The sequence below is a fragment of the Schistosoma mansoni genome (genome assembly GCF_000237925.1).
Source record: "Schistosoma mansoni, WGS project CABG00000000 data, chromosome 1 unplaced supercontig 0210, strain Puerto Rico, whole genome shotgun sequence".
NCBI lineage: Eukaryota > Metazoa > Platyhelminthes > Trematoda > Strigeidida > Schistosomatidae > Schistosoma > Schistosoma mansoni.
In genome coordinates this window covers 323,435-385,110 of record NW_017385995.1, presented here as the reverse complement: position 1 = coordinate 385,110, position 61,676 = coordinate 323,435, and the positions used below count along the sequence as shown (strand labels likewise).

The window sequence follows — 61,676 nt, the reverse complement described above, 5'->3', positions numbered from 1 at the left end:
TCACCAGTTAGCCAATTAGAAAGTATTACAATACATTCTGTTCAATGAAATTCATGTTGCACTACGTAGTTCAATCATACTTTGTGGAGTTTCCAAACCAGCACCAACACTGGATACACCACTAGGTGTTATTAATCTGTAACCAAAAAAAACATAAAATTGCATAGAAGTAAGAACAAAATTAAGTTTTTAATAAAAGAAATTACGCGAAAGAACATACACGAAAACCCATGAATTGTCGGAAACGTCCCTAAGAAATCGATAAATCTCAAAGCAATCAAGTTCAATTAAGGAAAAAACCTATAAAAAGTAGTTAAATAATGAGAAAATCTTTGAAAGTCAGCAATTCCCATTCAAAATAAAAAATCATCATAAGTTATAGTAAGGAGACATGAAATTACATCAATGTTTATTTGTCAAATTAAGAAATCTTTACATTTCTAATGCCTCCAAGTACATTATGAACTCCATGTGAACCATTTTTATGCATAATTTTGTCGATCAAACGATTCATAATAAATGCTCAAAGGATAATATAAAAAATTTCACAAGAAAATGTAAAAATAAACACGAAGACTAATAAAAACCAGGATTTTTTTTCCATCAACATAGCATTTTGTTAAGAATGAGTTTGACTAACATTCCCTGAATTCTAGGACAATCGTGATCACATCAAACAAAAATTACTTATTTTGCTGACATAATATAATTAATCAAGTAAATAGCTCAATACAAAATGAGCTTTATTTAAAATAAATGAATAGATGGATCCTTGACATTTTGAATAAGATACTATGAAATTATATTAATCAGCTTTGCCAGAAAACAAACAACTAATACAACTCTGTGACTAGATACAGGTTTATGTACTCTATATTTTAAACACACTATATTTTACTTGAGAGCTATCGACAATATTACCCGGTTCCCCGAGCCCACATAGATGGAGCTCGGTTCGGAAGTTGGAAACCGACTGTTCTAACTAATAGGTCACTGTTGAGTCAATTGGTTGACAGTCAAAAATATCTAACTTCCAGGCCGAGATCCATAAACAGGTAAGTCGAAATAAGAAATAAAGAAAAATGGTTAGAATCAATTGCAGTTTGTGACTAAACTGAGCAAATATACGAAATTATGGAATATAGATAGGAAAAAGGGATATATCCCATAGATAACAGAACATGCTTTCTTCGCCATTAATAAAGGCGACAATAGTTGGTCCACTCCAACCGATGATCAAATACAAAGCTTGCAAAGCTGCTTAACTTTTATAATAAATGATTATCTTTTAAACCGTTTGTTTTAATCAGTGAAAGTGATTCTCGTTACAATTATTATTTCGGACTTAATTTTAAGCGGGTGCTCGATTTTTTACAATATTCTTTATACGATTAAACGAAAAGTTATCGATATATTTTAATTTTAGTTTAAGAGCACTTATATCATCTCTAAGATCTGTTATCCTATTTCCTAGAATTATCTGTTACGTTAAAAGAAGAGATTATTTCCACGAAAAGAGAGTACAGTATAGTCGTCAAACGAATGGTGGATATTCTAACTGATAATGTGCTCATTCCTGACTACAATCGTACGAAATGAACTTGGTGGAATGAAGATTATTGCTTACTTATAACTTAATTGAAGAATGATGAAGATGAGTAGTACTGGGGGGTTTTCATGGAGTTTAAAGCTTAAGAATAGTTGAAATACTTCCGATAAACATGACTTATTCATCAAGTTAAATAATTTTGATAACTTCCTATGGTCAGACATAATAAAAACTAGTTCAATAAGAGTGATTCTGATATCTAGTCGAAAAATCCCGTTTTTAATTTCATATTTGTCTTGAAATCTAATAATGCATATATGTTGACACCAGAAATACTGAACACTAGCGACTATACTCTCTGGCTAAAGACAATATTGAATGATCTTATGCCGCTAAACTTATGGCAGGATACAAATAACAGTAATGGTAATAAACGAGAGCTTACCCTCCAGCAGGTGTGACTAGGCCACCGACATCTAATGGTCGAGGAATAGATCCTGCACTTGGCAAAGTAACAAGCATCTTTTTGGCTTCACTTTCAGCCATTGCAGATGTTGCTGCTTGATCTTCATCACTCTCATCGTCTGTATCCATATCCTGATCACCTTCTTCACCTTCAGACTCTTCATCAGATTCCAACTCGCCCCAATAACTGATATTTCCATGAGCTGATTTCATAATAAAGAATACGTGACAATACACGGTTGGTATATATTATACTAAAAAATCAAAGTCCCAAATATTTTCGAAATTGTCGGAAAGAACTTCGAATCCAGACTTCGAGATTGTTAAATAGCTTTGCTTTAAGTGTCTGTATTTACACCAATCTTAGCAATTTTTTCGTTCTGGTTGTTTGCCTTTAATATTATGAATCGAATGTCAACCTTTCTTTCGTATTCAAAAGGGAGGGGTATATAGATTGGTTATTTCTAGTCCACTTTTCTAAAATAAACGCTAGGTATAACGCTAAGAAAATTACTACCTAAACTCATCTTTAATTCCCATTAACAATGACATAATTGAAAATTGTTATTCTAAACAGTATCAACTCAGAAAGTATAACTCTTGTAACAAAAAATTAATGATCACTGGTTATCAGATTCAGTATACAGAAACAAATGAGCACAAAATAAGCGTCAAGATTATAATAATATCAACCATTTATTTGAAAATAAGAGAAATGTTCATAAACATTGCCTTGATTAGATAACAAGAGAAGTAAACTGGCAAACTAAATATACCAGCTAGAATACTTACTATCTTCCAGCAAAGCTACAACAATCAATATCTACATTCACGTAAGACATTTAAATGGATCCTTGATCTGATATGGGACCTGATATTAAATAGCTTTATTCCTAATCTAAAGCATTCTATGTAACAAGTTCAAATAAACCTAACATTAAGTTGTCGTCAAGACACACTGCTTTTAACTGTAGAATCACCTAAGAAATAGTGAAGTGTGTTTTTTAAAAATGTAAAAAACCTACCGATTTGCTCATCAGCATCCTCAAAAGTGGTTGGTGGGGGTGGGGGTGGTGGTACACCGGCAATATTACCTCCATTTCCAAACACATCTCCATAAACGGGACGTCCTAGCTCATCCACAGGAGGTTTACCCCATCCGCCAGGGTGGTAACCAAATGCACAACCATCCGGAATAGGAGCGTTTAGACCGGGAATCTTCAAATTGGGATACGAAGGAGGTGGACCATACCGTTGCATAGCAATCAACCATGGAGGAGGATATCGCTCAGCACCCTGAAGTGAAATTTGCAGAAAGTTTATTTTACTTTCGATACTAGGAGAATGGGAAAATAATCTACTTTTAATGGCCCTGGATTATCTCAATCTAATTTAGTCATGTGGCTATCCTTACTGATATATACATGTCGCCGATCCGAGCATATAATCATCGACTCAAAAAAAGGAATTAAATAAGTCAAATACGAAAATGAATTTTTGAATACGTATATTTCGTATAATCGTTGATCAGAAAGCGAAGCAAAACAAAATGAAGCGCAGTGGAGAAGGGGAGTGAGCCAACTAGGTTTAATCAAATGTTAATCGATATTCATAGGCAAAAATAAGATATGTGATGAGTAAGATGAGCAATGCACACACATACACTCATGTAAAAACAGTCAAGGTTGATAAGCGAATAATTAACAAGATCAAAATGTGATTCAAGAATGAATAATTTGGACAGTCTGGAAGCTAGAATAGGCTACGTGAGCTTGACATAGCAACCGACACTACATGCTTAACTAAGACATCTCAGAAGCGGCCCAAATTTAGTCCCTTCGTGCATCAGTTTGCACTTCACACAACGAATAATGAGTTCAGAATTTAATATACTTACTTAGATTTAAATAGTCGATTATTTTATCTTCTGAACATTAAATATCTCATAGTCTACTGCGAAACAACTATTTGCTCATTATTACATTTAATATCACATTTTTTCGAATCGTGTACATTTATGAATCGTCAAAACTATTTAAATGATTTTTTCAGCGAGGTTGTTTTCTACGGGATGGGGTTGCTAACCCCATGCCGAATCCTCCTCCTTTATCAGGACTATCAAAACTAATACCCTGAAAATAGGAAAAATTAATGAGTTGAAACCGGAAATTCGATGTATGGTGTGAACCACAATTGATGTATTCAGGGTTATCAGGTTGAAATCATGATAAAAAAAAACTAATGAAGTGTATAAACCGCAAAAAAATCTAGAAAATATAATCACCTTAGATTAATTTGATTCACACTTGTGACCCACTACATTAAAATAATAGCACGCAACCTTAAATTATCTATGTCATCCTATAAAATGCGAGCAAGTTTGTTGATACCTACACACATCAAAACTATACTATTTTATCAAAATCCTATCAAACTTTGATCACCACCAAAATAAAAAACCATCAAGTTGTTTGTTTTAAAGATAGAATCAACATACGATTCTGAGTAATTATATTCAAATCAGTATCTAATCTTAAAAGAAACGTGATATTATCAGCCGTTTTCAAACAAATCAAGGCAAAGTCCTACCTAATTTATGTACGAATAAGACAATGAAACAGAGCTAAACGATATCACGTAAAAATTAGTAAATAACGGTACTTGAGAATAGCACAGTATGTGACAAATAAGAACAAATGGCATCATACAAGCATCTCAGATCGTAAAAAGGAACCAGGAATCCAATGGAATTTTATTTTGTTTGAAAAGAATGCTGATAAAGCTGTTTAATAAAAATAAACTTAGCTCTGAAAAGTTCTGCTCCAATAGGTTATAGATCCGTAAGCGATATGATAAAATAATACATAAATAATCTATGAACACATGGTAAAAACTTAAAACTTACGGAGCCGGATGGTAAACCTAGAGCATTCCGAAGCTCATCTGACATATTACCAGGCTTTTTCTCCTTCAATTTTACTTCGAATTCTTTGCCTTCATAATAAAGATCGCCATGAATTGACAGTTTGGGTTTGGTTTGATACTTGAAGAAAGCATCGTGCAATTTGTGATAATCGATATCCACCTTTCCAACTTTAGGACGAATTTTTTCACGCATTTTTGTTTTTAATGTTTTGTCAGAATCCTGAAAATTAGTTTCAGATGAAACTATTATTATTGTAGTCTTTACAATTTAAGGACTAAAATACCTTACTAGTATGACTGTGATAATACCAATGACTTAACTTTGATTTTGGAATACCACAGCTCCATTCTCTCTTAGACCCAGCTACTCCAAAAGACAAACCTATCAGGAAGATTTATTTAATATAGATCAAAGAAGATTAATTCACAGTGGAAAACTGCCACACAGAATTAATACAATTGAATACCATACTGAACACAAGTAAAAGTCATGCGAAATCATACGGGGTTAATTAATACAATAAAAGTGTACTGGAAGTCAAAACAAATGAAAATCACATTAAATTAATACATAATCATACGCTTGATGTCTTCCGAATAATTAAAATTTGAAGATTTGACATTCCCAATTAACAGCAAGCTACTCTAGGGTTTACCTGAAAAAGTACTGTCTTCAGCCGATGTCAGTCAAACTATCTCCTCGCTCATAAATCCAACTCAGGGATTTGACCTGCCTGGCTCTTTGTGGGTTGGCAGAACGAGGGTAACCAGAAAGCACGAGAATATTACTGTGGCTATATGTGTCCAGAAAATAATTGTCTTACGTAACCGATTAAAATGTTTGGTCTATCTGTCTTTTCCTACGGCTACTTCATACGACGTCCTTCCACGGCTTCCTATTACATACCTTTCTATTCGTCAGTTATAGAGACCGGGAGTTGTGGACGAACAGTGGCATACTAGATAGGAATCTTAGGGGGACTGGCTGATATTTGAGGTATTGCTGACGCAGGATGGTGTGGTTTTTCAGCTTTCGACTCATCAAGGTCTTCACTGGTGATAAATTATTGGAGCTGCATCATTAGGAGTGGGGTTATATGTTAGGATATTCACAGGAATATCCCAAAAATTATCTCGAACGTAAAGTCGTATGTTTTCAGACTTTTCACATATTTCACATGTTACTTCCTATTGGTCATTATTTACAGTTGTCCTAACTACGACTTTTACGTGTCGTTTTCCTATTGGTCAATTTTGAGTTGTCCTAATTATAACCTTTACATGTCCTTTCTTTCCATTGGTTACTGTTCATAGTCACCTTAACTGTATAAATATGCCTTGTCTGTAAGTCATTTTTGTTCTGCTTCGGACCCCATAAACAATTCTCATTTAACGGCTGTGTTCTGATTTACTGGAGTTTGGGGAACAGTATTGGGGTCGTACTAGGATATCTGAATTTGGTCAATCGGTAGAAATTCGTGTAGTCCTATCGCAATACGCAATATTTCGCGACGTAACATTATACATAAATGAAAAACTAGAATTTTGGAAATACATGTCATTTGATTCTAGAAGCACCCTCTTGAATGTATTGACGAAACGTTGAGCTTGTTCATTTGACTGCGTGTCATATGACAGCGAACGCATTTGGTTTCTTTTCGGCTGCCAGTTTATGATAAATTATTTGACTTTCTGAGTTGTAGTCGCTGAGTAGTGCTTGTTGAATGTGCTCCACAGCCGCCAGAAGTGCTCAAATGGCACTGGACAAGTGAATTACTGCATAGGTTTCCGTAGAAAACGTAGCCATCACCGGTTTTTCGGTTTCCATTAGCCACTCATTTATTCAAGTGTCAAAATAAATCCTAAGTATTCCAGTGAATTCAAAAAATTACACTTTTTAAGACGCAGCGGGGACCCGTTTTTATTGTGGAATTGTCCTAACCCGACTGCAAAGGTCTGTAGGTCATTTAGCAACAACCAAGATACCGTCCAAGTATGAAGTTACTCCTCGAATATTAGATAATGATGCATATCATACGAGTGGCCTTGGACAGCCAAATGAAAACTGGTCTCTGGGACTCGTAGGCAGAAATCCATGAGTTCTGCGTCCGTCGGTAACAAGCTTTTCCAAAAGAAGCCAGTGCCTTAATGGTTGTACTATAATCCAACTATAAAGACATCTCTGTCGTTTAAATCATCATTCAAAAACAACCCGACTGTTTCTGTTACCTTGACGTGGCGACTGGGTTTGCCTGTCGTGATGGGCCGGTCGAGCTATACTAGGTGGAACGATCGTTCCTAAAGGTCCTACCATTTCAGGCAGGTCGGTTGAAGAGCGGTAAGACTAAAAGCAGCAAACCCAAGGTCTGAATGTGAAGTCGTGCCGCTGATTGTACACAGGTGTGACGGCAGCAAGATGTTTCCCTCAGACAACTAGCATGACACATACTGTCTTCCCACAAAGGGTGGGGTTAGAAAAGATAGACCTAAAAATGCACACTACACCTTACCCCACGGATTTCCGTCCCCGGCGGTAGGGTCTCAACAAGTATGGAGCTAACACGAAAACTACCCAGGAAAATGTCGCGTGACTGGTTTCAAGAATTTGTTCCTTGGGCACTGCGGTCATGCTCTCAGGTCACTAAGACCACCTCTAACCGCGTGACTATCGTAACCAATGGTTGGAGACTCTGGGTGACATGGCTCAGAATCGATCACAATGGCGTAGGTATATACACTCTTTGTCTTCCCTTAAACCGTGAGGTTAAAATTACTTTATACCTTTCTTTCTAATTCTTTCTTGCTGTGCTGTATTCTTATCCACAATCTTTCTTTTATATATTACTACCTTTGAAGTAACTACTTCTACTAATTGTATGGGCTCATTGACTTTCACCAGGTGTACATAAGGAATGGATTTTTTAAGTTGCGACAAAAGAGACGTTAAGGTCTAGTAGTAACGCTGCTTGAACACTTTAGTAATAACCTAGACCTGATTCCCAAACATCGTCGGACGGTTTCAGCAGTTTCATTAAATCATCCGTATACATAGTGGATTGTCAGCCAAATGAAGACTGTCAAACCAGTCGAGACCAATAAGGTTCAGGTCAGAGTTAGTGAAACAGAATGACATTATAGTTGAACGCGGGATTTTAAAACGACATATTGAAATAATCCTGACAATGGCAGGTTACCTACACAAGTATTTATTTTCCTGTTTAGTTATAGGTTGTTCCACCGATGGCCAAATCTCATATGCCATGATGGTTACGTCAGACTTCATTTACCTGTAAGTGTGCAGAGTAGTCATTGATTAGCGGGCTAATAAACCTTCTCTATATCGGTCTTTTCGTTTGACTGGTCACAAGTAAATTTTAGGACGTCATTGCTATGTTACTTGTGGGTCGGCTTCTTGGTTTGTTAAATCTTCCAGGTTGGCAATGGCCGTCTTTACGACCAATGGTGTCGATGGTGTTTGAAAGGGCAGAACTTGGTAAATTGCCACATTTTACAGCCCCAGCATGGAGAATGTGGAGTCGTTCGGAAAGGAAATTCGCTTTTCAAACTTGAACTTCCTGAGGGAACATACGCGACCGAGTTTGTTTTCCGATAAAGTGCATTATCTTTAGTGCAGCTCTAACCACCAAACTGAACAAGTGTGATATTACGTTCCAAGTTCACAAATCGCTGATACTCATTTGTGACATTAATCGATGTTAATTTTGTTTCCCTGTCCAGACGACTGCCCCCAAATGCCCTGGTACGGCCGAGAGTGGGGAGAGTCTACTCTCCCTCTCGAAATGCTCTCACATGGCCAGCGAATATATAGCCTCTGCCAGGGAAGTCCTACTCACTGCCTTCTCGTGGCGGGGGTGTTGTTTACGAAATTGAGAGGACGAAAAGTGAATGTCCGGCTCTTTGACCGGGTTGGTGGACACGGAGGGTCCATCTAGGGGAGTTGGAAAACCCTGATTCCAAACCAATGGTGCACATGGGCTCCAGTATCCTGAAGGAACGAATGGCGAATGAACCTGTTGTTGGTCAACGGCTACCATGGGACTGAATCTCCTCACGATGCTCCACTGCCTTGTGGATTAGATCTTTCGGTCAAAGGTTCCGGGTGTGGGCCCCTAAGAAAACCACCTGCTTCAGTTTGGGCACCTGGGCAGTATCACAGCCCTCAAGCAAATCGGATGAGATTTGTATGGCGCATATGTGTCTGGTGCTTCCTCGTACCAATATTTATGTGTTTAAATAAATAAAATAAATTAACCGGTTTGGTGGACAAGGCGAGTCCACCTAGGGGAGTTGGAAAACCCTGATTCCAAACCAATGGTGCACATGAGCTCCAGTATCCTGAGGGAACAAATGGCGTACGAATCAATCGTTGATCACCGGCTACCATGGGACTGCATCTCCTCACGATGCTCCACTGCCTTGTGGATCAGATCTTTCGGTCAAAGGTTCCGGGTGTGGACCCCTAAGAAAACCACCTGCTTCAGTTCGGGCACCTGGGCAGTATCACAGCCCTCAAGCAAATCGGATGAGATTTGTATGGCGCATATGTATCTGGTGCTTCCTCGTACCAATATTTCTGTGTTTAAATAAATAAATAAATAAGTCCAGACGACTAAGTAGATACATTCTAATATTATCAAATTTGAATGAATGTAAACTCCAAATGAGTATTAATAACTTGCTCTCTTGTTGCCGATTTAAGCTTAATTTTTTCGAACTTCGTATTCACAACGAAAATATGCATGAAGAAATCATCTGTTTCATATATCATCAACTTCAAGCAGTCTCAGAGTACTAAACAGGGAAAAGTTATCAACATAATGTGACTTAAAGACTTACATGTTTCGTCAAATGTTTTATGGCGTGAATTTCAAGGTATGATGGAGCAGTATGTAGTTCTGTTAAACCAAGTCTACTGAACAATATACCGATTTACCAATAGTCTTGAACAGTGGTCTTGAGTGCTGTTGGAGGTATGAGGCAAAATAAACTTCAAACAGGTATTCACACAACCGAAACTATGTATCAACGGTAGCATTTGTTTTAGGAGCATAAATACATTTAGCTATGTTGTAAGCTATTCCATTTTTTGAACGTGCAATACTTAAAAAAGAAACAGAGGATACTCTAGATAGCAGCTTGAAGTCCGTAGAATTTCATTGACTTAAGTTGTTGCCACAACAGTAACTACACTTTAACAGAACCAAACTAAACAAAACTTGGGAATTATGTAGATGACGGTTACCAGGATAAAAGAGAAAATATACAAATTTAAAGGAAAGGACTTAAGGAACTCACTTTGTCTTGTACCGTTTGTCGCATCTCCATTATTCCTGTGCGAGCAATGAAGTCGGGTAAGCGAAAAGGAGGTTTCTCGAAACCACGTTTACCCTGTAGATATTTTCTTTTTGCACACCAGTGTTTGGGAACTGGTACAGTATTTCGATATGCCTTCAAGAAAGCTAGTAAAAGTGGATCTTTGGCACAGACATCCCACATTTCGATGACATCGGGACGTGCTACCATCTGTTTGAGTGCAGCAACGCTAGGACGGTTGAGACGTTTTAACTTTTTCTTGCTTAGTGCCTCAATCCCATTAGACCCTGAATCTAATCCCCCTGCAGAACCACCTTTGGACTGTGGACCTTTATTCGATTCAGGATCTTGACTTGGGAAACGCCGCCTGGCTTCGTTTGCTGAAGCCTCTTCTGCAAGAAGTGCAGCAGTACGAGCCTTCAAATTGATGTCAGTATGTGATACTGGTTTAGAGGGAACAGAATCTGCCTCATCATCAGCCAACTAGAAATAAAGTAAGAATAAACACTTCAGTAGGGGGACTTTTGCAAACTTTTAGTACGATGGAATTAGGAAAGCAACTAAGTAAATAATTTATAATAAAGTGTACAAAAAATGAAGGAACGATTAGGAAGAATATATATTCATGTGATGAAGCCCTAAACAATGATTACAAGTTATAATATGATGTTGTAAATACTTAAATTTCTAAGTTCTGGTAGCTAAGAGATTGGAAGCAATCTGCAGATTAAGGGGAATGTTCTGAAATAAGATAACAGAAAATTCCTTAAAGCTGCTAATGGTATAAAGGTGAACCTGCTAAACTTTTTTCTCTTGAATATATTTCGATCAGTTTGCCAAATACAGTGAGACTTGTAGCGATTGTGCTTAACCCATGTTAGAAAAGAGAGATGAAATTAATATAGGAATCAGAAAATGGGAAGCTAACGTCGAAAGTATGATTCAGAAGACAACTAAAATTAAGGCGTCCAACCCTATCACCGTCCAATGTTATCACCGAGTCTTTCTGAACATGAGCCAGGAGAAATGACACCAAACACTCAGATTATAACGAATAAGCATCTGAATACAAAATCGTTAATCTTGAAAACATCACGTAACGGCAGCATTTTAGAAACACAGGAATTTGATTCGATGCACTTCGAAGTAAAAACACTCCAAAACCGAACACAAAAAAGCAGTCATCTCTACGTTCCGAGACACTTTTCAGTCTCGTGTCAATAACTTCTCTCAGTTTAAGATCGTTGTCTCGAACCCATGCATTTCGTGGTGGCGTCAAGCAATCGTAAAACCCGAATCACAAAGTATTATTTTGGAGGTTCGTAATAATCAATGTATGAAAGGCAAGGAATAGCGGTAACGCAACTGATTTGTGTTGGACTAAAAAGACCCGTTATCTCGAACGTCTACCACCGTGAAATTTGAAGCACATGAGTAGAGGATAAGGTTTAAATAGTTTGGAATGAAGAGCACTGACAGGCGCATAGAGTGGAAGGAAAATAAAGACTTACAGCTGATGAATAGTGTGGGATGTTATTTAAGTCTAGAGATGGCGGGAATAAACAAAATCTGAGTCTTTATTCACATGAAGACAAATATTCAGAATTAATGATCGATTGCAAAATAGGTAATTAATATCACGTGTTTACGCTCAATTCAAGCCGTATGGATTCTAAAACGTGACAGTCAATCCTTAATGTCCGGAAGCAGACTTTCAATGAACATAATGACATATCACTAAACATGACAATAGCCTACCAATCGTAACTCACCTTGAAGCGTTCGAACGGCCCTTTATATTGAAACTCTATAATTTCATCTTCTGGTTCAGGGTCACTTCCTTCGTCTTCATGCACTCCATTAGGATAGTCTAAAACCCCATTTGACAAATTTGGCTGGTTTTTCAGCTCTCTACGCCGCTTCAGTGAAGCTTTTTTCCTTAATTTCTTTTTCCTGTTACGTTCTTGTTGTCTACTGAGTCCATAAGAGAAATTAATAGAGTCAAACGACGGTTCAACTGAGTTCGTAAGAGTCAACGCCATTAACGCACCAAGCACAAATATGGCGCTTTACAACTAACTTTCAATATCCAATAATGTTGTGACGAAGTAGTATTTCAGTCTTCAGTCTTCAGTAATGAGGGTTATTTATTTTTAGTCACTTCTCGAGGAAATGGTATGATTTCAGGTCATTGTTGTAGTTCAGTGTGTGAAGCCTGGCCTCTCAGTTGAACAAATCTCAGAAGAATTGATTAATATTACTAGACTATGGGAGACTACATTAAGGACAAAGATTACATTTAAGTAATCCCATCAGTTGAATTTTAGGTGGATACAAAAACAAACTATTCGTCTCAGATTGAAAAGAACAGGAGATTACATGGCCTGTGGTAATCCTGGTTATGGTGTTCTCTCAGTCGATCCAACTTTCTCTTGAAAGTGTCCACAGATGGAGATTCGATCACGTGTTGTTAAAATGAATTCCATCCGTTGATGGTTCCATGGGAAATTGATAGTCAGCTGGCAATTAGTTTGTTCTAGTTCTGTGAACTTTTCCAGAGTGACCTCGTTAATTCTCCATTTTGAAGACGAGACACGTAGGGACATATCAGATTCAAGTTCATCACTAAGTAATTTAAAGCTGTGATCAAATCGCCTCTGGTTCTTCTATATGACAACAGAAAAAGGTTTGGTTTAGTTAGTTGAGCATCACATGAGAGATTTTCTATCCCGGGAATCAGCTTAGTTGTGGTGCTTTGAACCTTTATCAACAGCTCACTGCCACATTTTTAAGCAGGGGCTAGCCACTTGTATGCAGTATTCGAGTTTAGGCTGAACGAATGCTGTATACGTACTCAAAAATATTTTAGTGTCAATATGGATAAGGGTTTTATGTATTGACCATATGGTTCTAAAACCTTTGGTAGCAGTCGCATGTCAGTCTGTCGTAGTTTCTAAGTCTTAGACAGCTACGACTCCTAAGTTATTGTGTACCTGGACAACAGGTAGCTCAATGTTATTCACCGTGTATGTATTTGTACTTCGGTGATCATCATAATGCTCTTGAAAACATTTATCGGCGACTGGACCATTCAGATGATTTTCCAGGTTGTTTTGAAGATCTAAACTATCATACTTACTTTTTACCGTTCTCTATATTTTGACATCGTCAGCATGTGACAAAAGCGTTGATGGTAAGATACTATGAAGGTGATTAACGTATTGGAGGAACAACCAAGGCCTCAGACTGTATCCTGATATACTTTGCTAAGCACAGATTTCCATCTAGAAAACTTAGGGTCCATACATACTCTTAACTGATGCGCAGCTAGGAAGTTCTCCATCTACATTGCTAAATTTCCATCAATTCCTATATTACTTAGCTTATACGATAGCTGATTGTGAGGATCTTTATCAAAAGCTTTGCTGAAGTGAATGTAAGCTTAATCTATAAGTAACTTCTAATCTTTAAGAACATACCAACTTTCACGGACTACAAGTAAGTTAATGAGACAAATAACATGTTCTAAAGCCATGGTGCTTTTCAGAAAGAATCCCGTTTTCACCGAGGTACTTAAACAATGTCCCAATAATCTGTAAAATTTTAAAAACCACGCTGGTTAGATTTACAGGTCGATAATTCTCGGGTTCGTGTCTCGTTCTTGATTTGAAAACAAGTCTTACTATAGCACTCTCCCCATCTTTTAGTAATCAGCCCTGGGTTGTAATCAGATTTAAACATATGCTTAGAAGATTTGCGACAAAATTAGCTAATTCCTTCAGTAACCTAGAATGTATCTCATCTAGTCTCGTGGATCTGACTATACCGCGCCCATTTAACAGATCAAAGACATTGAGTTCTTTAATGGTCATAGTATCCAGTGTGTGTGGAGGGGTTGTACAAACTGAAGGAGAGGACATACATACATTGCCAAAAGAATTTGAGAGTACCTGATCTACATCATGATCGTCCTCCACTAATGATGCAGTACTACTGTCTCCTCATAGTGCTAGGATATTTCCTCTGGGGTGGAAACAAGTTCACAATCTGGGTTCTTCCATTTGCATTTCCTGAACCTTTCATAGTAGCCTAGGAACATAATCATAAAATGAGCGAAGTGACAAGATAATATCCAATAAAAAGTGTGACCAAATAATAATATATTCTGAAAATAATATTTACAGAATTCACACCAGTTTACAGGCATGATCAGATTGATATAGAAATCAACATTTAATGTAGAGAGCAAACATGAAATATAAGAAAGTTTTATGTTTGCTGGTTTAGTAATTGATAAGTAGTTTATATATGGCATATATCACGGCAAGCCAATGCAACACCAGGGAACTTGTCATTTTTTCTTAAGTGGATAGCCTGATGATTAATCAACGTTGTTCTGTAAGGTTATTTCCAGTGCCAGAGCGAGTTATTGATAATTATCTACAACTAGAGAAAGTAAAATAAAAGCAAGGAGCACGGAACAACAAAACAATGATAGCAAGTAAGAGGTTAAACACTTAAAGTTCCGATAATCTCACTTGTGGAGTAAGATACACTTGCAGGCGCTAGAGCATTTAATGCGTTTTCAGGGGAGCAATAGGCATTAATTGAGCGAACAAACAATGGGAGAGAGTTTAACCTACGCATAGTTTGAGGTAGATTATTCCAGAGCCTAGAAAACTTACAGGTAAAGTAATTCATATAGAGAGAAGATCTAGAATATGTTTGTTTCGCTAAAGACAAGGAGTTACGAATGTCGTAATGTGAAGCTTTAGCATATTGAATCGCCTGGCTGGATGTGAAGGAGAGTTTGTTAAGTATTTTGAAAAAGAAGATAAGGTTAAGTTTGAGTCTCCTCTTCCATAAAGGGTCAAGCCCTAGTTTACTACACCTCGAATTATATGTCAAGACACTATCAGTTCCAAGAGTACGAAGTGTAAATCGTCTCTGTACTGATTCCAGTCTTAATTTATCCTTTATGCGCGTGCTACTAAGGAGAAACGCGCAGTATTCGAGGAGTGGTCGAACACAGACTTTGTACATTAGAATACGAGATTCGCTGTTATGAAGGTTTCGAGTTATATAACCTATAAGGCGTTGAGACTTGGACGTCTGTTTCATTATCTGTTCAGTAAACGACAAGTCGTCGGAGTACCTAAGTCCTAGATCTACTACTGTGTGTAACCTAGATAACATTTCACCATTTATGGTAAGATCGAGGTTGAGTGATGTATCACCGAAGCATAACCATCCACATTTAGCTGTATCAAGCTCCAGTTGCCATTTCGAGCACCAGTGTGCTACCTTGTTAAGCTCCGTGCTGATACAATTTTGAATATTGCTCAGCTCATGTGAAGAAAATGAGTACACCACCTTAAGATCGTCTGCATACAAAATGGACTTACCCACACTAAAACACTCACAAATATCATTAATGAAAACTAAAAAGAGCAAAGGACCTAAGACACTACCCTGAATTACCCCACTTCTAACAGGGACGGCATTCGACAATGAAGAGTTGATTTTAACTATTTGATGTCGATTGCTGAGGAAGGAATCAAACCAGGCTAGTAACGGGTTTTGGACCCCATAAGATGCGAGTTTACCTATGAGAAGTTGGTGGTTGACCATGTCGAAGGCCTTAGAAATGTCCAGGTATAGCACTAATACTAGATATCCTTGGCTACGAAGAGAATAGACTAAATTAAAAAAAATCAAAATGACATGTCATACAGGATCGATTTTTAAGAAATCCATGTTGCGAATCATCAATAAATTGTTCAGTCAATAAATAGTTGGATAGTTCGTCGCTAATAATTTTTTCCATAATCCTAGAGATAACTGGAGTAATATTTATTGGCCGATAGTTGTTCATGTCAGTCTTATCTCCGGATTTGTAACGTGGTATGATGTACGCGGTTTTCCAACGGTCAGGATAAGAGCCTGATTCCATAGAGAGAGTAAACAGCTTAAGGAGAAGTGTAATATCTGGACCACCATATTTTTGTAGAGAAATGATGAAATCCCGTCTGCTCCGTGACCTTTCGAAACCTTGAGGTTATTTATAACCTTACTAATTTTCAGACATGTGAAGGAGATAGATTTAATTGAGTTACCAGTCATGCATATAACTCTAGAAACAGAGCCATTTATGGATTCTTTGTCATTTGCAAAATTACCACTGAAAAGGTCTGCTATAGTTTTTGGGTCATATATAAAACTATTATTATGTAGGATGCATGGTATATCAACATTTTGAGTTGATTTAGCATGTTTATTGTAAAGGTGGATTAGGTTTTGCACTTTTGAGTTAGTACTTAGTGCTAATAGCTCTTCATTGATGGCTTTTAACCTATGTTTCTCTTTAATTTGGTTAAAAATTATTGTTATTTGTGTGACTGCCGTGAAGTCGTTAGATATAAAATAACGTTTCTTTAGGCGTCAGTTTATTACGATATTTAGCTGGTATATATAATTCGTAAGGTTTACTAATCCTGTAAGTCTTAATTGGTGCACAGGAGTCTAGACAAGAGTTAACAATCAAATAGAATATGTTGATGGCATCTGTCAGACTATTACATGAGAAGAATTCATCCCAGTCTGAGAGTTTGATCAGTGAGCGCAAGAGGTCCCAGTCTGCATGCTTATAGTCTCTATAATTGCAGGTTCTTTGAATTGGTCGGTTGTAGGAGGGATAAATGGGGAGAGCACAAGCTACTATCCTATGATCACTGCTTTCAAACTCGTTGTATACTTGTACAGATAGGGGAATGATATCTCTACTAAATATTAGATCAAGTGTATTATCACCCCTTGTTGGGGTACGAACCCACTGTGACCAGCAGTACAGATTAAGGATTGATAAAAATTCATCATTGCTTGACTGACAACTACCGGTACTCCAGTTAATCCCAGGATAATTGAAATCGCCAGTGATAATCTTAACACTGAAGTTTAGAGTAGATGCGTGTATAAATGCATTGATAATAAGATCATTCAAATTATCAGTACTATCAGGAGCTCTATATATACAACCTAGGAGTAGACTTTGATTTAGGGTATTGATTGATATCCAGATCGATTCTGGTAAACTACTCAGGATACTATCTCCAACTTTGTTAGTTGTTAAGGTATCCAAAGCAAATATAAGACAACCGCCTCCTCGCTTAGTTTCTTTGTCACAGCGATAGAGTCGATAGTTTTGGATATTTAATTCGGAATCGGCCACTGCTGGATAACACCACGTTTCAGTGATAAGTATAAAAGAAGGCTTGGCTAGAAAGGCTAAGGTTCTCAAGGCTGAAATTTTGTTCAGAAGTGAACGTGCGTTAATAAGTAATAAGTTTAAAAAGGGAGTGTGTAGTGTAAAAAAACCGAGAGCATCCTTATCGATGGTATGAGTTCTAGCTATGCCTGGACTATGGTTTAATGTGTTTGCCGGATCGCATGGGCTACAGCATGAGCGAATTGTAGTGCTAGTGGAACAAGGGATCTCTGGAGGCCGAAAAAAATCCTTATTTTGGTAAGGTTGAATAATTTGTTGTACTTATTTTGGTGGGCAATTAGGACAGGTGCCTGCATGTTGGGGTTGCGTTACATCTTGCAAGTTTATTATTTATAACATTTGGGGGAAACCATGGGGCACGTTGATTCATTGCCGTCTGTCTAATAGTAGGCCTGCTTACATGATGGTTGTAGTGGCCGTCTCGTGTAACGTTTGAACGAAATGCGTCCTTATAACCTCCCTTACGATGAGTAGGGTTAAGCATGGTTTCAGAAATTATACTTTTGTTTGGTAAGGCCGTTGAAATATTTTTGGTAATCGGTTTAGAACTAGAAGGTTTTTTATTTACTTTCTTCTTAATTGGTATATTCTTTTTAGGTTTAGCAGTGTTTTTATGAGCCATCACAATAAAATCAGGTGTTTGATTGTGGGCTTCCGATATTACACTGGAAAGAATGACATTAGTGTCTCCATCAGATATGTCCTGGTTATCTAGGGCCACTAGGGGTATGAGAGGCAAGCTAGCACACTGCATTGGTATATCAGTACACTGACTAACATGAGGTAGATTAGCTGCACCAGTGGGTTAAGCTGCTGGCGCGATCACATTTGTTGTGACCTCAACAATGTTATTTTCGTTCATGGTACGCTTTTGTGTTAGTCTTTGATTGGTGGTTTTGTCTGAGACTATACGAACGTTTTTAAACTTCGTATGCGCACAGACTAGCTGTTCAGATTCTTTCAAACGTTCCGCTAATAAATGGGAATCGAATCTAAACAGGATAGGGCACGAGTATTTTTGATGCTTTTTGTTAAGTCGGATACATTGGCATGGACTGTCCTGGAGATTAGCTGCCTTTAGTATCGAGTTTCTTACAGTTTTAATGGCAACTTTGTCCGGTATATTATATATAATCACATTATTTCGAGAGATTATTCGTTTGGTGACTTCACTAGCTATCAAGTCGATGACTGATTCTACTTTGATCCTGTCTTCAAGTTCAGAAGTAACTATATCCTTTGACAACAGCAGTCGAAGGGGTGACGGTGTCTTTAGTTCTAGTTTAAGATCATCATGCTTTAATAAAGAGCCCGCAAGTGACTCCACTTTAGAACGCATATCACTTAATTGCTTATAGACAGCGGCTAATTCGCTCTTAATAAGATCGATACCATCTGTTCGTGAGTTAGAACTCATTATTAAGTTTCTTGGTATGGGTGAATGTAGATCCTGACAATTATTGGAAAATCTCAAGGGCCAGCATGATAGCTGCATTTGGCCAAAGTTAAGAACACCACAAGTTTTGACAGTATCCCCATGCAGTCGTTAAGTGTTTTCGGACTTTCTGTTAGTGAAAGACTTAGATCGCACTTCATCAGGGTTCTGAGTAGGCAGTGGCAGCAGTGGAGGTAGTGTGTTCAACAAATCAGATATGTTTAGTATCCTTACCATGGAGTTAAAAAACTCCCAATTCCTCTCATTATTGACCACTAAGGAACGTTTCTGGATAGTTTATACTTCTCAGACATTTTTATTGTCTAGCAAATATGCTTCCATTTTTCAGCAGTAAATAATTTTTTCTGTAGAATATCGCTCTATCAACGTTACTTATGCGTTTGGCTTGATTAAATTTGTCCAGTCTGAGTCTAGTGGCAAAAATTTTAAGTCATTAGCAAACATTCTAGGAATCACGAGAAATACAATAATCCTCGAAATAGCGAACTAGTCTTACTGAAAGTATGGGTTACGACTAAATGTGGATCAACAGCATCTATGCAGAATGCCATTTTCTTTTATGATTGATTGACGACCAAATTTTCGGCATTTTGTTCGTCTAATATGTATTCGTGGAGAAAGCTAGATCTTTCTCACATGATATACATAGAATGAGGAACTTGGATTGTAAATAATGAATTTTGTAGTAACCGTTTGCTCTTAAGCACACTCGAATCCCCACAGGGGAACATGCAGGACATTCAGGACTCGCAGCAAAAATGATGCTACCGAACTAACACCAGATTGCATACTCGAAATAGTTAAGAGGATATGGGGTCCAAAAATATGTTATTCGCGCAATTTTTAACTCTGAATCGAAAAGCTCTTGGTCTCTTATAGGAGAATTTCAGTGGGTCACTACTCTTTAAAGTTCATGGAAGTGCACAGTCATGTGGTTTCTTTGGAACTTTTTGTGTTCTACATCGTCTAACGTTGTTTGGTCATTGAAATTTAATAGACTCGAAACTAACCAGAGGGAGGAGTTGGGAGCAAGAAAGAACTCTATATGCTTTAGCCATAATACACAGAGATAAAAGCACAGTATTTGTCTACTACAGCTTTAATGGTATATTAATCATCAAAGCAAGTGATCCTGAAAGGCTTAAAAACTAATTTTGACCCCATCAGTTTTGCTGGACACACACTGTTGGGGACGCTTAGTCACTTATCTGCACGAGATCATCACTGCGCTAGACTTCCTTTGTAACGAGCAGTCAGTTTAAATCATATACTGAGCGTATAATCGGATTCCCTCATTCATGAATTCTGATTTGATTGGTTTTGAGATACTTCATTATAATGGTTGCACAGACAAAAGAGTCACTGAATAACTGTAACATTCTTGTACCTATTAGTCCTGATTGTTTAGGATCATATCCTTGAAACAGAATCGAAAATGTAATCCGGATAATGCTTGGACACTGTCCGCTAAAGCACAGATTTCAGTAGTTCCCCATGGTTATTCTTATCGAAAATATATTCTTTAACTGTATTGCATCTCGCACTAGTGTCAGAATTGTATCAATGTGTTTGTGAGGATATCCGCACTGTTATGTTTATATGTTACCTGAGTACGTTATCGAAACATAGTTGACTGATGCGTTTGTAACTTACTGTGTCAAGAAAGCCAATTCAGGTGTCAAACGGTTACTTATAAACTTCAGATAACAAACCCAAATGTATTGTTCCAATCATAATCATAACAATTGCAATGTCGAGTCGCTGAAATTAGTGAAATCATTGCAACCTAATCGATAGGATTCAGTCAGCACTAAAGGATCAAACAAAAATGAAACTGTTCGATACTCAGTGAACAAAAAATTGCAAATACATCATGCAGGGGGTCAGTAGCAGCTCGGATAGCTTAATGAAATTTACGAGTAAACACTGTGTTGAAAAGTGCCACATGGTACCAAATTAAAGTCAAAAGTTTCTCTTCAATTATCCCCAACCACCGTCCTACGTTCCATCTAATGTTGTTGGTGGTGAAAGGTCAGCTGGAAGTTCCTAGGAGGCCACATTCATGCTGTATCCTGTAGTTATTTCAGAATGTAGTTGTCTAACGGCTATATGATTGCAGTGGTAAAGAAATCCCCAAAATAAATAGTTTTTTAAGCTTCCAACAATAATCCTGATCTCATTGGTTTTACTGAGCACACCGAACGATAAGATTCACTAGTATGGGTGGTGAATTAGCGGAGGACATATGAGCTATCTCAAGTCAAGTGGAAAGGAAGTTTCTCTTGGAAAACGATAGGATCAAAGAGTCACTGAATAACTTGATCGCGAGAGGAGGTTGGGCTAGCCATGTAAATGTTTCTGTAGACTTCTAAACCACAGGTCACAGCAAAGTTTTCTAAAGATATCCCACCCAAACTTAGAGCGTGTCAGTGGGCCATGCTTTAGTCTCACTGAAATCTGTGAGGACCGGGATTCTCCAGGTGGTGTTTGTAGTATTTTTTATTCTTATCAAATACCCAAGTCTACAATAAGTATTTATAGGAGCTACGAAGTTACGGCAAGTTGTGGCTAAGTATGCACAGGCTAGAGTATGGCGAGAGTTTCTGAAGGCTATAGGAAATTGTGGACAGGTGGTCTAACATTTCTGAAGCCAAGTTGAGATATTTTCTGAATATTCCAGGGCATTTGTAATTGTGAGTATAAATATCAGGCAGTTGTGTTAGAGTGGATCCAGCGAGTATGGGCAAAGTAGGTGAAAGACCTCTCTGAAGTATCGTATAATAATATACTACGACATGACTCATTCCCTCCAACTTGCAGAGGCAATCAGGCAGTGACTTGTTTCATAATAACTGATGATTTTGATGTTAATGTATTTTCCCAAAGTTGACCATCGGAGAGAATTTTCTTATAATGTTTAGAAAGCAAAGTTCATACACTTTCGCATCCGGACGTCATTCGATGAAGCTTTTCCACAGTATATGGAATCAGACTCTTACTCAGCTTTTTTAAAAAGATTTCATAATCCTAGTGAAATAAATTTTTAGAAGTAATATAAGTCTCTTGTCTTCTCGAACCTAGGAAGACCGAAGAAGCGCGTCATTCAAAGCCGACGTTACCTTGATTAGTCACGGACTGCAATGGCACTGACTTCTGCTGCTGGACTTGTTTCGCTTTTGGACGACAAGGGCTCTGATGTCAAAGTAAAAACAAACAAGTTATTTTGCTTATTCTTACTTCAGGCATTTGCTCTAAAACGTCTTTATGATATGGTTGACGAGTTTTGGGCTGAAATCTCAGAAGCAGTAATGAAAATTGAAATACTTCATGAAGACTCTAATTTTGAATATAATAAACTCGCTGCTTTACTTGTGTCCAAAGTTTATTATCATCTAGCTGTCTATGATGATGCACTTCACTATGCTTTGTGTGCTGAAGATCTTTTCGATATAAATACGAATACCGAATTTGTGGAAACCATTATTGGTAACTAACGAACACTAATTACAACTGTGTAGCTAAATGTATTGATAAGTATACCGCTCTTCGAACTGCTCAAGATCAGTTTGTGGATTCGTCAGGTCCCGTTGTAACAGAAAATTCAGAGGACAGTACTTGGTCTGTTACCAGTCCAACATACAAAAGACTAGAACACGTTGTCAACAAAATGTTTGACCGTTGCTTTGATCACAAACAGTATAAACAAGCCCTAGGGATAGCTATTGAAACTCGGAGGTATGTTTTTGGTGTAATCTCATCATTGTTTTTGCATTATAATATCCTCCATCCACCTGCCAATTACACTGTGTCCAATTAAATTTCCATACTTTCAAGTCATTGTCGGAGTTCTTTAGATTATCTGCTCTTGAGGTTGCTTTTCCATATAAGGCGAGATCTTCCCGTTATTTTGTCTATTCGATTATGAACGTATATAGTTCCTTATAATGCATGCTCCTACGTGATTACTGTTCAATTAATTAAGGCAATCAGACTGATGACATACAGTGGATAGTAAATGGAATTAAGGCACTAGATGTTTACGTCTTACTTCTCACACGTACAAATAAACAGATTTTGGTGAGACTATACTTTTTGGACGAGCCAATCAGGTTTACGATATCAGGTCTTGGATTTTGGCGCGAAACTAATTCGTTCACTTAGCTAAGTAGAGTTTTGGTATTATAGCTGATGTCAGTTCGCAACGAAAACCGTAAATCTACTTCCTAACCCTAATCATCAAGTGTAAATATTAATCCAAATTACACTGGTTTATAGCCCTCATTTAGCCATGGTATGTAGATGGACATTCTCAAGGTCTTTTTAGCGCCACTCAAAGGTCGTCCATAAATTATAGTCTCACCCAGATTTTAAATAGATAGGAAAGTTGTTCATTTGGGATGCAAAGTAGTACTTACTAGTTAGTAGCGAATGTGCTTTGAGGTCTGAACCATATCTGTTTCATTCGAGCTTATTATTTAGTCTTCATTTCTAATCTGTAATGTAAGTAGGTCACCCTTAATCGGCTCTCAGTATGCTAATACGTGATGATTCGGGTACTCAAAAAATATATTGATTTTCCCGGTATCTAACTAATTTTATTTCACCCTGAATCGCCCATCTAACATTAATGATTTTAAAGTACTGATCCAACTCATCGGGTTAAGTATTTGCTCTTTGTTACCCACATATTTTCAGCTATTTCCCACTTTTGTATTGGGATGAAATATCTTAAGTAAATAAAATACTTTTGTTTCAGACTGGACATATTTGAAAAGGCGATAATTTCATCGGATGATCAAGAGGGCATGCTTCGCTATGCTTTTCGTGTTGTGCTCACTTTAATCGATAGTGTACGCCTAAGAAACCGTCTTCTTAAGATCTTAGTTTCTGTTTATATGAACCGAGCTCTTCCTTCCGATGCTGTAAATGTTTGTCAATGCTTAGTACTAATGGATGACCCGCAGGTTTGTCAATTTTAAAATATTTCCTTCACTTGTTACATTTGAATGTTCCATGAAACATCATTGTTTTTCAAGATTGTCAGCTAATTTATCTGGTATAAATTTCTATACGTAGCCAACGGTATTACCCGAGTATCTAAACCAAAGTATGTCTGAATTTAAAACATGTTAGTTGGAAGTCGTGTACTTTAATCATCAAGCTACTTCAACTAAACCATTCACATATATATCACTCAAAAGGAAAGAAATAGCACTAAGAATAACATGACCAATGGTGGATTAAGCGATAGCGTACCATTTAGATTGCTCTAGACTTTAGAAGCACCAATTAATCTGGTCTTCCTTAGTCATTATTTACACATATATTTGACCTTGTCGGTTATTCACTTTTTATCCTCATTGCTCTTACCTGAGCGTATGTGTGTGAGTGTTTATCACTTACTCTCATATCTTAAGCTTGTTTTTCTGTCTGACTTCAAATATTTATTCACATTTTATTAAATTGAGTTTGCACGTTTGACTTTCCAAATCCAGCTTCTTTTCTTTCATTGTCTGGGTCAGTGGATGTTTGAAATATACGTATCCAAAAACCATTCTCGCATTTGAATTGTTCCGTTATTCACTAACGTAAACCAAGTCGATGAATATGTACAGGTTTAATCAGGATATTATTTCGTTAACACTGTCATCCGATCATATGGATTCAGATTGAGGGTCATTTTTGTCTACAGCTTAAGTGTGGCTCTAATGGAACATATCGATAGTTGATGGAGAATATAAATAGGTTGTCATCCACACAAATTCGAGGTATATGATGACCCATCATCGTAAATCTAACCAAAAACCTAAAATCTTTTTAAAAGGTTCACAAACACGTTATATATTTTCTTTGATGGGGCGTGATAGCTGGTGTAGAATTGAGCTGGGGAAAATGTTTGAGCAACCAAGTCAAAACTTGACGTCAGTCCATGAAATCATTAACTGTCGAACTGCGCCATGTATTTAGGTTGAGATTATCTGGTTGTGGTCCTCGTAATTATCGTAACCGGTGTTTAGGCTCACAAATGTCCGAGAGTGGGGAGAGTCCGCTCTCCCTCTCGAAATGCTCTCACATGGCCACGCCTACATAGCCTCTGCCAAGGAAGTCCTACTCACTGCCTTCTTGTGGTGGGGGTGTTCTTTACGAAATTGAGAGGACGAAAAGCGAATGTCCGGCTCTTTGACCGGGTTGGTGGATATGGAGGGTCCACCTAGGGGAGCTGAAAAACCCTCATTCCAAACCAATGGTGCACATGGGTTCCAGTATCCTGCGGGAACAAATGGCGTATGAATCGATCGTTGGTCACTGACAACCATGAGAATGCATCTCCTTACGATGATCCATTGCCTTGTGGATCAGACCTTTAGGCCAAAGGCTTCGGGTGTGACCCCCTAAGAAAACCACCTTCAGTTTGAGAACCTGGGCAGTATCACAGCCCTCACACAAATCAAATGAAATTTGTGCGGCGCATATATATCTGGTGCCCCTTTTTTTTTTTACCAATTTTTATGTGTTTAAATAAAAAAAAAATAAAATTAGGGACTTCAGGTAACATGGCTCAATATCGTTCGCAATGGTACAGTTGTGTTCACTCTTTGTGTACACTTAGATCTTGAGTTTATTGATTATCTTAAGTTGCTTTTTTCCACAAATTCATACTATTTCGGACCATAGTTTTTATCCTCAACTTTTTCTACCACAAATCTTGTTACTACTTATACTACTCTGACATTCTGTTGTACTGGTATGCTATGACAACATAAAATAAATGTACCAGATCCTATGTTGCATGTCACGTGTTGACCGTTTTAGTCTGTTCGTTCAGGAAAATTGTAGTTAAAAGATTAACTTTAAGAACCAAATACCATTTGATTCTGATATAAATTTAGTAAGTTTTCATGTCCTCCATCATGTTAACATTTTGAGAACACATTTGTTGGAATTCGTAAAGAAAATAATTGTCCTACTTTTGTCATTGGTCAGTAAATATATTAATCATTGAGTGGGATTCCATGTTCACATCATAATTCGTATGTCATTATGTAATATGGTATTTTCATATGTGATCAGAAGAGCTGATATATCATAATTTCATTGAAATGTGTTAATTTACTAAGTGGTTGGTAAAGACATACATTCACTGGCCTCCCTGGTCCCTCAAATTTTTAATTTTATGATGTGCGGATAAATACACTAAGTGGTATACATTTACTTCCTTTTCAGGCCACAGCAGATACTCTGGAACACTTGTTACTACAATCACAAGAGGCAGCTGTAACAGCATATCAAATAGGTTTTGATTTGTATGAAAATGCAACCCAAAACTTTCTTCAACGTGTTTCAGCCTCTCTTGCCCGGAGCTCAAAGTTGAGTCATATAATGAGCTTAATTGAACGTGATAAAAACGCTACAAAAAGTCCAAAAACGCCGGAGGGTTCAGCTTGTACCAACGTTGAAACCACAGATGGTGATAAGAATAAATCAGACAAAAAGGAAGCAGAAGAAGCGGTGGAAACTGCATCATCTGGTGAAACAAACAAAGAGATTGAGATACCAGCAGATGAAACGCTGTCAGAATTCGATAAAGAAATCAAAAGTCGTCTTATGCACTTGGTCAGTATTTTATCAGGAGATAAAGTAAGCGTTGGAATCGTACATAATTGGTTTTATTGTAGTATTAACAAGCTAATTTATCGTTAGACAGTATTTAGTTTGATAAAATGGTAAGGTGTATTATACTGACTAAATAAAGGTTGTCAGTCGACGCGACGAGTATATTCTTTTTGTAATGCTTAACATCACAAAATAGTTTTCGAACTGTCATTATTTCTGTGTAAATGTTTATTGATGGGAGTGACTTCAAGCACTCACTAACCACACTATAGTAAACAAATATACGGAGCTTTAAACTCCACTCGACCTTTTTGTAACTCTCCTAACAACATTCGGATTCTTGAATTTTTAACTGATTTGTGCAACTATTTATGTACATTGACAGATAAAATTAAGGGTATACAATTCTAAGGCTCTTCAGCACTTCACAAACTTACCAACAGATGTAATTCGAAGGTAGGAACAACCTTTTCTAATCATTTTAGTTAGAGAATATATTTTACAAACTAGACCACTTTAGAGGCTTAAATCGCGTACACTTTAATTAGATTGAGTTCTTTAACATTCCCTTCTGTTGATTATGTGTTACAAAAATTAAACGAAAGCTTATTTCATGCACCTGTGATTTTATCATGACTAGTTTACCATTGTAGAACATCTTCAAACGTTGGTCATTAAGTGTATTTCGAATGTTCGAACTCGGCAAAAAGCCGTCACTTTCGGTATTCATTTCTTCACAATAAACCAGTTTTACTTTGATCAGGTGGGGATTTTATTCATTCAGTAGACGGTACCTAAGAGCAGTATTTTATATTTCTCTTAACTCAGATTAATGTCATTGATCTTCTAAAGCAATATTAAAACAGTCACCACGTAATTTTCATATTAACTTGTTTGGTCGCATGTCATGTTCGTTCGTGTAACGGAGTGGCATTACAAGATATCAGATTACAGGTTTGTATGACAATAACGATCCATGTACTGAATTACCAATATAATCGAACGCAAGGATATTGAAAAAAGATGATCATACCATAGTAAAGTACTAGTGTATAATTTAACTTTACCATTCCAACGTACATTGTGGATGCACGTTTTTTTATTACTATAGTCATTAGTAGATATTGTCTTAACTACCTAAATATTCGATTTTCTTATATCTAGGTAATTGAATTGCACCTCCAATTTTTGATACGAAATAACAAAGCTGACCTTCGACTACTTGAACGCATACGTGATGAGGTGCGACATTCCGTGACTCATAATGCTACAGTTATTGCAAATGGTATTATGCATTGTGGAACAACATCAGATCAATTTTTGAGGGATCATTTAAATTGGTTAGGAAAAGCTGTAAATTGGGCTAAATTCACTGCTACTGCTACCCTTGGGGTTATACACAAAGGTAAATATTTTATTATTTTCGATTGTATGGGAGTGTACTTACCGGGATAATAATAAACATTGATTTCAGTACTGATTAGGTTGACTGATATTTTGTCCGAGTTTTCACTGATAGTTATAACTTATGATTGTCTTGCTGTTGTTTATCCTTTCAGGTCATGAAAAAGAGGCTTTACGTCTTATGTCTGCCTATTTGCCCAAAGATGCAAGCGGTTCATCCGGTTCCGTGTACACTGAAGGTGGTGGTTTGTTTGCTCTAGGCTTGATTCATGCTAATCATGGTGGAACGATGACAGGTAAATTCTTGAAAGTAATCAGAAATATTTAAAAGACATTTTAATTACTTTTCGTGCAAAAATATTTTCGTCTGTGAAATCTAACTTATCTACGTTGTAAACGTTTACTGGCTCATAAGATAAGCTAAATGTATCCATGTAATTAGTTTTTTTTACTTTGTCATGAATGCTTTTTCAAATGGCCTTGCTTGGGGTACTTGGATTATTAACTTATACATATCAGCGGGTATTTTTGCGAATCACTTTTTCTGGTACTAATTAGTTTCAATTGTTTTGTGCTATATTGGATTGTCTCATATTTTCCATGCATAGTGCTTGCCATTTAATTTTTATTTAGCTTGTATTCCTGATCTGTTGATATGGTTCTTTTGCGACATTTTTTATTCCTGATAATCTGCAATGTATAGTAGTGGAGATACGCTCATTTTTTTGCATAAAGTTTTAAACATGAGATTATTTCATACTTCTGGTCCATAGATTCTACCAGGTTTTTTTGTGTTGACAGTTTTTCCCTCTTAGTTTTGGTTGTCTGTTGCAACTATGCTCAGACAATCGTTTATTTTTAGCAAACACTAACTTTAAACATAAGGAGAGACATCGACTAACATGGCGACCATCTGCACCAAACCAACGATGGACTCAGATAGACCATATTGCCATCAGCCATCGTTGGAGAGGCTCGATAGAAGATTGTCGCTCGCATTGGAATACTTGTTTAGACTCTGATCACGCTTTAATACGAGCACGCATTTGTCTGCGTCTCACTAGACGCAGTAAAACTACACTAAGAAGACCCATTAAAATTGAACTGGAGCACGAGGAAGCCAAATGTAAATTCCAGGAGCAACTGAGTTCACATCTTGGCAGTTCTGTAAACGAGACTGACCCAGATGCTGCTTGGAAAGACATACGAACAGCTGTGGAAACAGCAGTCACATCTATTAGTAATTTAAACCATAGGGCTCCAAAAAACGAGCGGATTTCTTCTAAGTCTATTTCACTGATGGATTCGCGTAAACTCATCCCATCAGGCTCTGGACACAACGAAGAGCATAAACAAATTAGATCTAGGTTAACTAAAAGTCTAAGGAACGATCGTGAGCAGTGGTGGGCAACGAAAGCAAAAGAGATGGAAAAGGCAGCGGCTGTAGGCAACACCAGGCAACTATTCAGACTAATAAAAGAAACCGAAATTAAGAAGTGTAAGTGAAACGATCTCGGAAAAAGACGGAACCCTTATCTGCTCTCAGTCCAGACGTTTAGAACGATGGGCGAAACACTAAGGAGCAATTCAGCTGGCCTTCAGCTACTGCACACCTACCCACTATTCCAAGACAGTCTGAATGGAACATTGAAGTAGGTCCCCCGACCCTACCTGAAGTTCAAAAGGCTACAACTCATCGGAAACGAGGAAGAGCAGCTGGTCCAGATGGATTGGCTCCAGAGGTCTTTAAATATAGTGGTCCAATTTTAGCGATTAGGTTGACTAATATTCTGGCTAAAATCTGGGAGACGGACGGAATCCCATCCGACTGGTCACAATCACTTATTGTCCCAATATATGAGAAGGGGCCAAAATCATCCTGTGATAACCATAGAGGGATTAGTCTGACCAACATAGCATCTAAAATACTAGCCTCAATAATTATCGGGCGCCTAACTAAGACTCTTGAACTGCAAACACGAGAAAATCAGGCTGGCTTCAGACCTGGTCGTGGCTGCATCGACCACATATTCACTATTCGTCAGGTTTTAGAGCACAGACATGTTTATCGGCGTCCGACAATGATAGTTTTTCTTGACTTGAAAGCAGCATTTGACTCTGTAGACCAAGAGGTTCTGTGGCAGTGTCTGTCATTGAAAGGTGTACCTCAGAAGTACATAAACCTTGTGAAGGCTCTTTACTCGAACACTACCAGTCGAGTGAGAGCTTATGGCGAACTATCAAATGACTTTACAACCTCAAGTGGTGTCCGACAAGGTTGTCCACTATCCCAATTTTTGTTTAACTTCATTATAGACCTGTTGCTGGAAATAACACTCTCGTCGACTGAATTTTCAGGAATTGATCTCCTACCAGGGGGACCACTAAGCGACTTAGAATACGCAGATGACAGTCCTGTTTGGTGAATACTCTGGCAAAATGCAGAGTCTTCTGTTAGAACTGAGTAGTAATGCCAGGATGTTTGAGATGCGTTTCTCCCCATCTAAATTTAAATTGTTACTCCAGAACTGGTCTGCGTCAACACTTGAACTAAGGATAGGGAGTGAAGTAGTCGAACGCGTCGATAACTTCACTTATCTTGGAAGTCTGATCAGCCCTAATGGGTTGGTGTCTGACGAAATCTCAGCACGGATTCAAAAAGCTCGTTTGGCTTTTGCCAACTTACGTCACCTATGGCGAAAACGAGATATCCGTCTATCACTTAAGCGACGAGTATACTGCTCAGCAGTTCGTTCTGTTCTACTTTACGGCTGCAAAACACGGCCATTAAGAGTAGAAGATACTCGTAGGTTACTAGTATTTGACCACAGATGCCTTAGAAATATTGCTCGCATCTGCTGGGATAGCCGGGTAAGTAATAGTGAGGTTAGACTCAGTGTATTAGGGAATGATGGTAAATCAGTTGATGAGGTGATGAATCTTCATCAACTGAGATGGTTAGGCCACGTGTTACGTATGCCTGAACACCGATTACCACGATGCGCTATGCTGACTAATGTAGGGGATGGTTGGAAAAGAGTTAGGGCCGCCAAACCAAAACGTGGCATCAGTGCTTGAAGTCACTAACTTCTAGTCTGAGCCATGTTGGCAGATGCAGACTACTTGGTTGGGGTCCGCGTGACTATCGTAACCAATGGTTGGAGACTCTAGGTGACATGGCTCCAAATCGATCACAATGGCGTAGGTGTATACACTTTTTATCTTCCCTTAAACCTTAAGATTAAAATTGCTTCATAACGTTCTTCCTTCCTATACAATATCTTTATATACAACCTATCTTTTATATACTACCACCATCACTAAATTAACTACTATGAATCCGGTGTTGATCTTGTTGTGCTAACGAAGTATGGCAACTTGGACCGATGCATAAATGTGCCTGGTCCTACGTTGTAGCTGACTGACTGACTTAGTTTTGGTTCTTCATAACCCTTTTTGTCATTAATTTTGTCACCCTCGATGTCAATTTTTTCTCTCTGTGCTGTGAACCTTGTTCATTTCTGTACTGATGCAAACTCATCCTAAGTTTCACGACGTTGTTTATCTCTCTATCTTTTAATTATACTCTTCCATAACGACTGTTAAATGTTATTTATTTCTTCAGAATATTTGCTCAATCAATGCAAGGAGGCTACTGCAGAACCTGTCCGGCATGGTGCATGTTTAGGTCTTGGTTTAGCTGCTATGGGGACCGGTAGAGAGGATGTGTATGATCAAATTAAACTTAATCTTTATCAAGATGATGCAATTACAGGTAGGCGTGTTTATAATACTTTCTTTGTTGTTCTGTCCATTTGATTGACGTGAATTATTCAATATTCATAGTTCTTAGCACCAAATAACATTAATGTAGTTAGTTCTTCACAATGATTTATCGTACATCCTGAGTTTTATCATAATTATAGGAATGCTAACCATAGAAGCCCATTTCCTAATTTCATTAACAAGTAAACTTACATAACAATTTCGTTTTTTATTACATAAAACCGAACTATTTCATTTTCCCAATATCTTAACAATAAGTGAATGTATTTAATCTGTGGATTTGCAAAAAACTTCTAATCAGCGTGGTTCAGTTGAGAAACTAATTTTTTATATATAACTCAGTAATTCCAGTATAATATCGTTGACTCAACTGTGAACCGCACTTATCGTTTGATGTTTAGTAATACTATTTATTTGTTCAAACCAGAGTAAGTCGTATGATTTTATACTAACTAATAAATGGGATGATTTTCAATCAAATTGTCATTGTATATACATTTATTCTTCTAACAAGTTTAAATCCAAAAGTGGATCAGATAGGATTCTACTTTAGATCAATAATCATTAAGATTCTATGCAACGTAATAGTAAGTGTTTTGAATGATCAGTTGTTTTTAGTGAGGTTCATAAAATTATTGTAGAAACACCTCCAATTTAATAACCAATGTTTCTAGCTACAAGATGTTTGTTACACACACCGATTGTTACATAATTACCATTGATTGTCATTATGTGATTGATTTCTAAATAAAAAATTGAGTGGGTGCACCGACTTACTTAGTATCTCTATTTTCATTTATCTTACTGTGTTTGTCTCAAGGTGAAGCAGCGGGTATTGGTATTGGTTTAGTCATGTTAGGAACTGGGTCAACACGAGCTATTGAAGATCTACTTGGTTATGCTAAAGAAACAGCACATGAGAAGATTATACGTGGCGTTGCCTTAGGCATTGCACTTGTCATGTACGGTCGGGTTGAAGAAGCTGATGAACTGATAGATAATTTAATTATTGTAAGCTTTTTATTCACTGTGTTGTATAAATGGTAGTTTTGAATTTTTGCTGGGTAAGTTTTATTTAAAATGGTAAATGAGATCGTTGGTCGATAGCTGTTGCACGGTGATACAATTCGGTCAACTGACAACTGCTCACAAAGTCAAGTTTTTGACACGAGCTCCAGAATGAAATGGTATCAAAGGACAATACAACTGGGTAGCAGGATAATTTTTTGTTGTTTGTCACAAACATGTTTGTTTACATACTATTAAACACGAAATAGGTATAATTACATGTCATTTTATATGAGGGATTGTAAGATATAGATTTAGTAGGTCACATATACGCCAATGAAATTAAGCCGTGAGTATCAGGCTTAATTTTCGAATATATTGTCAATAGACTTTATCTTATTAATTGTTCGACAGTAATTATGATCATGAGTTTAAGTATTTCCACGCTAATCCCTAACAACACTTCCACAACAATTCTAGACAGATCGTTGTCCATGAAAAATTTCAGAGCCCTCTATGAAAAATTTGCGTGTGTTCTAATATCACTGTGTCGCATACTGTTCAACCGGATCTTAAGGCCTAATAAGATCTATTCATATAAACCAAGTTTTTTATTCATTTCCTTTTCAGCAGTTGTAGGATTTATATTTTAGCAGTGAAAATGTCAAGACATCAGACCAACTAAAAACAAATCTAATTGATGTAAATATTTAATGCAGGCTGAGGACCGTGCTTTTGGTAATTTTAGTAATTTTTTGTCTTCCTTTTGGATCTCAGTGTAGTCAACAGATCATGGTTAAAAGAGCCTTACCATCATGTTACTAGTTTGCGATTTAATCCTCAATACTTGTCAAATCCATTCATCTCACGATGAAACTACTATTCGTCCGTGTTATGTGTCTTTCCTATCGATCTTAACTATTCTGTAAATAATAATCTATCGATAGAAATCCTTTATGCTTCATCTAACATCAACAATTACTCAGAAAACGGTTGGTTTGGATACTTATCGTTTCAACGAGTGGGCATACCCCCTAATGGTATTTATTATTAAGTGATGAACTTTTAAATTTCTATATGTTAGAATTTTATTCCATATTTGTCAATTGTTTCTGTCAAGTAGACAGATTTACAATATGTCATTCGTTCAATCGACCTCTATCACCGGTTATTCCAAACGCTTCTTTGTGTGAAAACTTATTTCTGTTTTTTTCTTTCTTCAAAATACAGGATAATGATCCCATTTTACGTTGGTCTGGTATGGCAACAATTGCAATGGCTTACTGTGGGACTGGTAATAATCAGGCAGTGAAACGTTTACTCCACGCTGCAGTCAGTGACACTAATGATGACGTTCGACGATGGGCTGTTACCGCTCTTGGTTTCGTTCTATTCAAGTATGTTGTGTATAAACGCTTTCTCAGAATAACTGTCGGTTATTTGTTCGATAAATCTTTTCGTCTGAGGATTTTAACACTGAAAAGAAATAATTTCAAAGTTTACTGTTTTAAACGATATTATCACTAGTCTTCTTTCCCAATAAGCGATTGTACTAAGCATTTCTACCTTAAAAATAATGTAAATTTTACCGTAACACTCATTTTTTGTTACCTTTTAGAAATCCTGAGCAGGTCCCATCACTGGTGTCCTTACTTGTTGAATCCTACCATCCTCATTTGCGCTATGGTGCTGCTATGGCTGTAGGAATAGCCTGCGCGGGAACAGCTCTTAAAGAAGCTGTTAGCTTATTAGAGACTTTACACGAGGGAACAGTGCCATTTGTTCGTCAAGGTGCCTTAATTGCTAATGCAATGGTATTAATTCAGCAGAATGCGGTTACCTCCCCAAAGGTATGAGTCATAAAGATGGTCATTTCATTGTGCTCTTATTTACAAACTAATATATTGTCAATTTTGTTACTTCTCAAATCGTCTTATCATTCACGGATATTTGTTTGCTGTTGGAGTAATAAAACGTTATTCTTAGTTAGTGAAATTCCCATTTAGCTTCAAGATTAGTGCGCTCCATCAGAGCATGTCCATGAAGATCTGTAGGCTTTTACAACGGCGACTCTAGAAAATGTCATACTTATAGCCACGATGCATTTGCTTGTTGAAAGATTTTTTTAGTGTAAGATTTTGTTTGAAAATTTTATCAACTTACAGAACCACAATATAGACTAATGGCTCAATAGCGATCCACCAGACTTAAGATTATAGTTAAATAATGTCTCTACTGATTTAGCATTGATTATGGCTTATATGTCAACTATTGTATAATTAATGGAGTATAGTAATTTGTTATTTTACATTATCTGGCTAATTCTGTTGTAGTATCATTTATAATAGAGTAGTTTTATTTATGAACGAATTGAGAGGACGAAAAGCGAATGTCAGGCGCTTTAACCGGGTTGGTGGACACGGAGGGTCCATCTAGGGGAGTTGGAAAACCCTGATTCCAAACCAATGGTGCACATGAGCTCCAGTATCCTGAAGGAATAAATGGCGTATGAACCAATCGCCGGTCACCGGCTACCATGGGACTGCATCTCCTCACGATGCTCCACTGCCTTGTGGATCAGATCTTTCGGTCAAAGGCTCGGGGTGTGGCCCCCTTAGAAAACCACTTGCTTCAATTTGGGCACCTGGGCAGTATCACAGCCCTCACACAAATCGAATGAGATTTGTGAGGCGCATATTTATCTGGTGCTTTTTTACCAATATTTCTGTGTTTAAATAAATAAATAAATAAAATGGACAAATTTTAATGAATGGGTTTTCTTATTAATCAAATAAAATTGTATGTATATTACAAAAAATACATCGCGATAATATTTACTAACCAAGGTCAAAATTTTACTACTCAAGTACAAACGATAAAATTAGGTCTGAACATTTAAATCATATAGTTCAGTAATGAATTAGTTATACACGATTTTGTATGTAATTCTAACTGCCCGACGCATCAAACATAGTATGAGTAATAAATAAGATTTAGCATTAAAATGTAATTTCCTTTTCTTTTAGTCTGTGGATTTCCGTCAGAAATTGTTGAAAATTATCGGGGATCGTCATGAAGATTTATTGGCCAAATTCGGTGCTATTATAGCATGTGGTATTCTAGATGCTGGTGGATGTAATATGACTATTTCATTACAAACACGTACTGGTACGTCCAATTTATTTCAACTCATTATATTTGATGACCTCCATTTGGTACCACAGTTATCATTTAAGGTTTTTATTCGGTTAATTCTAGTTGATAAGAGACTTCTACTTCTTTATCACAAGTCTATAACCATCGGATGGATTGACTGACTAATTGATGGTCATCATAAATCCTGATTTAGCAGATATCATATTCTAGGACTCTAAATAAGTGGTAGCAGTTCTTGTCGATCAGTTGTTTTGTAGTGAATGTTATCATAGTAAAATATGTCGTCCTTTTTCACACTCTGAATTAGAAAAACTGTTATGTACTTGTATCAAGTACACCGGTTCTCAAAAATACGTGCCTACTTTAAAGTATGAGGTCACCAGTGTAATACCAAGATTAATCGCGATTGAATACTTTAGTTGAAGTAGAATGGGAAAACCACAGTGCCATTCTATTTCTTATAAGTCTTCATCTGATATGGATCTCGAAATAAATCGGTAACTGAAATATTCAGTCAGCTAAAAACAATATAGGATCTGACACAAAGTGCATCATCCCAACCTGCCAAACTTCATATGAATACAATGAAGGGAAATTAGCAATGTAAAAAATTAAAAAGTTAAAGTCTATTATGGTTAAAACTGTAGAAATAAAATGAAATCAGTGAATTTGATGAATAAAATGTATCATATGCTATGTTAACTCAGGAAATAGTGGAGGATATAGCATAACTCCTTTCTAAGTGTAATCATTGAAAGTTCCCTGAAGACGTTGATGACACAATGCCACTTATTCCAACATGAATTATCAAATTGATAAAAATGTTGTATATTGTAATTTAGTGTTGCATAATAGGTTTGATTATGTTGTGTAGTAGTTATTTTTATCTCAACATTGACTTTTATTGATAACAATAATATATTTGTAATATCCCAGTGAGTGGAAAAAATTAAATTCTCCAATGTTTCGTGTCCCTGTGTAAGCCACTTCAGAAAATAAATTCGTTAGATTAGTCCAAGTTTAAATAGTACAGAGGAACAAAGGAAAATATTTCGTACGACCAATCAAAAAACAGATCTGATCAAGTCAATGCCATGTCATTCCGGTAATTTATGTGAGACATGTTTGTTTATTAGTGTGTGGTTGAAAAATATGACATTTATAATGTGAGTTGAATTTGTATGTTTGATAATAGTGTGAGATGGGAATAGAATCAGATATAGTAACTTGGATAGATGGTCCAAGTGGGATGAATAATAAGGCTTCATCTATTGAGGGTAGTAGGGTTTAACAATATATAGAAAGCTTCAGCTATTCGTTTTTTTTTGTAGTTGGAAAAAACTTTGTGTTTTTTTGATAGTTTTAATATTGACGTGATGTTTGTTGAAAATGTTATGTACTGCTATTGCCAACCTAATTTAGAGTCTTTCAAGTTCTACGGGATTATTAAGTAGTTTCTTATATATACATAAGATGTTCTGTGCTTCAAGTTGAGATTTCACGAGATGGCTATTAAAAGATAGCATTAAAATTGACACATACTAGTTTGTTTATTTTTTCTCTGAAGAAGTGGCTTACACTGAGCCACTAAATGTCAGAAAATTTGATTTTTCTACTTATTGAGATATTACAAATCTATCATTTTTATCAATAACAATCTACCCAATCCTCAATTTATTTGAAATTATCAAGTCAAACCTATAACATTAATTTTGTTATTAACTTCTTACATCTTTTTTCTCTGTTCATTTGCTATATTATATCACGTAGGTAATGCAAACATGGCAGCAGCTGTCGGTCTTTTAATCTTTCAGAATTTCTGGTTTTGGCATCCATTAACCAATTTTATCAGCTTAGCATTTACACCAACTGCATTAATAGCATTGAATAAAGATTTGAATATGCCAAAGATACAGTTTCGTTCAAATGCTAAACCGTCGACTTTTGCTTATCCTCAACCATTGCGTTAGTTAAATTCTTTTTATTTTTTATTTACTGTGTTATATTTACAAAGTATCTTCTGGAGTTAACAAGTGTCTACTGTATGATAGTCTAGCCCTAACATGGGACTCATCGGTAGTGCACACCCACTACCCTGAAACCTGGAACTTCAGTCTCACGCGCGAACGCCTAACCTGTAGACCAATGGGCTGGAATACAATAATGTACAAGTATAAGTTTTATCAATCGGTTTGTGACTTCATTGAAATTCAATACTCTACATAATCCTTTACTGACAATAATACATTGTTGCAAATTTTCTATAAAATGATGTTACATCATGTCATATTGATTTGCTAACTTTTTTTGCAATTATTCTACTTTTTGAATTTTTAGAACAGGAAAAAGAAAAGAAACGTGAAAAAGTAGAGACAGCTATTCTAAGTATCACAGCTAAACAGCGTAAAAAGGAGGCTGATAGAAAACAACACAAAGAACAACAACAGTCGACAACCACCGGTGGAGCACAAACTCTCAAAGATTCTCAAACTAAAGAAGTTAAAATGGATATGTAAGAGTTTATTGCATTAATGATTTTGATAATAGTTTCAGTTTATTATTATAGATAAATCAATCTTGGAAAAGTTTTTTCTTTTAACTGATGAAATTTGAATGACCTTAATTATGATATGTGGCAGAAGTGTTCTTTCTGCCCAAACGTAATTACTTATTGTTCACCTATAAAGTTTTTTGGCGACAAATTACCATAACAAAAAACAAACAAACCACATTCGTAGATATTTCAAGTTAAGTAGTTCTGCCGTTTCATAGGGCAATTTAATCCTAATTTATTAAATCAGAATAATCAAAGTTTATTATTTAAAGATAGGTTTCGTTACGAACTGACATCAGGTGAAAATTGTATTCAGCCTCATTGTAAATATATTTCCCTTTGCTCTATGGGAGTACATTTAATTAAGGAATGATACATTTCAGGCAACAGACTAATTATCATTATTATTGAACTCAAAATCACTTGTTTACACAAATACTTATGTTAGTTTTGGTGGAGTTCTGTTCTCTGAGCTGGATGGTTTGGTTGTGGAGCTTTCATCTTTCTTCTGAATGACATCATCAGCAAAACCTTCAGGTAGGAGTGAAGTTTGTACTGATGATGTCGTTAAGAAGGAAGATGAAAGCTCCACAACCAAACCATCCAGCTCAGAGAACAGAACTCCATCAAAATCATCCACTTGAGCTACAAATCTTCTCCACCAACTTATGTTAATGTTTATAAAGTTTTAATCTATTAGTCGTCGGTTGATCAGTAATTTAAATATTCAAATTAATTTAACTGTTTTGTTTTAAAACAGAGATGCTCCACTGGAAACTGTCAAGGAAGAAAAACCTCCAACATCAACAACTGAAACAAAAGAGGAGAAAGTAAGTAAAGTTTTTATTTATTAGTATGATATTCTGAACAAATGGTTTGCTTAGGGAAATGGATTTTCAGTGATATGCAGCGTGGAACTTAGCATATATATATATATATATCAGTTCAAGTTGCCATACAACATAAACACATCGTTATGAAATTATTAAAATGAATGCAGTGGTGATTATTTATTTATTTATTTAAACACATAAATATTGGTACAAGGAAGCACCAGATACATATGCGCCATACAAATCTCATTCGATTTGTGTGAGGGCTGTGATACTGCCCAGGTGCCCAAACTGAAGCAGGTGGTTTTCTCAGGGGCCCACACCCGGAACCTTTGACCAAAAGATCTGATCCACAAGGCAGTGGAGCATCGTGAGGAGATGCAGTCCCATGGTAGCCGGTGACCAGCGATTGATTCGTACGCCATTTATTCCTTCAGGATACTGGAGCTCATGTGCACCATTGGTTTGGAATCAGGGTTTTCCAACTCCCCTAGGTGGACTCGCCTTGTCCACCAACCCGGTTAAAGCGCCTGACATTCGCTTTTCGTCCTCTCACTTTCGTAAACAACACCCCCGCCACGGGAAGGCAGTGAGTAGCAGTGATGATAGAAGTGGTCACAGTATAAGTAGTATTATAAAAGATTAGGCATAGGTAATAGGATTCAAGGAGAAAGAATGAATTAACGGAACAAAAAGTATAAATATTTCAAGACAGAATGAGTGATTCTGCACCCTTACAATCAGTTCTGGGTTATGCCATGCCACATTTCCAACTATTAGTTAAGATAATTATGCGAATCCTAACCTGGTAGTTGCTACATTTGAAGAGATTACAATTCATCCAAACCAGCGAACGGAACGAAAGTCAGCAACACGACAACGGGACGAGCTAAACTATTTACTGCACCCCAGCCCTACTAACTAGAGGGAGAAGACCAGATTCAGCCAAGTGAAAGGTATGTTCCACAAACAGTTGGAAGCACGAACGGACAGTCGCACAACTCAATCGTATATATACAGTGTTAAAATGTTCTTAGGAAACGTCACAAAATAGCCTATTAAAAGATGAAAAGAACCAATCATACTTAAGGTCCTCCTAAGTGTGAAGTACAACCTGAAGGTAAAAATGGGCGCTCTTGGTGCGGAAATGTGAAATTCAAGTTTTAAGAATAAAATTACAAAAATAAGACGTTTATAAAGTGATTTTTGGGTATCTAGAATCCATAACAGTAGTATTCACCCACGCCTACGATTCACCCCAACAGCCAGTGACTTTATGAACTGATGCCACGTTTCGGTTTTTCTTCCCCTAGCTTTCTTCCAACGTACTCCTTACATAAGCAAATATCAGGCGTCCTGCTAGACGTTAGTTAAGGATATATAATACATCTTGCTCATTCAATGAAGATTCACCATGTCATCAACCGATTTGCCATCTTTGCCTAGTATTCTGCTTTTCATATCAATGTAGCTCTCTCCGTGATCCCACCAGTACAATACCAATGCTTAGTAGACACTTGTGTTCAAGTGCTAGTAACTTACGAATACTCTCTGCTTCTAAACGTCACGTTATACAAAGGGAACTGTTAAGCATTGTAATCTCTTCTTCGTTATCAGACGAACAAATAACACTGAAGGCGGCTAAAATTAGCAACAGTCAAACTAGCTTCCTGAATACGTTTAATTATATATGTTTATATTTCCAACTCTAGTTAACTTATGAGCAATGGAGGCTTTGGACCAGGTCTTTCTCGAGTATACACGTAATAGTTTATTTGTTCGTACGATAACTACCTGTTAATTAGTCCTAAAGGCGTTAGTTATTTAAAGAATGAAATTGAAGATTGAACCCTTTATGTTTAATTATTCTGGTCTTCATAATTCTGCATATGGCCGATTAAATTTACACTTATTCATTCATTTGCTTATTATTATCATCATTATTATTACCATTTAGGAACCGAATTTCAGTCTACTAAATAATCCAGCTAGAGTAATGCGTTCACAACAAAGATACGTGACCCTTCCTGAATCGTCTCGTTATATAACTTTAAAGCCAATCAGTCAGGTATGTACCCACTATTTGTATGAGTTTGCTTTTCAATGGGTTTATACTTCTTTTTTATATGCTGTAACAACTACTTTAATTCTTGAGGTATCTTTGTTTTACAATGACTAAGTTTGAAGTGTTGCATAACCCGTAGATATTTTGTAATTAAATGTAATTTTTCTATAGCTAATTTTAAATTGGAACTTATTTTTTCTTCAATAAAAAAACATTAGTTATTAGTACTGTATTTTGTAATTCCTTCTTTCAAGATTTAGTTTATCAGGTAGCTCTTCAAGATGTGCCTTTCATTGGAATTATGTAATATATTTTGTTGCAAATTTATAAAATAAATCTATCTACTAATCCTCAGGTTGTTTGGAAGAAACTGCTTTTGCGAAATTCATTTATAAATCGATTTTATAAGAATAAAGTCATAGCAAATACATACTACCTCTTCTACGTTATAATTGTATTTTCAACTTTGTCCTTAGTTGTCTGTATCGTATACAAATCCTTCTGCTGATAATTGTCTAACTGTTTGGCATGTTAAGAATATGATCCACCTCTTTGTAGTATTATATTATTTAGGAAGAAGTGAATAGAGAGAAGAGATATTTCTTTTTAGTTTGATTTTTATCACTGCTCTAGACTAATATATGGTTTAACGATAAGAAACCTCTTTGATTTGGCCATCATAAAAGCCAATATTAGAATGAGTTTGAAATGTCTTATTACACAATCTTTCCCTTGCCTATCCCTTTTTTTCTCTCCAGATTTTTATTCTTTTTTTTGTTGATTAGCTGTAATATTCTCCTTACGAATATGCGATATCACCGCTTGATTGGTATCGACCTTATTATTATTATTGTTATTATTATTATTATTCCAGTGGTTTGTTCAGAAATGTGATTAATTGACCAATAATACCATAAATATCATTTCTGTTAGTTTCACCCAAAAAATATTTTGTCATATTTTTTTCCATAGTAAACCAGTTTCATGGATTAATAAACCTTTTAGTGACTAAATTATTGATCCATCCTCTTTCATCCGTTGAATCACTCTTCAAATTGTTTGTATATTTTCAGTTCATAGTGATTTATTTGTTGTTGTGTGAGCTCATAATTTAATCATCACTCATAGTGGAGTGGAACGGTATCGTTTTTTAGTTTAAACACTCAACGGTCAGCTACTGGATAACAGTCATGGACATCTCTTTATATAATTTGCCTTCAACATTCAGATAGTATCAATAGTCCTCAGGTCGAGATTTGTGTAGCTCAAAACCATGTACACAAACATGTACTTGTAGCAATTCACAGAAAATGAACCGACTATTTTATGAATTTAGATTATAAATGTCTAGTTTTTATGCTTTTTCCTTTATTATAAAGTAAGTTTATAATTTATTTTGAAGTCGTTTTTATATTCGTTGAACGTACTTAAAAACTCAGTTTTTATAATACATTTACAGGGTGGAATACTGATGGTGCAAGATAAGAGTCCTCAAGATGCAGAAGTTCTAGTTGAAAATGTACTTGGACATGGCCCTACTCTAGACCGATCAGGAGTCGGTGGAGGAACTGGGTCGGCTAGTGGTACAAGTAGCTCTGATCTTGCTGCTGCATTAGGCTCTGGATCTAATTCTAAAACAGAGCTTATTCATGCATCAACCATTGGAGCCTATCTTGACGAGGATGATGATGACGATGATGAGGAAGATGAAGATGACGATGAAGATTCTTCTAGTGATATGCATGAAGAAGATGAAGATGATGATGAAGAAGAGTTTGATGTAGCTGCAGCCACTGTTTCGACTGTTGAAATCGAAGAGTCTGACGATCACACTTCTAAAGGAGATATAGAAATGAGTGAAAGTAGTACAGAAGTGAAACGCGAAAAAAGTCGTGGATCTACTTCAGGCCGTCGTGGCAGCAGATCACATGTATCAGGCTCTGAACCGAATCCACCAGAACCGTTTCTATACATAGAAGAAGGCACAACATCACAAACAACAACAGTAACAACAACATCTAGCAATGCTGGTAGCAGTAGTACTAGTAGTAAATCAGACTCCACTGTAGCTACAGACACCTCCTCTTATACTAATGCTAAACAATCACCTCCAACTTCATCCTCCGAACCTATGGATGTTACATTGGAAACTGATAAAGAAGCAGAAAAGAAATCAGATTCTGAACTAGATAGCAAATCAAAAGAAAATAATGACAAATAAATCGATAATAGTCTGGTTTCAGCTTTATGTTCAGTACCATGAAAACTCTTTTTCTTTGTTTTGTTACATTCTCTGATATTACACTTCTGTACGCATGGAAAATGTGAATGTACTTTTTTCACTTGTTCATTTTTGACTCACTAAATGTGTCTATTTTTGTCTAAAAACTGATGTATAAAGGCATCAGTTTTGTTTGTCCCAATGAGAAAGTTAACATGTTAGAGTGAAATTGGTTTACTTTGTGAGAACCTTTCATATATATATATATATATATATATATATATATATATATACTGACGTTTCAAAAGTGTTAACTTAATCTGTATAGAAGCTTGAAAATAAGTTTTATCTTCTTGTATTGATTCTATTAGTAAATGTGGATTTATCTAGTCAATTTCTAGGATGGTAATTTCTGTACAAGAAATTTTTGATTACCATCGGATATCTACAACTTATCTGTTACTCTAGACAGTAAACCTCTCACATTACCGGTAAAAATGTCGACTTCGAGAGAGTAAAACTGTTCTCTATACTTTGATTATAATGATTTGACTTGTGTATTTATAGGCTTTTCAGAATTATTCACAGATTAGTCAGTCAGTCACAACGTTGAACCTGTACGTATGTGCATCGGATAGTTGCCACACCCCATTATCACAGAGATGAAGTATTCAGGCCTAATCCCAGAATAGTAGAGGTAGTAACAGTATCAGTGGTAATAGGAGAGATTAGGCATCAAAGACAGGACTCGAGAAGAAAATATATATTAGCGAAATAAAAGCAAACGAAAGTTATGGGAAACTTGAGATGTCAGAATTTTAAGGAAGCCAAGGATTAGATGCACCTGCGTCATTGCAAATAGTTTCGAGCCATCTCATCCAAAGTCTAACCATTGGTTACAATAAACACACAAACCCCAACTGGATAGTCTGTACCTATTAACATGGCTAAGTCCAATTGTCACTGATGCTATGTTTTGGTTTGAGAACCCTTAGCTTTCTTGAAGCCTACTCCTGCAACAGGAAACATCACCCATTGAGGCAGGTGATGGTTGGGATATACTACCTCATTAATCGATTTCCCATCTTTACCCAGTACTCTTTTGACAAGATGAGGTCAAATTAATGAAAGTACTTGGATCCTGTATGCGCGTCTTGGAGGCTCAGAATGCATCGATTGCTCGAGATTCTAGAGTCCTAACTAAAGAAGCCTGTTTTCCTATCTGACACAAGGTTCGAACATTAAAAGCTCCAACACGTAGTTTAGAGCGTGGTTTTAGGAGACCAGGAGCAACATCTCGTGACCCCACATCGTCAGCATTAGTGGCGCATGGTGATAAAGATAAGTGGGAAGAGTCAATCGTAGGGATAGAAGAATTTTCGAGAGGTGAGGAAGGGATTCGATCTTCAACAAGATGAATTCGGGTGGTGATAGAGGCATGAGGGTGGTTGTGACTTCCAGGTTGCCCACACCGCGTAAGGATATTTATTCTTGAGTGACCTGAGTATGAATCTGAATTTGTGGTGGTCTTAGTGACCCAGAAGTGTGACCGCAGATCTCAAGGGATAACTGCTTGAGGTAGGTCACGCATGTCCTTTTTATGGTAAAAATTTTGATGTGTTAGCTCCGCTCTTCAAAAGGTTTTACTATTGGAGACAGGAATCCATGAGGTAAGGCGAGGTGTGACATTTCTAGAGTCGACCTTTTCTAACGCCTTTCCGTTTTGGAAAGACAGCACCTCTTCAGTTGTTGGTTTTCAGAGGGAAACATCTTACTGCTATTAGCAGTACGACTTCTCCCTCGGACTTTAAGTTGCTGCCTTTAGTTTTACCGTTCTCCAACCGACCTGCTTGGGATGATAAGGCCTAAAGGAATATGCATTCTAGTCAATGTAGCTCGGCTGAGTCATCACGATAGGTAAGCCCGACCGCCACGTCAAGGCGGCAGCTACTGTCGAGATTAATCTTAGATTTGAAGAGGCAAACGCTATGTGTCACTGAGTAGTTCTCTTCGTAAGATATGAAGTCATTCATCTTTCCAGTTATGATAATCCACCAACCTAATAGAATAAATTTCCTCAGTAATAAGCATGAATTTAATTTTCGTAAAGTTATAGAAAATAGTTTTGGATAAGTGTAAATATCAAGCCTCATTTAAATTCTTGCTAGGTCGAAGTACTAATGGCTGTTGTACTAGATTCATTTTTCGTACGATGCGTATTTCCAAATGTCAAAAGATATACAAATAAAGAGGAATTCATACAAGCAAGAAGAATCGGATCAGTATAGTCCCGACCAAAGAACTAGATTTAAAATCAAGTGTTAACTCATTCGATAGTTATTAGCTTACAAAGCTATTCTCTCCAATAGCGTATAACATCTAGTCACTGATTTTTGCACTAATGTTTTATATATAAGTCGTTTACTTTATTAAGTAATAAACTATTATCCTAGCTAGTAATCTCGTCTTTAATGAATGATTTAATAGTACGGTCTGGTAAGTAGGTATTATTCTATCGTATCATTTCACTGTGTTCATCCATTACTTAGGATCCATTTTAATCAAAAACTCGTTTACCATTTATCTTAACTGGTAGTATTTCATTTACTTGTGATTTTTCTTTTAAATAGTTTTATTTACTAAACTTACATTATAATGTTTATAGTTAACATATCCAGTAATTGAGTGAAAAAAGGTTAGACTGCATCGTAAAGTACTCGAAAATTTCATGTATCAGAAAAAAGTTATGCAAAGGTCTTGGTGTTGGTCGAAAATTGCAGATAGGAAGTATGAGAGATAATTATTCAATTAAACTTGAAGAACCATCTCAGAGAAGGGAATAGCAGGAGATTAACGGGCATCCAAAGTTAAAAGGTAATCATAAGAACGAGTTATTAAGTATAAAAAATTAAAAGGGGTTTGTGATCATTACAGAGCAAGCGATTGGATATTTTGCTGTTATGTAAAAACTTCAGCTTTGAATCTGTGTATTCTCTACAGCCTCTCGTTCATTCGTCTGCTTCTGTTGATTATTTTAGATAATTCTCGCAATATAGAGCGACTAAAATATAGTTATTAACTATCTGATGATCACATACCAAATATTACTTGTTCTAAAGCATTCGACTAAACTTTCGCTTTGAGATTCTTATTAAAAATCAATCTGTTTTAGGTGTATCTTTTAAAAGGTCAGCTAAATGAATCGTGAGTAGAACTGTTCGTACTCGAATGCCTTCAAGATACATTAGTTGATTTCTTCTTTTCTTGTATTAATCATTATACTACCTAATATTAAGTAGTATAAATTGTTTTAACATTTTAAGGAAGTACTACAGGATATGATGTTTAGTGAGAAACTACTAATCCCATCCATGTCTTGTTTCTACTTGATTATTATCATTATCCTTATTATTAATGGCTTTATTCTATTTTTGGTTTAATATATAATTCTGAACACAAAATATTTCAACAAGTTTCCGTTTTTTTATTTCTTGATCAATCCGGACGATAAATACTGAGTGATCACCAGTTAGATGTTGGCAGTTCTGGAATCGATATTTGAATAATGTTCATTCTTTTCAATGCGTAATGACAGCTACTACGATATCTCTGATTGTACTTTTCTTTAACTCGTACAGCAGAAGGTCGTAGACTTTTCATAAATGCGCCAGAATAGGTTGTACGATTAGTAGACATAATGATGTGCTAAAACAAAAACAGATAACTTATTGAAATATCTTGATAGCAGGAATAGGCAGCTCAGATTTTCAAGAAGGCCATCAATCCGACTCAGCATCCATTCCTATTTTACTGGTATAGTCTTCTCTGTGTAGGCTACTCTTCAAGAACTATGTTTATTCTTGTTGTCTTGGCAAATTTGGATGAATAATTGGGTAATAACTCGACATCTAATCACCAGACGCCATATCATCGACGTTGATAAATTATTCAAGAATGCCGACAGATAAAAAAATGTGACTTGTTCACGTTTAACCGAGGTAGTTTTTACTAAAATACCAACTGAATCTATTTGTTCAGAGAGAGTCGCTTGTCAATTTGTCACTACAATAATAAATTCATTATTATTACTACGTGTTCTGTGATTACTACTATTGTCTTGTTATGTAATCTTTGCTTAGCCAAGTGATATTTCTTCTTAAGATTAGCTTTCCAACCATCTATGATTTTCACCCAATCATGTGTTAAATCTTCAACTATTTGTCAATCCAACTTATTGAAAATCAGAATCCTAGATAACAATTTTAGATAGACGTTGTTATTCTGATTTTTCAATCACCAATGTCTACTACCTAATGGTATCCTATACAAATACGGTTGTAAGCAGTTGAAACGAACCTAAGCATTAAAATTAATTCATATTACTCTTCCTCAGTTGTTGTACCTGGGTTAAATCAAAGAATAAATTGTCAAGAAAAAAAAATTACTAATTACACAATTCCTATTAGCTTATTGTTTGATAATCTGAATATTATCAGAAGGGGTTTTTGTGGAGATTTCAGTATTTGCATAGTTGAAATCATGCGTCCATTGAAGCTAGACCTGGGTTCGAATCTCACGAGGCGGGATTGTGGATGCACACTGCTGAGGAGTCCCACAATAGGACGAAACGCCCATCCAGTGCTTCCAGGTTTTCCATGGTGGTCTAACTTCAATTGACTCATGATTTGAACTATGCAAATCTGAATATTAATAATATTTACGTAAGAAGAAAGTGATAAATCGTATCAATTATTACTTAGCAAGATAAAGATGATAAGTGTAATTAAGAAAAAAGGTAAATAAAAAGGGCTTTAACATTTCATTTGTAACTAGTTGTAGTTTGTTTATGCTGACGGCAAAAATTAGGAAGAGAGACTGTAATAAATTATTATCAACTCAAAAGTCAGGTTTATCAAGAAAGTTGCCGATATCTTTAATCTGTATACAAATTAAGCTGCATATTGAGTAGGATTTGTTATATTTATCAAAAGACTTTGTTTAAATTTATTTTTGGGTCCTGAGTCAATCATGTTGATGTATTTTTTCTGAAGTTCATGTCAGTAAAATATAATGTATCCGAGGAAGTGATGGAATTCTGACATCGGTTTACTACTATTCCCAAATTTCGTTACAAACTATGTGTCAGAAGCTAAATATATTTGTTATCATGTTCATTATAATAACTTAGATGCTGAATAGTTATAAGTTTCGATTATTTAATGAAAAAAGTGATCACTTTCAAGAAAATATTCATATTCATCTACTCTTATCTGGTGATTAAGAAAACTGAAGGGAATGTAATGTACAATATAGACTGATAGTAGTTGTTCGTTGACACAATTTCAGTTGTAGTAGGTAAACTCTTCGTGCTACCAGAGGATACGTCTTGACCATAGTTTAGATATAACCTGGGTATTCAATGCAAAACGCATATTTTATTCTGTTTGGAATTTATCAGTCAGATATACTTACGTCTACCTTAGTCTTTCTAATGTGACTCTAATCTTGTATCTATCATTTCAAATGGCAATCATGAATATGTATGATATACAAAATCACTAAGTTGATAAAATGAAAAAAAACAGTCCCCTATAGTTAACGATGAAAATCTAGTTATCTTTAAAAAAATAAATCACTTAAATAATCTTAAAACTCGCCTTAGCACCGAAACAAAATATGAGCATAGAGACACATTATATCAAAACATTTTAAGCTAGTATACCAACTGGTCTGTTAATCACCATGGAGAGGTTTCATGCTTCACATTCTATAAGTTGGATTGACTGTTAAGATAAAACTAAAAATCAAACAATGGCTTTTAAATTTCTTCGAAGAAAATTACCGATTTAAAATAGTTAATTATCTGTTGACATAATATAACATTAAAACAAAATGCCTATCTGAGAATTTTAACGCCATTCAGTTATACTGATCCTCCCTGTCAAAAAATACGCTTCATCATTCAATCATTACTTACTTACTTACGCCTGTTACCCCTAGTGCAGGAGCATAGACCACACACCAGTATTTTCCATCCAACCCTGAGCTGGGCAATCCTTTCCAGTCCCTTTCAGTTGTTATTCATATTTTCCATATCTGATTCTATTTTCCGGAGTAATGATTCTTTGGCCTTCCTCTTTTCCGCTTCCCTTCCGGATTCCAAGTTAGGGCTTGCCTCATGATGCACTTTCGTGATTTCCTCAATGTATGTTCTATCCACTTCCAACGTTTTTTCCTAATTTCCTCTCCAGCTGGAAGCTGGTTTGTCATCTCCCATAAAACGCTGTTGCTGATAGTATCCGGTGAGTGAATGTTGAGTATTTCGCGTAAACAACTGTTTATAAATACTTGTACTTTTTAACGATGGATGTAGTAGTTCTCCACGTTTCAGCTCCATACAGTAGGACTGTCTTGACGTTCGTATTGAAGATTCTCACTTTGAAATTGGTCGAGAGTTGTTTTGAGTTCCATATGTTCTTCAATTGCAGAAATGCTGCCCTTGCTTTGCCAATCCTTGCCTTTACATCTGCATCCGATCTTCCTTGTTTATCAATGATGCTTCCCAGGTACATGAATGTTTCCACCTCTTCCAGAGTTTCGCCATCAAGTGTGATTGGGTTGGTGTTCTCCGTGTTGTAGTTGAGAATCTTATTTTTTCCTTTGTGTATGTTGAGGCTTATTGATGCAGAGGCTGTTGCTACATTTGTTGTCTTCGTATGTATTTGTTCGTGTGTATGAGAGAGAAGGGCTAGGTGATCTGCGAAGTCCAAATCATCTAGTTGATTCTGAGATGTCCATCGTACTCCGTGTTTCCCCTCAGATGTCGAAGTCTTCATAATCCAGTCAATCACCAGAAGGAAGAAGAAGGGGGAGAGTAGACAGCCTTGTCTGATTCCGATTTCAAAGAAACTTACCGATTTAAAATATTTAATTATCTGTTGACATAATATAACATTAAAACAAAATGCCTATCTGAGAATTTTTAAAAGCCATTCAAATGTACTGGTCCTCCCTGTCAACAAAAGAATACTCTTCATCATTCAATCATTAATTACTTACTTACGCCTGTTACCCCTCGTGGAGGAGCATAGGCTGCACACCAGCATTCTCCATTCAACCCTGTCCTGGGCAATCCTTTCCAGTTAACATTCATTCTTTTCATATCTGCTTCTATTTCCCGTCGTAATGCGTTCTTTGGCCTTTCTCTTTTCCGCTTCCCTTCCGAATTCCAAGTTAGGGCTTGCCTCATGATACAGTTTGGTGACTTCCTTAATGTATGTTCTATCCATCATTCAATCATATTCTAGTATAAATAAAAACTTTTTCATATTAAAATCATCAAAGTATTTATGTATTACATAACAAAATACATTACAGGAAGTTGTTTTAACTAATTAAAAACATTTTATAAATGACACTAATCTAAGTATCAACAGATTATTTATAATTGTGTTGATGGGGGGGGGGAGGTACATCACTAAAACAGTTCATTTTTCAACAACACACATTTTAATATTCATTATATAGTTGATAAACAAACAATCATTCATTCATATTTTTTTTCATTCGATATAAGTCTCACTTACATGGTTGTCCATAAAATAGAGTTTTATTGGTTTAATACTATTGTATATTACTATGAAACACTTGTCAAAATCATTTCCGAATCTAAATAATCCCAGTTTGTAAAATCCATTTTACACATAATTGGATCAAATAAACACACGCCATTAAGTCATGTTAACAGTGACTACACATTGATCTCTCCCTTAGAATATATGACAGTATACGATTAAATTTCCAGAAACAAGATTGTTTAATGTTTTTAGACGTTTACATTAAGTGGTCATTTAATAATCACTAACTTCATATTATCTAATCCTCGATACTGATCTAATTCTATCGACCAAGTTATAATGTGGTAGTAATGATGACCAGTCATTAGGGTACGAATGAGCCGTCGATATTGCCTTCACATAAACTAGAGTGATATATCCGGTTAACTGAAGGTTTGAGATACTACAGTTTTAGCCGATTTCTGAGCTCCTTAGGTCTTAAAATTTTGGATGCCAAAATTAAACCGGAAGGAGAAAATATAGAAAAAAACTTTACTTTTGCGTTTTGTGTACATTAAAAAAACATAAGTATTTATCGAGTCCCGATTTACCTCGGGACTCTGGTTCATTCTAGGAAATATACTGAAATTGGAAATAAGTTATTCACCTAATAAAGTGCATTAGCGTAAAGCATAATGATTTTGTTTCTAGATATACTTTAGAAGTTTTTGAGATCCGCATACAAGATAAGCCTATTCGAGTTTTTACTGAATAATAAATGAATCATTATAGTCTTTTTGTTTACCACTATACTTATCCAAATAACTATTCTTGAGCTTCTCTGCATACGTAATTGACAGCATTATTAGCACTGATCACTAACATGAACTAAAAATCTATCTACATACAACCCTAATATTAATAATTGTGTTTCACTATACACATTTGATTATTAATTCAATTAAGGAGTCCCACAATAGAACGAAACGGCCGTCCAGTGTTTCCAGGTTTTCCATGGTGGTCTAGCTTCAATTGCCTCATGATTTCAACTATGAATATATATAAATTCATTCAGTATTGTTTGTTTGAATCTTCCCATTGATGATTATGACTGCAACTGGTCAGTCTCTAATTGGCATATATGCATACTGTGTGTATTGCCTCGATATAGCCTTAATTCACAAGCATGGTAAGCAGAGATGGATATATATATATATATATATATATATATATATATAACATTTCCAACATATTATAATTGTCAAGTTAATATTTCCGGAAAGAATTTAATGTTATTCTGTCTGAACATCTTGTAAATGCCTGTACTTTCATCGCTTTCGTGTTATATAATACATATTCTATACGAGTATATACTTCAAAGTTGATAAACATTTGCAAAATAAAAAACTAGTTAGCTTATTATTCTCTAACAGACAGCTTGTAAAGAAATCTCACAGTTGTTCATGGTTCTGTATAAAAGTCATCTTAGTCATAACTTATCAAATACACAGATTTATATCTACAGTTATGTCATAAGTGGGATAAAAATTCATCAACCGTCACTTCAAACTTATGAACGTCATCAATTCCAGGGTTAACTTGTCACTGTCACTAGATATCACACAATTATAACGTTAATACATTCATTATATCGAGTATTTCAAAATATGAATTAATTGATGATGAGTTGAAACACCGATGGCAGTATATTTAATCAACTAATGATACAAAAACAAAATGAGTATTCTGATTTCTCGTATTCACTATCACCAAATGCCTTCAATGTTTTATGTTTAGATTTTCAAGAATTCAATAGATCACTACTGGTTCCTTTGGTCCTATATCTCAAATTCACATTGATTTAACAGTTGACCCTTATGAAATATCTAAAACGAGACGAAGAGTATATTTCACGCAGAGTAGACATTAACATGATATGTGAGCAGAAAACTGAGTTCAGTGAAGGCTTAGATTCTGAATAGATTTTATGGTCCAACGAACCAGTTAAAACTGCCTTTTACTCATCAATCTACATAGTCAAAATGTTTGCTTTGTTTACTGCACAATGGAAACTTCAGTAGGAGTAATCAATTAAATGTATATATTGTCTCCTAAAGTATGAAAATTGTACTCTCATAAGATCGAAGTACCAACAGACATGAATTCAAAAATATTGGTTGTTCGGATCTTCCTATTAATGTTTGTGACTTCAATTGAACAGTCTGTTTAGTCATATGTGGACGTGTGGGGATTGTCTCAATATTGCTAATAGGTCATAATCATTTTAGGGAGAGATGGATGATGGGGATCTGTGGAATCCAGTACGCACGTTTCGTCCCATTTGGGACTCTTTAGCTAGACATAACTGCACCTTAGAGTTTGTTTAAAATATCATCAGACATTTATTGAAGTTATTGTTAACACAGTTAATGTAATGTCCCACATTCTTTACTTTATTATCACATCTCACTAATTGCAGAATGTTTCGATTTTATTTTAGTAAGTGTTATAAAACTATTTAGATAATCAGCGATGAGTTGCTTTTATATACTTTTGGCATTTTTATGATAAGACCAAACAGACAACTAAACAGTAAATGTACATACATTTACATCAAGACACAATTATGCATTAATTATACAGTAGCATTCACCAAATACTTTATGACTTGAATAAAACTTCTTTAACTGTCAAGTTTACATATACCGTAGATATAATATTGAACTGGTAGTTGAAATGAGGAACACTATCTTGTATATAAAGAGTTGATTTGAAAATTCACCTTAATTATTTTATCTTTGTTGTAGTCATTAAATTGTTGGTAGATATCAAAATATTATAAATGCTATCAACAGTATATTACACGAGTCTTATTAATCAAAATAACCCTGTAATTTCAAGCAACGATGGATGGTGGCTAGCAGTGGGATCGAGGATGAATGGTTCATCCTATTTGAGATGAGTCAGATAGATTTACCTGCATCCCAGAGTTGACACTCGCTCCAGGATTCGATCAACTACAGTCCTAAATATCAACGAGTAGATTCAAACAAACAATACAAAAATGAATGAAAACCCTGAAATTTGTTGAATTTTATAAATCAGACACGATGTTTTGAAAAACAAATTAGTTGTATTGTTGATTAACGAACAAGTATCTAAGTAATATTTATTGAACTAATCTAGGAACATATAAACATATGATTTAACTAACTTGGGTCTTATCTAAAAAAAATTCGAAAATATAAACATTAGATGTATCAACTGATATACAGGTTTATCACTAATAGTCAATATATATAAATTATTAGTTGTCTGTTACACAGAAAGTTGTTTACAACGGCTAATGATGCCTCACATCTCCGTAAGTTGTTTCCCACTCACTTACTCTCTCTCTCTCTCTCTCTCATTTTGTCTGTTTGTCTCCATCCGCGTAATTGTCTAATATGGCGTGATTCCTACTTAGTCAATTGTAATATAAAAGCTTAGACATGATAATTTCATTAGACATTAAACTTACTCTGTAATATGAAATTCCTCCTCGGTTTAAGTTTATTAGTCCTTGTAACATTAGTTTGTGTTGAGTAAGTTTAATTTATATAACTGTATGTTAATAATTAACTGTATTAGGACAAAGTTTGCTTGTATTAATGATGTGAATTTTATGTTGATCGAGTTTAAGAATAGTTTCTAGTATCCACTTTTTGTTAGAATTCGATGAATAATACATTTAGTTCTTGTTTACTTCATTTCTGTTATTCATCTCATACATTTAAACTAAATATGAGGACGTAAATACTCCATAAAAGTCTAAGTAGATCAATTTATTTTAAAGTTTGAGACACTTCAAGTTGATAAAGTTGTTCGTTAAGGTAGTCACTATGAAAAGAATATTCATTTTGAAGTTAGTTTTCGTAAAAGATCAGCAAAAGCTATAAAACACAAAATAATTTTATCGTCTCAAAAATAGAACTTGTCACACAGAAATGAGATCAAGTTCAGGATTTTCAAATCTGACAAAGGACAAGGCACTTTCTAACTGCCGAGTTTGAACTTCATGTTCACATTCTCACATGTATATAGTTTACCTTATTACCTAGATTTCAGCCAACATCAACAGTGATAGCTGCCTCGTTCCTGACATGATTTCTAGCAGAGCTTTGAAAGTTTGTTTCAGTTTATAATAACAGAAGTGTATGAAAACTGCGATTAATCAATTACTTTATCAACACATTAGAAACTTCTTTCATTAATTCTTTATTTTTAAACATTAAGATGTACTATAGTTTCATCAAATCTTAGAGAAATCACTCACGTACATGCAAATAACTGATCAGATTGGGAAGTTTAAATAAAATAATGGTATTAATACTATGTGAGTAGAAATAAAAAAAGTTGTTTGAATAGATATATATGTAGGTCATGATTAAAGAATCACTTACAAATTTATACGAATATTCGTCAAGGTTAGAACGAATAGTTTGACAATAATTGGGCGCCTAATATAGAGATTTCATTATATGTGAAAAAATTATATTTGAAATAGTCTCAGCGATTGAAATTTAAATAATTCCAACGTTTCGTCCAGCTAACTTGTCTAAACTTTTTACTTCACATAGAAACATATCAACACTGATTATCATTTATTAATAACTCATCTTACACATACATACATACATACATACACACAATTCATCCAGTTTCCTTTTACTTTACATCGTTGAACTTTCCACTTGATTCTCATTCAACTGACTCATATTATCCTGTTTACAAAAATTCGACCTCCAAATACGATTGGATTAAAAAAGTAGTAGAGATTTTGATATGATTGTTAAAAAACATTATATATTTCTTTGATGATTTTGATTATTTCCCTGAAGAAGTTCAGACAAGTTAGCTGGACGAAACGTTAGAATTATTTATATTTCAATCGCTGAGACTATTTCAAATATAATTTTTTCACATATAATGAAATCACTTACAAATGTTATAGACTATTCGTTCAAACTGAAAGTTCAGAATATGATTTCAAAATATTGTTGACTATACTGTTGAGTTGCAAAGTTCAAATATCTCTTTAGAGTAGGAAAGTTCTTTATCATATTATTTTATGGATAATGTATGTAATGAAGATTTTAATATATAACTATGTTAGTAACAATAGTCAGGTCTTATATGTGGTCAAGTCTCTGACTAAGTTTGTGATTCTAATCAACTTGGTTCCATGTTCAATACCGTCTCATGAAAATGATAATTATTATTATTATTATTGACAACAGAGATAAACCACTAAAACTTTAGTTTTTTTCACTGATGTTAATCGTGGAATTGATTATTGGTTTTTTATTATTACTATTATCTGTTTTCTGTTGACATCATTTTTGGATTGTAAAATCCAAGCGAATCATCCCAATGACTGAGTAATGATTTATTTAAGTGAGATTACAAACGCTTTTCTAAATATTAAACTCGTATTAGGGACCAAAAAGCTCAGTTGTAACCTCTATTTAAAACATATTTAGATAACAGGAAATATTTATAAGCAGATCTAAATTGTAAGCTAAAATTATTGTTATCATTATAGAATGATCTAAGATAGAGAATGATTAAAGCATCAGAAGTAATATACAGCCATATTCTTCCTGTTCTTAAACTTATTAATAATTAACATAAACCAAGTCATTAGGTTCCATGAATATTATTTTACCTCAAGACCACTGACTGAGCATTCTAACCCTTTTGAACTTAGAAAAAAACTCTCAATGAATGCCATTTATGATATCTGTCTCACATTCAAGAAGAAAGTAATCATTTTTCTTAAACATCTAATCTTGATTCTGTTCATTTGATCAAAAAATTTGAAGTTTACATAAATTAACTCAAACACGTTTTTTTTTACTTATATTACTATCAGAGCAACACCTGAAGTTGGTGATGAAATGCTACTGGTAAGTTAATCGATTTATTTTCTTAAAAGTCATTATAGAAAAGAATGGTACTAGATACTGCTGATAAACTCAAAATGTTAACTTTAAAACACATAGCCGCATGTCGTAATAAAGTGCAAACTTATTTCAGGGAAGACGATCTAGGTGAGAAAATAGCAGACGTTTTAGTTGTTTGTAAGTTCAATTAATTAAAATTTTATTAATCATTATTTATTCTGTAAAATTTTAGTACTTAAACGTTTGAATAAACGCCTAGAAAATTGTTTAAAATCATCTAATTTAGAATAAAGAACTTGTTGAAGATGTTCTATCATTTTGGGATACATTAAGAAAAACAAACAAACAATAATCAATATATATATATATATATATATCTTTATTATAAACTGAAGTAGATTGTCCGTAATGAAGAAATCAACAGTTAAAAAGAAATATAGGAACTATTGATGAATCTTTTGTTAGTGTTATTTGTATACAGTTTAATGTTTCAATATTAATTTTTCATTTTGAAATATTGAATTCATTTATTTTTCAAAAAAAAAAATTTTGGAAGTTTATTAAAGAGAAATAATGGTCTAGAGGTCAAGCGTTCACGTGCGAGATCGATAGGTCCTGAGTTCGAATCTCGCTGGGTGGGATCGTGGATATATACTTGTGAGGAGTCACACAACAAAATGAAACGGTCATTCAATGCTTCCAAGTTTTCTATGGTGGTCTAGCTTTCAATTGACTCATAATCTCAACTATTAGGAATGGTTTAGTTAAAGAATGTTGTATAATTAAGAAATATACTACCAACAGTAGTTGTGGTCTCTTATTTACTGATAAACACATTTTTATATGAAAATTAAGACTAATCTATTCAGAAGGGGTTTTAAGGAGATTTAGTATTTTCATAGTTAAAAGCGTGAGTCAATTGAAGCTAGACCACCAGGGAAAACCTGGAAGCACTGGACGGCCGTTTTGTCCTATTATGGGACTCCTCAGCAGCGCGCATCCATGACCTCGCCTCGCGAGATTCGAACCCAGGACCTACGGATGCCGGCTCAGTGGTCTATCGGTTAAGTGCTCTGGCGCGAGATTGAATGAGTAAATTGTGATTATTAAAAATATGAGATATAGTATAATCTATAAAGATTTCATGCAATTAATTCCCTTTATGAATTTAAATAAAGACAGAACAAATATTGATGCAGAATAATATGAATTCATTATATTTTGTGGTTTCTCATCAGCTGCTTACAACCAAATATGTATTAGAGTTTTAGCATTGGGGTAATAAATAGTATGGAACAATTGACATAACTGAATGTAGAGGATTGGAATGACAAAAGGTTATCAATGATAACTATGTGCAAGAAAAGGTCAGAGGTTATTAAATATTAGAATGAAAGAAGCATAAAGGGTGTGTTGTAATTGTTGAGTGGAGTTCAAAGACAGATAAGATAAAATGTGTGATAATTTTAAAGGTAATGAAAGATTCATGGAATTAAAAACAAATAGAATGAGTTACATAATAATTGAATAGAATTTGGAGAGTTCATATAATTTAAGAGACACGTGAGCGGAAATGTTGTAATCAGCTGATGAGAAACCACGAAATATAATGAATTCATATTATTCTGTATCAATATTTGTTCTGTCTTTATTTAAATCTATAAAGAGTTGTAAGTTATGATATCAACTTTTGAGAGTAAAAAGAAAATTGACCGAAAATAAAATGAGTTTAAAATTATGGAAAATTGTTTGTAAACACATAAAGGATGGTTATATTTACTAGGATCACTGTTTAGACAATTAGATTACTTTTAAAAAGAAATATCTTGACTAATATTTAATTATCAGAAGGGGTTTTGTGAAGATTTCAGTATTTTCATAGTTGAAAGCATGAGTCAATTGAAGCTAGACCACCAGGGAAAACCTGGAAGCACTGGACGGCCGTTTTGTCCTATTATGGGACTCCTCAGCAGTGTGCATCTACGATATTTAATGATACTTGACGATCAAAGATGAAGAAGATTAGTATTGTGACTTCTTTCCAGTCAATGACCATCAATGTTTAAAAACAGTATTCTAATTTCAGATTTATTTCAGTTACTAAAGATCTGTAATGATTGTGGTTTATATTTTAAGGGGAATTTCAAACTTTCATCGTAGTGTATCTATTCACGTGTTCATGTCTTGAATCTACTGAACCAAAGTACTTTACTGATAATTGATTAATTTATCAAACATGGCTTTAACCAATTATTCAAGCTATCTCCATCGAAGTTAATTGTACTCTCGTAGTTATCATGAAATATTTAAGACTTAGTAGCTAAAATCCATTACTTGCAACTGTCATGATTTTCTGGGACATAAACATCGACTTTGAAGAGATTATCATACTTAGACTTTAATCTTTTATAGTTTATTGTAAGCTACCAAAGCATAATTGCCTTAATGAATATCTTTTCCCTAATTTTATGATTATATGAACATTATTAATTTTATCGGAATGACATTTTTTGTCGATTATTCAGATGGATAATAATTTACAGCACCAACTGAATTTAGCTTTACAACTATCCTAAGATGAAATAGTTTTTCACTATCTCCAGGTTTGTACCAAAATATCCACCTGTATACATCTCGTGATGTCAACTTTTAATATTGTTCAATTCACAACTTTGTCCGAATTCTAGAAATCAAGTGTGTATTGTCACTTTTCAACTAAATAGTTAAACTGTAGAACAATATGTTTGATATTGAATGAATTTAAGGTTATTATGTTATAACGTGTGAGTGCGTGCGTGCCTTGTTAATATATGAACGCTATAAGAACGCCAATCAGAGAGCCGCGAATTATCGATTGGGACAGTGACACACGAAAACCGTACGAGCAGTCTAGAGTGCGTATCGGCCCTGCTATCTGCCTAACCCAGCCAGTAAAGTCCAGAACACCAGTAACAGCCTCGGCAATATGAATCATTATTCACAAACATACTGGGTTTATATACCAATCAAACAGATCACATCGTACCATAAAATAGAAAATAACATATGTACAATATTTGGCCAAATGTGGCTGTGAATAGGGGGAAGAGTAATCAATAGACTGGGGATAACTCAAGAATGGGAAATTGTATAATAATAGTCTATAGGTCAAAATAAAGCTTATAATAAGAGGAACACGAATATGAATAGTTTAGTTAATTAACAATTATACAACAGGAAATATACATATCACATAGGCCCATAAATAGTTCTCAAAGTTACCATTCATAATTCTCCACGGGATACAACAGATTGAAACCAAGATATAAAAATAAGTTAACTGCATCTCAGTATAGGAATGTTAATGTCTGTAACTTGGATGTTTTAAGATCATTTATTTCCTTACTTATTTTCATTAGAAAAAGGTTCAGACTCATTTCTCTCTTAGTTAAGTAATAAAAAGTTATAAGTAAGTTATTTGTTTAAAAAGTAGTTTTTTAAGCGACCACTAAAAATACAAATATACTCAAAGATTTCTCATTCATATAAAAGGGTATCTCACTGGTATATAGCTTGTAAATTCATATGAGATTTAAATTTGTGATATTGATTTTCTGATCAAACATAATATCAGTGAATCACTGGATGAAGATTACTGTCTGGAATCGTCAAAGTAGAAATGACCGGTAATTTAGCATATTAATTGTTCGATGTTATCAGTTAAGATTCATTTTCAGATAAGTTAACTTTGTCACCTAATATTGAACACTTAAATTAAGTCATTTGTGAGGAATACACACTAAATCAACAAGTAACGGATATTCCGGGCATTCTGGTTGTATGTGCAGTCACAAGAGAGATATCTTCCTGAAATCCAATGAGAGTGCCTACAGATGACGCTTATTTGTTATGGAATTCGTCGATAATCAGTATGTCATTTCAAAAAACACCGATATCCTGAAATTCAGAATCTTGATTCTTAAAAAATCCTTTCAGAGAGACTCCAGTAATACGCACATATCACATACACAGATGATTGAAACCATAGATTGTAGGTTTATTGACAAACACCAGGTGGTTTAAATAATTAGCCCGAATTCGATAGTTTACATTTCCAAATTCAGTCATTTATTTCAGGCGAATTTCATTCAATATTATCGATGAGTTACCGTTTTCCCTTAAACATGATTAGCTTCATTGATGACAGGTTAACAATAGAAATTCGGTAAATCTGTTTTGAAGTTAGGCAATGATAACTACCTCCATTTGTGACCAAAATGTACCAACACAGTGTATTTTTGTGTATTGACCAACCGTTACCAATTTTAGTAGAAGTAAGCTTGAAGTATGCAAATTATGTAATTACAAAGTACCAGTACTTGAATCTTTAATTAAAATTACAAACCTAGCCTAGGTAAAGTCATCGTTTAGGAGCAGAATCAGCTATTCGAATTGGTTCAGAAATTTAATTTATCATTTATTTGCATTAACAATAGAGATTGTTTTTCTAATGAAAAATTTAGAGATAATCTATAGCAGTC

General features: G+C 35.4%; 4 protein-coding genes across 4 annotated transcripts in view; 2 read left to right on the top strand and 2 right to left on the bottom strand.

Annotated features, from left to right (window-relative positions):
• Nucleotides 1-1,990: 1,990 nt before the first annotated feature.
• Smp_096810.1 (hypothetical protein) lies at nucleotides 1,991-12,315 on the bottom strand (the record flags this gene model as incomplete). The annotated part of the gene is made up of 5 exons (XM_018792869.1): nucleotides 1,991-2,217; nucleotides 3,040-3,310; nucleotides 4,920-5,159; nucleotides 10,256-10,756; nucleotides 12,046-12,315. The coding sequence occupies 5 exons, from the start codon at nucleotides 12,313-12,315 to the stop codon at nucleotides 1,991-1,993; spliced, it is 1,509 nt and encodes a 502-aa protein (XP_018644428.1).
• Nucleotides 12,316-22,283: 9,968 nt separating this feature from the next.
• On the top strand, nucleotides 22,284-43,990 carry Smp_175250 (26S proteasome regulatory subunit rpn2,putative; the record flags this gene model as incomplete). Its single annotated transcript, XM_018792868.1, is given in 15 exon segments — nucleotides 22,284-22,500; nucleotides 22,533-22,677; nucleotides 22,682-22,716; nucleotides 27,794-28,033; nucleotides 28,188-28,328; nucleotides 31,658-31,807; nucleotides 32,639-32,829; nucleotides 34,057-34,223; nucleotides 34,445-34,676; nucleotides 35,853-35,994; nucleotides 37,753-37,947; nucleotides 38,320-38,494; nucleotides 39,297-39,366; nucleotides 41,327-41,437; nucleotides 42,894-43,990. Coding segments are annotated over 15 exon segments (2,973 nt in total). The 3' UTR covers nucleotides 43,656-43,990.
• Nucleotides 43,991-51,702: 7,712 nt separating this feature from the next.
• On the bottom strand, nucleotides 51,703-51,953 carry Smp_189720 (succinyl-CoA synthetase beta chain, putative; the record flags this gene model as incomplete). The annotated part of the gene is given in 2 exon segments (XM_018792867.1): nucleotides 51,703-51,870; nucleotides 51,878-51,953. Coding segments are annotated over 2 exon segments (244 nt in total), but the record flags the coding sequence as incomplete, so codon positions are not given.
• A 2,786-nt stretch (nucleotides 51,954-54,739) lies between these two features.
• The window catches only part of Smp_096790 (hypothetical protein), a gene marked incomplete at both ends in the record, with an annotated part of 9,734 nt that continues 2,797 nt past the window's right edge, over nucleotides 54,740-61,676 (top strand). Inside the window, 4 exons of the mRNA XM_018792866.1 lie at nucleotides 54,740-54,795; nucleotides 57,126-57,159; nucleotides 57,204-57,333; nucleotides 61,273-61,360. Of these exons, the coding sequence (XP_018644426.1) occupies nucleotides 54,740-54,795; nucleotides 57,126-57,159; nucleotides 57,204-57,333; nucleotides 61,273-61,360 (308 nt within the window). The remainder of the gene's footprint in view (nucleotides 54,796-57,125; nucleotides 57,160-57,203; nucleotides 57,334-61,272; nucleotides 61,361-61,676) is intronic.